The sequence below is a fragment of the Barbus barbus genome (genome assembly GCF_936440315.1).
Source record: "Barbus barbus genome assembly, chromosome: 21".
Lineage (NCBI taxonomy): Eukaryota > Metazoa > Chordata > Actinopteri > Cypriniformes > Cyprinidae > Barbus > Barbus barbus.
The window spans coordinates 23,069,116-23,141,204 of NC_136749.1; the positions used below are offsets into that span (position 1 = coordinate 23,069,116).

Consider the following 72,089-nt stretch of genomic DNA (forward strand, 5'->3'; position numbering starts at 1 on the left):
GCAGAAGAGTAGTTTATGTAAAGAGTGAAATGGATAAGGTACTTATTCCATTTGATTTTGCAAATTAAAAATGACCTCACAGTCTGTTTGAATACAAGAATTACTTTTAATGTCTTTTGAGGCTGTGTTCGGCACATTGCGTGGAACACTTATTAAGACACATTTAATTAATTGGAAACAACCTTTTTCTGTTTATTATATCAAGTATCGCCCACTAAATATCAAGAATGAATATACAAGAAGTCTTAGTCACATGTCAGGCAAACATAAAAAGTTGATATGTTAACATTAACTCCAAAAAAAACAACAAAGCAATTTCATTGGATGACATCTGACCCCTAACCAAGTGTCGTTACTAAATCTAGTGATTTTATACCAAAGTGAACCTTCACCCACAGATGGAAAACACACACACACTAACTTTCAGGGACAAAACCACAACCAGTGGTAGGATGAGGCTGCCTCGTCAAAACCCAAATTGGACTAATTTTTCAAGAAGGATGGATTAAAAACCAAAGTTATGTCATTTAAAAGCATTAATGCCTTTGAGTACTGCTGGTCTCATTGCACTAGGTTGGATCCCAAAGCATAAACCAAATAAATAAGGTTCGTATTGACTTTTTTTGTTAACTACACAAATCATACACAAAAATAACTGTATAATACAATATAATATAATAATTATTTAAAGATGGTAAATATAAATAAACCATGTCTTATCGTATCAGCTTTATCAGAGTTATATATTATAGTTCCAGACCTGTATGAATTGCGTTCTTCCTTTGAACACAAAAAGAAATAAAAAATACATACATGTGTGTGTATTTATATATATATAATAAATATACACATATATTATGTCAATGAAAACTTTCATTATGGAAGCGATTAATCGTGATGAATCGTTTGACAGCACTATTCAAAACATAATATATAAACAACATAAAACATAATTAAATTGTTTTAAACATCTTTTTTTTTTTTTACTTTTCTGTAGTTGAAAGCACTATATGCCAGGGAAAGAAGACATCTTGGACTTTAATAGTGTTATAATGTGAACTGGTCAGTTTTTGAGATGTAATATGTGTTAACAGGTTATAATCATAATCAAATTAAATATACATACATACACACACATATATAAATAAATAAAAAAACCCTGATGCGTTCTATATGATCTATAAGAACAACTCTCTTCTGCTCACATTGTAATACAAGGCCCAGAGGAGATTGCAGGAACTTGGACTGTGAAGTTCGCTCCATATGGACTCTTTGATTATGATCTTAGGAAAAATCCAGTTGCCAGAACATTTTTTGCGGATGTTTTGGGGTCTGCTGGTATGTGAATGTAGACGAGGGTTATAAGGGCTCGTTGCTACAGTGAAGCCCAATCCTGTTGCTTGTGTGCTGGGGTAAGATCACACTGACCCTGGCTCAGCGCACGGAGCAGCCAGACGAGAATAATAAGCCTGGCTCCATAACCCACAACGTCCTGTAGACGCCCTGCCATTCTTCACCTCTGACAGATCAAGTGCTGGCATATTTCACTCTGCTTGTCTTAACACTTGATGCTGCCTGGCAACATACACCACCCTACTATGGCTAAGACGTGGTTTCTGCAGCAATTTCAGACTTGAGTTGATGTCACCAGCCAAGCATCTGCGGTGCACAGTGACTTTTTCAGTCTGTCATTGTGACGGGATACGGAGCTGACACAAGAAGTGAGGAAAAGTTAACAAGTCCAGCTTTACTGGCATTTGAGCATGACAATTAATCTAACAACTTTCTTCTGTCTTTATAGCAATCGTGGGTAGTTAAAAATATTTAATTTCATTTTCATGCATGTGGTATTTTTTTGCAAAAAAAGGGGCTAAAGGAAGGTTTGATATAATATTTAATGTACATTATAAATATTTATATATATTATTTATTATGTTTTAAAGAAATCTCTTATGCTTGCCAAGGCTGCATTTAATAATAAAAAATACAGTAAAAACAGCAATATTGTGAGATGTGATTACAATAAAAACTGTTTTCTATTTAAACATAAAAATGTACTTTTAATTATTATTTTTTTAAATGTACATTAAATTTTGATGGCAAAGCTGAATTTTAGCAAAAATAATTTACTGAAAAAAAATATTTAAAAAAATACATCAAATATATATATTTTTTTACTTGTAAAACATAGATCTTTGTTTTATTTATGACTTTGAAAAATCATTTTTATAGTGTGATATTTGGTGATCAAGTGACATGTAAAACAGGTAAGGAAGATTCAGAAAGAAATCACTGATTAAATGTTGCGATGGGCTCTTTAAGAGCTAGTAGCAGCGGTGAACCAAGCCCCGAACAGGAGAAGGGGTAAAAGATGCAAAGATGCTGTTGTGGAATATCTGAAAGATACAGGGGTATATTATAGGATTTAGATAGTAGTGGGGTAAAATTGAAATTATTATAAAATATATACTTTTTTTTTTTTTTTGAGTGGAATCATTGAGATATAGGCTAATCCATGCTGCATACTCCGGTACAGTAGGTGGCGGTATACATCTGATAAATCATTTGCAATCCGCCATAAAACCAATAATAATAAGAAGAAGAACTAACTGCTACTTGCTGAGAGCGTGAGAGAAAGTTCTCGGTTTTGCTAGAGAGAACTTTACATTGTATATGGCGCACAGCGGCGCCATATACAAAGATGGCGCCGCTGTGTTCGGACGCCGTTAGGTTCGCTCCACTGAGAATTTGCTTCTACCTTCCTTTTTACTTAGTTTTACTTTCTCTTTTTACACATCTCACGTCGGCACTGATCACCTACAACATAGATACACTTTTGGACATTGGAAACCGCTACACCAACCTGTTTCAGGCCACTTTATCCACGAATCCTGCGTGGCCTCTGGAGATTCTTCGGAACGCGGAGATAAACAACACCCCCCCCGAGGCGACGGATCAAGAAACACCGCGGGAAGCGCGCTGGAATTCGAGTCAGACTCAGGAAAAGGGCTCACAGTCCTCCTCTCCCAAGCATTCTCCTCGCTAATGTCCAATCCTTGGAGAATAAGATGGACGATCTTAGAGCCAGGATTAGTTTCCAACGGGACATTAGGGACTGTAACATCCTTTGTTTGTCAGAAACGTGGCTTTCGTCCTCGGTCCCGGACACTGCTGTAATGCCGAGTGATAACTTCTCTGTCTTTCGGACGGACAGAACAGCAGAGGCCGGTAAATCCAGGGGTGGAGGAGTATGTTTCATGATCAACAAGAAATGGTGTGACCCCAGGAATATCTCCATTCTGTCGCGTTCCTGCTCGCCTCATCTGGAACATCTTTCCATTATCTGCCGCCCATTTTATCTGCCCCGGGAGTTTTCATCGATCATTGTTACTGCTGTGTACATTCCACCACAGGCGGACACTGGCTTGGCTTTGTCTAAGCTTCACGATGTGCTCAGCGGCCACATTAACAAACATCCTGACGCTGCCTTCATCATCGCGGGGGACTTTAACAAAGCCAACCTCAAGCAGGTCATGCCGAACTTTTATCAACATGTATCCTGTCCAACTAGAGGACCAAACACACTGGATCATTGCTACACTCAGTTCAAGGATGCCTACAAAGCCCGCTCACTACCGGCTTTTGGCAAATCGGACCATGCCGCCATCTTTCTAACACCGAGATACAAACAAAGGCTCGTTCAGGAACCTCCGGTGCAGAGAGTAGTGACGCGCTGGTCCTCCCATTCAGAGACTATGCTGCAGGCGGCGCTTGATGACGTCGACTGGGACATGTTCCGGGCGAGTTCTTCTGACGTCAGCGAGTTCACGGATGTAGCATTAAGCTTCGTAAACACGCTAACCGAGCAAGCTACAGAAACAATAACGATAAGGACATTCTCCAATCAGAAACCGTGGGTGGACAGAACAATCCGTGCCGCGGTTAACACACGCACCGCCGCTTACAATGAGGCTCTTCTGTCTGGGAATACGAGCGAGTACAAAGCATCGTGCTATGCTCTCCGACGCGCAGTAAGAGCCGCCAAACACAGATACAGAGAGAGAATTGAGTCTCATTTCCAGCTCAACGACTCTCGACGGATGTGGCAGGGACTGAGGACCATCTGTGACTTCGGAAACAAATCCTCCGCGGAGGTGAGAGCAGATCCGTTGCTGGCCGACGAGTTAAACATCTTCTACGGCCGCTTCGATGGCAACGGCGGCGGCGCATCTCTGCCGACCAGCGCGTCTGGAAGCAACAGGCAGAGCAGCGATGATCCTGTAATCACCGTGTCGGAGGATGAGGTTCGGAGGGCGCTAAAGAGAGTGAACGTCAGGAAAGCAGCCGGACCTGATGGGATAACCGGCCGTGTTCTGAGGTCCTGCGCCGATCAGCTCGCTGGTTTGTTTACTTCTATCTTTAATGAGTCCCTTGCTACCGCCGTGGTTCCCACCTCATTCAAAAAATCCATCATTATCCCTGTGCCAAAGAACAATAAACCCTCTTGCCTGAATGACTATCGCCCAGTTGCCCTCACATCTATAGTCATGAAGGTTTTTGAGAGACTTGTAAAGAGCCACATTTGCTCCTCCATCCCTGATACTCTGGACCCTCTTCAGTTTGCCTATCGCCCAAACAGATCCACGGACGATGCCATTTCTCACGTTCTCCACTCTTCCCTCACACACTTGGATAGCAACAATGGAAATTATGTAAGGCTGCTATTCATTGACTATAGCTCAGCTTTCAACACTATAGTCCCCATCAAGCTGGCATCTAAACTCACAGACCTCGGCCTAAACTCCTCACTCTGTGACTGGATTCAAGACTTCCTCACCGGCAGACCTCAAGTGGTGAAAGTTGGCCAGTTCACCTCAAACTCCATCACTCTGAACATAGGAGCCCCACAGGGCTGTGTCCTGAGTCCCCTGCTCTACTCTCTCTACACGCATGACTGCGTGTCCTCTCACAGCTCCACATCTATTGTCAAATTCGCTGATGATACTGTGGTTCTGGGCCTCATCTCCAACAACGATGAGACCGCATACTTGGACGAGGTAGAGAGACTCACATCATGGTGCCAGGACAACTGTCTCTCTCTGAATGTGAGCAAAACTAAAGAGCTGATCATGGACTTCAGGAAGAGACAGCAGCAGCCCTACACTCCTCTTATGATCAGTGGGACCCCTGTGGAGAGGGTGAGCAGCTTCAAGTACCTCGGCGTAAACATCTCCGAGAACCTGACTTGGACTACACACATCCAAACACAGGTAAAGAAAGCCAGGCAAAGACTGTACCATCTGCGACAGCTGAGGAAATTCAGGGTCTCACCAGCAATCCTGAAAACTTTCTATTCAGGGACCATAGAAAGCGTATTGACTCAGTGCATCTCAGTGTGGTATGGAAACAGCTCCAATCAGGACTGCAAAGCACTACAGAGAGTTGTGCGCTTAGCTGAGCGCATCTCAGGGTCTGCTCTCCCCTCTCTGCAGGACATCTACCTCAAACGCTGCAAAAATAGAGCTGTCAAAATAATCAAGGACTCAAATCACCCTGGTAACCAGCTATTCACTTTGCTTCCATCTGGTAAGCGCTTCCGTAGCCTGATGGCAAAAACTGAGAGACTTAGGAGGAGCTTCTTCCCCCAGGCCATCAGGCTCCTAAACTCTAACTCTGTGTCATAACATCACTTGACTCCATGTAAATATCACCATATCAATAAGCTATTCATAATTTTTCTCTACCTCATATTGCTGCTATTATATACCCTGTACAACTTTTTTGCACATTATTTTGCACATTCCTCTTAGTACTATTTAAGTCAACAACATACTGACCTGCACATTTATATTTATATTTTTTATCTATCTTTTTATTTTATTCTTTTATTTTATTTTATTTTTTTTATTTTTTTCTACTTTTCTTCTCTTAATATTTGTATACTTTATAATTGCACTGTCCTTGGAGCGGACCTGACCTACATTTCACTGCTGGTTATACTCTGTATAATTGTGTATGTGACAAATAAAACTCTTGAATCTTGAGAGTGAGACGAGGCAGCTACAAGGAGCGATCTTCAAAACCTCTCCATGTAAGTGATCGAATACAACAGAAAAACAGGATTTCTGATCTGATGCTATAATATGAAGGAGCTGTTGCCTGAGTAAGAAGCGGATGAGGTGGAGATTTGTGAAACAGAGATCGATGCAGACCCACAGAGCATCAAAGTGCCACAAATGAACTTCCTTGTTTGAAAATATATAAATTTCTTGCCTTGGTGAGTTACAATTCAAACATTAACTTGATATTTATTGAAGGAAAGTGTCGTGAATCTGATGAGGTGTGTTTTATATAGGCCGTGTGAGCCAAACTGAATGGCACATGGGCTAAAGCTAACGCACGTGTGAAAATGCTAATGAGCTAACGAAGTATCGTAAAGTATGGTATTTAAGTGTCAATGTGTTCAGTAAGTGTTAAAGTGTTGAGTTAACGTGTTATTTGAAGTGCATATACAGGTCCTTTTCAAAACATTTGCATATTGTGATAAAGTTCATTATTTTCTGTAATGTACTGATAAACATTAGACTTTCATATATTTTAGATTCATTACAACACAACTGAAGTAGTTCAAGCCTTTTATTGTTTTAATATTGATGATTTTGGCATACAGCTCATGAAAACCCAAAATTCCTATCTCAAAAAATTTGCATATTTCATCCGACCAATAAAAGAAAAGTGTTTTTAATACAAAAAAAGTCAACCTTCAAATAATTATGTTCAGTTATGCACTCAATACTTGGTCGGGAATCCTTTTGCAGAAATGACTGCTTCAATGCGGCGTGGCATGGAGGCAATCAGCCTGTGGCACTGCTGAGGTGTTATGGAGGCCCAGGATGCTTCGATAGCGGCCTTAAGCTCATCCAGAGTGTTGGGTCTTGCGTCTCTCAACTTTCTCTTCACAATATCCCACAGATTCTCTATGGGGTTCAGGTCAGGAGAGTTGGCAGGCCAATTGAGCACAGTAATACCATGGTCAGTAAACCATTTACCAGTGGTTTTGGCACTGTGAGCAGGTGCCAGGTCGTGCTGAAAAATGAAATCATCTCCATAAAGCTTTTCAGCAGATGGAAGCATGAAGTGCTCCAAAATCTCCTGATAGCTAGCTGCATTGACCCTGCCCTTGATAAAACACAGTGGACCAACACCAGCATCACTGACTGTGGGTACTTGACACTGGACTTCAGGCATTTTGGCATTTCCCTCTCCCCAGTCTTCCTCCAGACTCTGGCACCTTGATTTCCAAATGACATGCAAAATTTGCTTTCATCCGAAAAAAGTACTTTGGACCACTGAGCAACAGTCCAGTGCTGCTTCTCTGTAGCCCAGGTCAGGCGCTTCTGCCGCTGTTTCTGGTTCAAAAGTGGCTTGACCTGGGGAATGCGGCACCTGTAGCCCATTTCCTGCACACGCCTGTACACGGTGGCTCTGGATGTTTCTACTCCAGACTCAGTCCACTGCTTCCGCAGGTCCCCCAAGGTCTGGAATCGGTCCTTCTCCACAATCTTCCTCAGGGTCCGGTCACCTCTTCTCGTTGTGCTGCGTTTTCTGCCACACTTTTTCCTTCCCACAGACTTCCCACTGAGGTGCCTTGATACAGCACTCTGGGAACAGCCTATTCGTTCAGAAATTTCTTTCTGTGTCTTACCCTCTTGCTTGAGGGTGTCAATGATGGCCTTCTGGACAGCAGTCAGGTCGGCAGTCTTACCCATGATTGCGGTTTTGAGTAATGAACCAGGCTGGGAGTTTTTAAAAGCCTCAGGAATCTTTTGCAGGTGTTTAGAGTTAATTAGTTGATTCAGATGATTAGGTTAATAGCTCGTTTAGAGAACCTTTTCATGATATGCTAATTTTTTGAGATAGGAATTTTGGGTTTTCATGAGCTGTATGCCAAAATCATCAATATTAAAACAATAAAAGGCTTGAACTACTTCAGTTGTGTTGTAATGAATCTAAAATATATGAAAGTCTAATGTTTATCAGTACATTACAGAAAATAATTAACTTTATCACAATATGCAAATTTTTTGAAAAGGACCTGTACATGACTTAATAATGAAACTGTTTGAATTGAAGATTAATTATTGTTCTGCCTTGTGTTTTTTATAAGCCTGTTTTTGTTTTTTTTGTGAGATTCGAGTTCTTCTGTGACGTGTTTCCTGATTCATGCTGGACGCACGAGGTGCAATTTGTATATGTGCGAGCCACCCACAGAATCGTTTTCTCTGTTGAACTGTTTCATTGAGATCATCTTGTTTTTTCTATTTTTTCCTTTTTGATTTCTCAACATTAACTGTGATCCTGAACTGTTCTAAAAGAATCAACCGTTCTACGTACCTGTAAAAAAAATAAAAATAAGAGTGTGGATATTATTATCAATTATTGTACTTTAATTGTTTACCTATGTGATTCACACATTTTGAGCAAAAACTAAAGAGTACTTTTTTTTTCTCCTAATACAAAATCAAACTGAATCCGAAAACAAGACTTTGTATTGATTGTTCACTCACCTGCTGTGCTGTTGACCTCTCTCCAGTAGTCACACCTTTCTTCTGATCAATTGGCCCATACTGAACGTTACGCTAGTGACACACTAAACACGTTACACGCTACAGACATTTCTTAATTATGCTGCTCAATATTATTGAGGAAAATATAAATATGTACTGTATGTATTCATACACACACGCACAGTACAGCATCACCAAAAATAAAACGGAACATTTAATTTTAAGGGTTACAGAAAGGCTAGAAAATGTGCGGAAAATTGAGCTAATAAAAAACTGAATTAATATCGTTTTTGGCACAAAAAAATTTAATTATTAGTGGACCTCGAAGAGAGAAAATTTATAATAAAAAATATGACAGAAGCCCTTTAATAGTTCAGTAGCTTAATGGTGCCAAGAGCCCACTGCACCTTCCTGCAGAATCATGTGATGTTCTGGAAGTAATGCAATTAAATGCCAGCTCTCTGTGTCCACTTAAACTGCTCTCTTATTTCCAACTTAATAAAGAGATGGGAACAGCTTTCCTGGGTTGTGGGAAATCCAAGGCCATACTGGAATGTTATTCAAATCATTTATTTTTTGACACGTTGTTCTTCTGCTCATTTCATGCTGTCAGTGTGGTTAGAGTTTCATTAATAATCAATTACAGATGCAATTCCTTTTAAGGTTAAATTAAAGTTGACATAATCACCAAATCCTTTGCCATCAGTGTCCAGAAATGCAATTATGATTTTTATTTAAAAAATTTTATTTTTTATTTTATAATTGTTTAGTGATGCCAAATAACTACATAACTACAGTCTGACCTTATTTCACAGACTACCTTAAAAGGCAGTTCACTGAAAATAAAATGCATTTTTGAAGTAAAAATTAATAAATTAACCAAAAAACTAACAAATTAATTCTGTCATCTTACCATGTAGTTCCAGACTTGTATACTTTCTTCGTTTGAACACAAAAGGAAAGAAAAAAAAAAAAAAAATTATTTTAGGGATTTTTCAAGCTTCAAAATATAATGCATAAACAACATAAAACAATGAAATTGATTTAAACATCTTTTAAAAAAAACTTTTTGGTAGCTGAAAGCACTATGTAAAAGTGCTGTAAAAAGATTGTGGAATACTTAAAAAAACAACGTTCCTCAACGTCAAATTGCAAAGGCTTTGCAAATCTCATCAACTACAGTGCATAACATCAAAAGATTCAGAGAAACTGGAGAAATCTCTGTGCGTAGGGGTCAAGGCCGAAGACCTTTGTTGGATGCCCATGGTCTTCGGGCCCTCAGATGACACTGCATCACTCATCAGCATGATTCTGTCATTGACATTACTAAATAGGCCCAGGAATACTTCCAGAAACCACTGTCGGTAAACACAATTCGCCGTGCCATCTGCAGATGCCAAATAAAGCTCTATCATGCAAAAGGAAGCCATATGTGAACATGGTCCAGAAGCGCAGTCGTGAACTGTGGGCCAAGGCTCATTTAAAATGGACTGTTTCAAAGTGGAAAAGTGTTCTATGTTCAGATGAGTCCAAATTTGACATTCTTGTTGGAAATCACAGACGCTGTGTCCTCCGGGCTAAAGAGGAGGGAGATTTTCCAGCGTGTTATCAGCGTTCAGTTCAAAAGCCAGCATCTCTGATGGTATGGTGGTGCATAAGTGCATACGGTATGGGCAGCTTGCATGTTTTGGAAGGCACTATGAATGCTGAAAAGAATATAAAGGTTTTAGAGCAACATATGCTCCCCTCCAGATGACGTGTATTTCAGCAGGACTATGCAAAACCACATACTGCAGCTATTACAACAGCATGGCTTCGTAGTAGAGGAGTCCGGGTGCTGAATTGGCCTGCCTGCAGTCCAGATCTTTTACCTATAGAGAACATTTGGCGCATCATTAAACAAAAAAGACGACCACGAACTCTTCAGCAGCCGGAAACCTATATCAGGCAAGAATGGGACCAAATTCCAAAACTCCAGAAACTCATAACCTCGATGCCCAGACGTCTTCAAACTGTTTTGAAAAGAAGAGGAGATGCTACACCATGGTAAACATGCCCCCGTCCCAACTATTTTGAGACCTGTAGGAGGCATCGAATTTGAAATGAGCTCATTTTGTGCATACAATTGTAAAATTTCTCAGTTTAAACATTTATGTTATCTATGTTCTATTGTGAATAAAATATTGGCTCATGTGATTTGAAATTCTTTTAGTTTTCATTTTATTCAAATTTAAAAACGTCCCAACTTTTCAGATTCTGTTCATCCTGCTCATCGTGAACATGTTTTGTGTACATTAGGAGCTATAGCTGAAGGATGTGTGTGAAGCAGGTCTCCTGGAGAGATGTTAGCACAGCAGGAGTGGTGCACAGTTACTAAAGATGTTCATTACAAGTGACGGCACTCTCTGGATAGAGGTGATCAAGCATGCAGTTTAGGACACATGGAATCTTGCCTGCAACAGGTTGGATGGCAATTTGAACATTTCTCATTCAATACTCTCTAATGTCTGTCTCTTTTTCTTCACTGTCTCATATTATAAAAACATATTTATTTTAATCATTTTACATTTTTCCAGCAGCAAAAAATCAGTTTCTTAATGCATGTCACAAATACAACTATAAGAAAAGACAGAGTTGATGGACTGTCAAAAACACACCTGTTCTCAGTTACCTTTTGACCTGGCTTGTATTCCTCTATTTATGGACATTCATGTGCAAGCAGCAAATATCTGCACCTCACTTTTAAAAGTGCAGAGGAATCTTGAGGTTGTTCTGCCATATCTCTTCCAAGTGAGGTTTTGGACCTGTAGATTCCATAATTTTTTCATTATTTAACCGAAAGGCATTTTTTAATCCATGGAATATCACTTCAGACACATACCTCATGCTTCTGAATTCCAGGAGCATAATGCTAAACCCCATTTTCCACCAGAATGGTGCTGGTTTTCATGCCGGAGCTGGTACTTCTTGGCCGAGGGTTCAAAACCAGCCTACTGTTTCCAGTGACATGAGAACTGAAAGATGATGTAAGTTAACTGACGTTGTTACATAAACATAGGGCATTGCAGTCTTTGCTTGCCAGATTTAAAAAATTATAAATTATTAAATTGTCAAGTAATTTAATAATATATAACAAATAAAATACACTACAATATATAAAAAATAAAAGTCATAACATTCAACACAGGCTTATAATATTTTAATATTTTTATTTTAGACAGACAGGAATGATAAGCCTATGTGTCTGGATATTTCAGCAATCATGTCGTGTTTGACAGGTATTTTTGATGCCGAATGAGTGAATGACTGACTCTTTTGAGTCAGTTCCTTTCGGACTTAGTTCACCCAAAACTGAAAATTCTGACATTAATTACTCACCCTCATGTCGTACTAAACCCGTAAGACCTTCGTTTATCTTCGGACCACAAATTAAGATATTTTTGATGAAATACGAGAGCTCTCAGACCCTCCATAGACCGCAACACAACTGCAATATTCCCAGGTCCAGAAACATAGCAAGGACATTGATAAAATGTGACCGGGGTTCAACCGTAATTTTACAAAGCTATGAGAATACATTTTGTGCGCAAATCATTTTTTTTTCTCTTTGCGCACAAAACGTATTCTCATAGCTTCGGAAAAATTACGGTTGAACCCCTGATGTCACATGGACTATTTTACAGATATCCTTGCTACATTTCTGGACCTGGGAACATTGCAGTTGTGTTGCTGTCTGAGAGTCTGAGAGCTCTCGGATTTCATCAAAAATATCTTAATTTGTGTTCTGAAGATGAACGAATCTAGATGAACGTGTTTGGAACAACATGAGGGTGAGTAGCCTAATTAATGACCGAATTTTCATTTTTGGGTGAACTCTCCCTTTAAAATCGGTTCAGGATTCACAAATTTCACAGTTTGTATTCAGGACAGCTCTTTCACTCACTGAATCATTTACAGCGTATGAATCGGTTTGCGACTCACACATTTCACGGTCTGAATTCAGGACAGCTCGATGACTCACGGAATCATTTGTAGCAATCGGTTCGTGATTCACATATTTCTAGTGATGGCGAAGCTTTCACACAATTGTATTGGAAAAAGGCTCATTACTCGAAGCTTTACAAAACGGTTTATGCTGTGGCCATCTAGAGGTCATAAAAATACTTAACACCTTCCAAAGTGTTACAGCCAGTGGTTTCACATCTGGTTCTACTGATTCTTTGTTTTATTATATTTTATATAAATAATGGTCATTGTCAAAGTCCTTCATTGGTGTTGTGTACTGGCACTAAAATAAGTAAAATAAATTAAACATACATTCATAAATTAAATCTGTAATCTGTTTATTTTAACATTGCCTCAGTCCTTAAACTGTAATTTCATGGCCAACGTTAATTTTTGAGCTCAATATATAAATTACAATAAAAAACAATGCTAACACATATAATGTAAAGGAAACGGTGCTGAGGTTCGCTTCGTTTGAACCAGATACTGAAGCAGTCACGTGGTTTTCTGGCGAATGAAGCTTCGGACATTATAGATCACGTGCTTTTCTCAAAACGAATCAAGGTCCGATACAGTGCTTCAATCTGAATTTTCTTTTTTTTTTTCTTCTTTTTTGGTTTGTTGATACAAGCTTCGAAGCTTTGGTGTTGAATGTAGCATCGCTACATATTTCACAGCCTGAATTCAGGACGGCTCGTTCACTCACTGAATCATTTATAGCGTTTTGTAACGTGCTAGATGAAATTAATATTCTCCTTCACTTACCGTCAACCAAAACCAGCGTGTAACTGCATCCCATAGTTTTAAATCGATTAAGAGGGTCTTGACACCTCCACATATGTAGCACGTGAACGACTCTGTGCAGTAGGTAAAAACACTTCCTGAGTATCAAAAACACCTCCAAACACCAAATAGGCCTATGTTTACTCTGGAGTACAATGCAGGCGTCTCTTCTGCTGTGGTAACAGGCTGAACAGTTCCAGATTGGGCACCTGCTTCGGCATTCTGTCTGTGGAAAAGGGACGTAGAAGTTTTTATTCTTTATATTTTATCGCTGCATATTGATGGCTACTAAAATATGTCGGAAGCAGCTTAGTGTAGATAGATCTGTTAAATGGTGGATACAAAGAAGACGGATTGTTAAGTAAGAATTTAACTTTTGACTGATAATACAATGGTCTGCCAGAGACATTACAGTTGCAGATCAATGTATAGATCTGCCCTCCCAGGCAGCAGGGCTGTTTCATGTGATCATTTTATGCTGAGCAATGAAAAATGTGACATTTAAACTGGCCATGCTATCTACTGATGTGATATATTTATAAAGGTGCATGTTTACATCTATTGTTTAGTAATATAAACTAATGCTTACCATTGAGTATCATATTGTGCATGCTACAGCAGTTTGATAAAAGACGTGAATGTTCATAGAGTTACATTTAGTAATGATGATAATAATCAGAATAATTAATTTGCCACTATAGACTTTTGAATGTTTAGTCTCAGTTGTGTGTATATGGTTACACTTCAGAATTTAGAAGTGGAGCCATGGGTCCAAAATTAAACATGGCAACTTAGGGTTCCCTTCCAGGAACTTCGAGCTGCGTCGAAAACGCATATGGGAACGCCTTCAGCGTGACCAGGCTCTGAATATGATGTGTAATCAGTCAAACAAGGGCGAGGCGTCACGGGCGGGGTGACGTCACGACCAGGAAGCATATAAGCACGTGCGGCGGAGCCGGCTTCAGCTTTTTGTCATTCAGCGAAGCGCTCTGTGTGTGTCAGTCTTATTTACTGTTGTTTGTCCTAGTTTTAAGTGGAAAGCATTCAGTATCATGCCAAAGCCAAGGGCAAGCTCAGGGGTGAAGCTTTCAGACCACGTTTTGAGTTGTGTGTGCATCCTTGCCCTCGCTATATCACGAGCGAGGACACACACGATTTGCGCGTGGTCTGCCTGGGTGCGGAGCACGCAAAATCGGTCTCCGCACCCGGAGGGCTCTCTTCGAGAAGGGAGCCTTTGCGAGTTCCCCACGCGGTGCCGGTCCCGCTGCTGCCGAGGCAGAGCGGCGGCTGCACTCGTGGGGCTCGCAGGCTGATCTGGCTGGCGAGTGTGAGACGGGCATGTCCCTATCTTCTCCCGTATCAGCCAGATCTGGCGCCCCGTCTCTCGGTGTGGAAGCTGTCTCTTCCCCCGAGACGAGGGCTCAATGCTTCGTCTCTCTTCCTCTGAGGAGGTTGATGTGACGAGCGTTCACGAGGTTTCGCCGCCTCTGTCACCCCAATATGATATAACTATGAGCTTTGTAAGCTGCAGTGTTTGCACAAGCATAAAATGAATAAAGCCGGTCCCGCTTGCCTTTAAATCAGAGAGAAAAAAAGGCAGAGCGGCGGCTGCGCTCGCGTGCACAAGCATAAAATGAATAAAGCCGGTCCCGCTTGCCTTTAAATCAGAGAGAAAAAAAAGGCAGAGCGGCGGCTGCGCTCGCGGGGCTTGCAGAGAAAAAAAAGAGAGAAAAAGGCTGATCTGGCTGGCGAGAGTCAGACGGGCATGTCCCTATATCCTCCCGCGCCTGATCTGGCGCCCCGTCTCTCGGTTCGGAAGCGGTCTCTTCTCTTCCCCCGAGACGAGGGCTTGACGCTGCGTCCTCCGAGGAGGTTGATGTGACGAGCGTTGACGAGGTTTCGCCGCCTCTCTCGCCCCAGAGAGCTACTTCTACACAGGAGCCTTCCGTTTTCCCCGATCTCCTCACCGAGGTGTCGAGATCGCGGGTGAAATCTTTCCGTCCCGGCCATTCGTTCCCGCGGGAACTGAAAGAGCGCGGGTATGCGGCGATGCCGCGGGTTGAACAGACGCTTGCGAGCTATCTGTCTCCCTCTACGGCATCGCCTTTGAAGGCTCCTGCTCTGCTTACAACATCTTTGGTGGGCAGAGGGTATGCGCTCTCTATAAACTCAGGTGGCTGCTGGGCGGGCGCAGCCTCCTCTGCATACCAGCTCCTCGCGCAAAAGGTCCTGACGGGCGAGCCCCAGGACCGCGGAGGGCGACCCCTACTGGGGTGGAGTGGCTTGCATCGCGGCACTCGGTGACCACTTCACCTCGGTGCCCTCCAGGGACTTGTCTGCTGACCCTGCCGCTGTTCCAGGGCACAGCCGGTCCCAGCGAGTATATTTCTCAGGTTTGTCCGCCCGGCAGCGCGGAACCGAGAAACTCGCCTCAGCCGCCAGATTACGCGTCTCATCCCGGTGCGCCGCATCGAGACAGCGGTCTGGCCGCTTCTCTGAACCCAGAGGTCAGTCTCGAGAGACTGATTCCCTTAAGATCATTGGGCAGCGAGCTGCCGAATGTGTCTCTTTGGGTCCTGCCTTGCAGGGTCTGGTTCGTTCAGAGGTCCTGACAGGTGAGCCCCAGGACTACGGAGGACGACCCTTACTGGGGTGGAGCGGCTTACACCGCGGCACACGGTGACCGTCTCCCCTCGGTGCCCTCCAGGGACTTGTCTGCTGACCCTGCCGCTGTTCCAGGGCACAGCCGGTCCCATCGAGTATATTTCTCAGGTTTGTCCGCCCGGCAGCGCGGAGCCGAGAAACTCGCCCCAGCAGCCAGGCCACGTGCCTCCTTCCGGTGCGCCGCTTCGAGACAGCGGTCTGGCTGCACCAGAGGTCAGTCTCGAGAGACTGATTCCCTTAGTAGAGCATTTGACAGCCTGGCAGCGGCTGCCGAATGTGTCTCCTTGGGTCCTGCAGACCGTAGCGAGAGGCTATCGTATTCAGTTCGGCGGGCCACCCCCGCTGTTCTGCGGGGTTGTTATGACTGCGGTCCGCCCCGGGCAGGCTCTGGTTTTGGAACAGGAAGTTGGTACTCTGCTGAGGAAGGAAGCCATCGAGTTGGTTCCTCCTCACGAGACCCAGTCCGGTTTCTACAGCCGGTACTTCATTGTTCCGAAGAAGGATGGAGGGCTGAGGCCCATACTGGATCTGCGTCTACTGAACCGCTCAGTCAGAAAGCTGAAGTTCAGGATGCTTACTATCAAGCAGGTCGTGACTCAAATCAGGTCCGAGGACTGGTTTGTCACGATAGATCTCAAAGACGCATATTTCCATGTTTCCATCCTTCCTTCTCACAGGAAGTTCCTGAGGTTCGCCTTTGGGGGGAAAGCGTACCAATATCGGGTTCTTCCCTTCGGCCTAGCACTTTCACCCCGCACTTTCACCAAGTGTGTGGATGCGGCACTGGCCCCGTTGCGGCTTCAGGGCATCCGCATACTCAATTATATCGACGATTGGTTGATCCTCGCTCAATCAGAGCGGTTGGCGGTTCGGCATCGAGATGTCGTTCTCGCCCACATGAAAGAACTGGGGTTGAGACTGAACGCCAAGAAAAGTGTGCTTTCTCCGGTTCTGAGAATCACTGATCTAGGCGTGGTGTGGGATTCGACCATGATGCAGGCACGATTGTCCCCTGCTCGGATCGAGTCGATCCTTACTACAGTCAGGAGAGTGCGAGAAGGCCAGTCACTCACTGTCAAGCAGTTTCAGAGACTGCTGGGGCTCATGGCAGCTGCGTCCAGCGTGATACCTTCTGGCCTGCTGTACATGAGACCCCTACAGTGGTGGCTCAAGACCAAGGGGGTCTCCCTGAGGGGAAACTCACTCCGCGCTGTCAAAGTGTCACGCCGTTGTGTCCGTGCCTTCGACATGTGGAGGAATCCTTGGTTCTTGTCCCAGGGCCCGGTGTTGGGAGCTCCTTGTCGCCGCGTCTCGCTAGCGACGGACGCTTCCCTCACCGGTTGGGTTGCGGTCATGAGTGGCCACCCTGCCCGCGGTCTGTGGAGAGGTTGCCACCTGACGTGGCATATCAATCGGCTAGAGATGTTAGCGGTGTTCCGTGCACTCAAGCACTTCCTCCCAGACCTGAGAGATCACCACGTGCTGGTGCGCACCGACAGCACGGCAGTGGTCTCTTACATCAACCACCAAGGAGGTCTGCGGTCGCGCCCCTTGTATAAGCTGGCACACCAGATCCTTGTGTGGTCCCAGGGCAAGCTCCTATCACTGAGAGCTGTGCACATTCCTGGGCATCTTTATGTGGGAGCAGGCGTCCTGTCGAGACAGGGGCCGAGGCCCGGGGTATGGATCCTTCACCCTGAGGGGTGAAGCAGATGTGGAAGGTTTTTGGCCAGACACAGGTGGACCTCTTCGCCACTCGAGAGTCAGCGCAATGTCCCCTCTGGTTCCTCCAGCTCCTCCGGGACTGGACGCTATGGTACAGACGTGGCCGAGGCTCCGTCTGTACGCCTTCCCCCCGATCGCTCTGCTCCCTGGAGTTCTGGCGAGAGTGCGCTGGGACGAGGTCAGTCTACTGTTAGTAGCACCGTTCTGGCCGGGCCGAGTATGGTTCTCGGACCTGATATCTCTCCTCGACGGCACTCCGTGGGAAGTGCCCGTCAGGAGGGACCTCCTCTCACAGGCCGGGGGCACCGAGGTGCACCCTCGCCCGGAGTGATGGAAGCTGTTGGTGTGACGCCCTGAGGGGGCACAGCTCATAGCTTACGGTCTGTCAACCGAGGTTGTCGAGACCATCCTCCAATCCAGAGCTCCCTCTACGAGGAAACTGTACGCCTTGAAGTGGAGGCTCTTCACTTCTTGGTGCGGGGACCGCCAGCTCGACCCAGTCAACTGCCCCGTTGGTGCAGTACTGGAGTTCCTGCAGGCCCGTTTCTCCGCAGGGGTAACCCATTACACTGTTAAGGTGTACGTGGCAGCTATTTCGTCATACCACGCCCTTACCGGTGGCCAGTCAGTGGGTAGACACCCCCTGGTTACACGTTTCCTCCGCGGTGCGCTGAGGCTGAGGCCTCCGGTACGATCTCGTCCCTACGTGGGATCTGGCTGTGGTTCTGGAGGCTCTGTGCAATGCACCTTTCGAGCCCATTCAGGAGATAACTGAGAGACTCCTCACTATCAAGACCGTTTTCTTATTGGCTATCACCTCTCTGAGGAGGGTGAGTGACCTTCAGGCCCTGACTACAGCCTCTATTCACTTTGCGCCCGGTTCGGCGAAAGTATTCCTCTACCCCCGCGTGGGGTATGTTCCTAAGGTCCCATCGGTCGTTCCACAGCCGGTCGTACTGCAGGCCTTCTGTCCTCCTCCCTTCGGGAAGCCAGACCAGGAGAAGCACAACCGTATGTGTCCAGTGCGAGCACTAGATGCATACATCCACAGGTCCTCCCTGTGGAGAAAGTCGGACCAGCTGCCTGTGTGCTATGGTCCGCCTAGGAGGGGTCTTCCTGCTACGAAGCCCTCCGCTTAGTAGGTGGATTGTGGGTGTCATGGCTTTGGCATACGAGGCCTCTGAGCTCCCCCCGCCGGTGGGAGTCAGAGCGCACTCAACCCGAGGTGTGGCGGCCTCCAAGGCCTTCTGGGCAGGTGTTCCATGCAGGACATCTGCAACGCAGCTGGGTGGTCCACGCCCCTGACTTTCGTTAGGTTCTATGACCTCGACATCCGAGCCACTCCCGGCTCCTCTGTCCTTTCGTCCTGACAACAGGCAGGGACTTGTCAGTCTGGCGGCGTTGGTATCTCGTTCCCATATGCGTTTTCGACGCAGCTCGAAGTTCCTGGAAGGGAACGTCTCAGGTTACGTATGTAACCATGGTTCCCTGAAGGGAACGAGACGCTGCGTCGCGTTGCCACACTTCCGGCATCCCTGCCAGCGCTTGCTTCATGACTTGAAGCTGAAGCCGGCTCCGCCGCACGTGCTTATATGCTTCCTGGTCGTGACGTCACCCCGCCCGTGACGCCTCGCCCTTGTTTGACTGATTACACATCATATTCAGAGCCTGGTCACGCTGAAGGCGTTCCCATATGCGTTTTCGACGCAGCGTCTCGTTCCCTTCAGGGAACCATGGTTACATACGTAACCTGAGACGTTTTACATTGTTTTAACTTATCAAAATGAGCTAAGCAGTTTTAACTTTTTTGTAATTTAAGTTGAAATGACTTGTACAACCAAGTTGATTATATGTAAAAAAAATAAAAGGAAGCAACTGAACTTTTTTTTTACAGGGTATGTTAAAAAAAAATCAGTTTCATTCCCATTAAAAAATATTTGTGGAATTTTCCCACTTCATTTAGCAGCAAAAGCTTTATTTTGGACTCTGGTTGGAACTCTTCATCTTACATTTCATTCCAAACCATGCATGATTCATTCTCATTCTTCTGTGATCATAACATCTGCGGATGATCAGATGCAGATATATGTGTGTGTTGCAGTGGACCTCAATAAGAAGACTGCATATCCGGCAGGCTGGAGGAGGATGACTCACGCTGGTTTATAAATGGGTCTCAGTACGGTCTCAAACTCTGGGCTATAAGGGATGAGCTTTGGTGCCCCCACAGAGAATGCATTGTAAGTAAAAAACAAAAAAAACACACATTGCACAGCTAACCGGTTACAGAGCAGGATAGTCTGTGCGTGAAGGAGTGGGTTAAGGAAACAGGTGTTATGTGTTACATGGGCACATGATGAGAGGAAGTGCAATGAGAATCTGTATTGTAGCAGTGTGACACACTTTACATGAACAAGTTAAAAACCACATGAGGCTTTGAGATGAATGAAAGCAATAAGAAGGGGGGAAAATCATATTTTGACGTCATTGGTGTAATTGCTTAAAGAGTCAGAAAAAATTATTTGAGGGACTATTACTATCCTATTAGCAAGTCAAACCCAATATCCTCATAGGGTTGGCTGACTTTATGACCCCAGTCTGTCATGGCTATGTGATATTAAAGACTTCCAAACTGCCAGAGAAATCAAATGTTTTGCTCTAATACATTTCGCACACCTGTAAATACTAAAAAAGTACCTGCAAAATGTCTTTTCAGTTGCTAGATCCAATTCGTTAAGCGATTCGCTCCATCTACCCTACTTGAATTATGTGAGAAAGCAAAAGTTATGTTCATTTTTGATTAATATCAAGAATAAGTGTATTATTTCAGGCAGGATCCATCTCATTGGAGTTTTGCCCTTTCATACGTTTCCCTTTCCCACTGCATCAACTTTACAGCCTTGCCTTAAACACCTTCAGATTTATGGAGGAGAGCGGTTCTTACATTTACAAGAGGTTTATAAACTCAGTAAAATGTTATTGTACACCGCTTTCCAAACGGTCAGGCCACAGACTAGCCATGGCAGCGAGAGTCCATGCAGAATTTTAGTCCTTCCCGTTGGCCTTCAATCAAATACTCTGAAGAAAGCAGTTCAAACCTAACCCTAACCCTGACTAGGCCAGAGCCAGCAAAGAGCACTCTGATTCTCCCAGAGAACTACTCTCGGTCTCTTTTTCCTTCATTTCAGGATGCCTGGTTGAAGGCCTGCTGTGAGAACAGCGTCAAAACGTCAGTCTAGAGATGTTTTCACATAGCCCGAAATGAACTGTGGAATGCATATATTCTATCATTATGGAGCCAAAGTCAGCGTGAATAAAATGAAAAGGTGAAACCTTTGGTAAACGGCATGGAAAAATGTTCAGCGAATGAAATTTCTCAGTGCTAGCTAAAAGACAGTGGATGGTGGCTGTGTATATTCTCATCTGCCAGTGGTTAATTATTTTGGCATTGATTATTTATTTAAATTTGTATTCTTTAAATACAAAATTAACAGTGAAAGAGTAGGATTTCTTGATAAAAGTTGGCAAAAATGCAAGTGAAAATACCCGTGTGATATGCCATTATTAAAAAAAAAAAAAAAAAAGTGAAATTTTATCATCCATACATTCAGCTTTGCCAAAAGCGAAAAATTTTAATGAGTGAAAATTTTTCTTATAATAAATAATGTCCTTAAAGGGCAAGCACCACAAAAAATGACTAATGCACTACACTAGACAATACACTACACTGTAGTCATATTTTAATATTACTTATATTTTATTGTAGTAGTTATACTATTTTGAATGAACTTATATTTTTTGTTAATTTTCTATATATTTTTTAGTGATTTAGCTGTTTATTATTTATTAATCTTCAATTTATTTTAACTTACGTTTTAGTAATTTATAAGTTATAACAACGCTGCTATATTTCAAGTCTACAGCTATAAGATTTTGGTGATGAACAGATCAGATTTTAGGTCATTATTCGCTCTAAAATCAAATACAGCGCCTCTTGAGTATATTGGACATCAGTGACATCAAATGTCGTTGGTGCTCATGATATGCAATCTGATTTCCCCAAAATTCGCAACATGGTGCTCAGTAGATCAAATACAAATCAATGAGCAACCAGGTCACCCAAGCTCCTAATAACCACTTCCTGTTTGACTAAACCTACAGGGCTTCCTCTCAACCCATCCTGTTCCTTCATGTTGGTCCTGGCCTTGGCAGAAAAAAGGTTTTGGGTTTTAGGCCCGCTCCTGGCCACTTATTATCCAATGACGTCCAAGAGACTCCAAATAAAGTTCCGCCATCAGGGTGTTTCTGTTCATTCAACCCCAATAAAAGGCCCTCTACCCATGCAAAAGATCTTTAGAGCGGGTAAAGTCAAAAATAGACATATTGTACAATTCTTTCACATCAACGAGCGTGACATAATCAATGAGATCCTTTGATGTGCAAGTAAAAATAGTGAGTGCTTTTTGTAGCCGTTCAAGCATGAGCTGCTGACACATTTATATTCAAGCAACAGAAAAAGGCTTTGACCGCGATTTATATTTAGTGTGTCCTCATCAGCCTCTGGCACAACCTCCAAGTAATGTACCACAATCCTTCACAGTACAATCAATACAGGCTTTTTTATGCAAGAAATAAAAGCGCTACCCAGGTGGTCCTAATTGATTATCTATGTAAATTGGCTGTTGAAGGATGTGTAATAGCATTAAAAGTGAGCTGAGCCCATTGTGTTTTTTGGCTGTTTTTGGTCTGTTTAAATGGCTTTGAATCTTAAGGAGCACGTAGGGATACTGTATAGCTAATGCATGTTTAAAAACCTGAGATACGAAGGTCAGAGCAGAGATTTGCAAGGTTTCTGACATGTTGCGCATGTACAACGCAAGAAAAGAATATATACAAAGATTTTTGCATACAGAGGAAAAATTGTCTGTGGAGCTATTTTGAACATCATCTTTCTTTTCAGATTATAGACAATTTTTATATAATTAAATTTCATCTTTATGCAATGAAATTTCATGTTCATTGCATGATTAGCTAAAACTCCAGTTAGTGTACTCTATCGTTCAAGTATTTAGGGATAATAAGTTTCTACATTGCTACACAAAAATGAATGCTGTTCTTTTGAACTTTCTATTTATCAATGATTCCTGAAAAACAAATGTCACCGTTTGCACAAAAATATTAGGATTTTAGAATGATTTCTTTGATGTTGAAGACTGGAGTAATGGCTGCCGAAAAAAAAAATCAATATATTAAAAAAGAAAACAAATATAAATTTTTTTTTATGTATTTAGATATTTATCAACATTACATATTTATTTATTTATTTAAAAAATCAGATACATTCAGCCTTGATGAGCATAAGAGACTTTCAAACACATTTAAAAAAATCTTACTGACCACAAACTTTTGTATGTATAAAATGCATACACAATAATAATAATAATAATAATAATATATCGTTGTTGTTGGTCATTTATTTTAATTTTTTCATTAATTTTTATTCATTTACTTAGTAGTATTCTATATCTCTCAGTTTAAATTTTTATTTTTTATAATATTGCATTCTATGTTGTTTCCACATTGACCCTTCTCAGTTCCTTTTACTAGCCTGTTCCCATTCCTTTAAGCTCTCTAACAGGCAGTTAGTCTCATTTGACAGCAGACATTGACACTATGTTGGCCATGTTTTTATCTTTGTGTGGCCTGTTTGAAAGCAAGTCAAGGAAACCAAGGATCAGATATGTGGCTAAAAGATGTAGACCTCCAGATTGATGTTAGCACTCTCACACCAACGTCCAGAGAAAATCAACTTCCAAACGTTTCTAAGCTCTGAAATAACAGAAGGAAACAATGGAGGCGCCAGCAGCCACAGCCCAAGAAGTAGAAGACACACCTCTAGCTATTTCTTCCCACTAAATGTACACTATCAACACTGTAATCTGAGCATACGGCAGTTCCAGGCATTGGGTGTGTAGTGTTGTGTGTGTGTGTGCGCGCGAACAGATTCTCGCAGACGGAGCATGTTTTTGTGGCCTTGCTGAAGACCCTTAAATGACCAGTGACCTTCTCTTGGTGTGAAGGCATTCTTCTCATTCTGTAGGAGTTTATGCCTACACCGCCATCTACCCGTGGGAGGTATGGAGTGAGGGCAAGGGCCAGATTATTAGCTGCCATAGTTGTGCCCACATATTAAGTTTCAGAAGGATAATATTTGGATTCTCTGGGTAACACTGAGTCTGTCCAGACCGATCGGAGAGTCCTGGAGTTCTGGAGTGCTGTGTGAAAATGGAAACACAGTGGGATCCTAATGCTATGGTCAGGAAGAGAATTTGCCCCCTTAGCATGTCCTGACCACCCACCCATTTCTCTTTCTTTATTAACCCCCTTGATTTGCTTTACCCTTTTTTTCTTTTCTTTCATTTTTTTTTTTTTTTTTTTGAAAGAAGTCTCACCAAGACTGCAATTATTTGATCAAAACTATATCAGGTACATTTTGAAATATTGAGTATATGTATGAGTATATACGTATATGAGTATATTTAAAAAAAAAAACTGAGTAATGACTGCTAAAACTGTAGCTTTCCCATCACAGTAATAAATTAGATCTTAACATATATTCAAAGAGAAAACAGTTCATTTAAACTGTAATATTTCACATTATTACTGATTTTACTGTGTTTTTGATCAAATACAGCTTGCTAGCATAGGAGACTTCTTTCAACTCCTTATTCTGATATATATATATATATATATATATATATATATAAATTATTATTGTTGTTCAAATAAACTTTATTTTTTCTTAATGTTAATTTGTTTCTTAACCTCAATATTTTGTATTTTTAGTTACTTATTGGTGTTATTTTTTATATTTAACTGTTACAATGACCTCAGGATCTTTGAGTTTGCAGATTCTTCAAAAATAAGTCAGTTTGTCTGTCTGTCCAGCAAAAAGTTCCATGCTTGACCAGAGTTGTTAATGCTGGTTTGGTGCTGCTCCAGACTTTTCTGGTTGATTTCTCCTTTTTTGATGCCTCCTTTTTTAACACCAATATTTGAAAATTTGAGAAAATCTGAACTGTGTGGAGACAACGGCGATGGAAAAATGAAGTGAACTGAGACCAGAAAGATTCCCTCTATACCCAACGCTTCAACGTCTTCAATGTACCCAACAGCCAAATAAAAGCTAAACACAATCAGTACTCTCATACACCAATCAGCTTGAGAAAGTGCTTTGGAAATTGGGAGATGTTGAAACAGATGTTTTTCATATTGCTCTTGGTGTGTTAAACTGAGAAGTGTTGTGTTACATTAACACAGCGAGGTTTGCTGCTGTCAGTATCGCCTTCACTTTCATTTCCCTGTAATTACACACAATTCCACTCTAGTGTCCATTAAAGCACGTTTGAGCGGGCCTGCTCCACTGTACTGCCGCTCCAAAAATATGTATCCTTTTCAGAGGTAATATTAGTACGTTCCATGACTCTCGCAGCGGCCATTAAACAGTTCTCAGTATAACATCATTCAGTCAATTTGCATTCAAGCGTTCAAACAAGGACGTTTGTGTTTTTCGGGTGTAAACCTTCCCCATGAGAAACAGAAACGTAATCCAAACACTAAAACTCTGGAGTAAATAGTCCGAACTTTACTGACCTCTCACTGAGGTGGGAATATTATCGTGTTCCCAGTCCGTATGTTGTGAAATACCAGCACTGGCTTCATCATACAAGCATTTAATAATTATCTAGATCTACACTGTAAAAACGACAACTCAAACGTGTTCACCTTACTAAGATTTTTGCATTCACTGACAATAAAATTGCTAGTTGGAACTTGAACTATCTGTTGTAAGCCACTTGAACTCACTTTCAGACGTTTCTGAAGAAAAGTTCATCTTATTTAATAAATTGAGTTGATTTTATTTTGAAGTTGTAGTTGACACTCAGTTAGAGTGAGGTCAACTTATCTGCGCATGCTCAATTGAAATTTGTCATGGCAACCAGCTGCAACGGGGTTTCCAAGGATTTTCCCAGGAGCTGCCTTCGAAAGTTTGCATCAGCCATCTTGTCACGATGCCAGCGGTAACTTTCCCTGTCTTTGACGAAGAGAAACATTCCTTTCTAACAGGTAAGCTAATCATATGAATATGTATGCATTTGGTATTTGTATTACATTTCATTGCGGGAAACAAAATCGATAAATCATAACCAGGCGAGGCGTTTATGGCAATACAAAATCCCCCACCAGCTAATCAGTTAGAAGCTAATTTAGCTTAATTTGAACAGCTATAAATATTGTCCACATATTAATTGTAAGATTTGTGTTGCCGTTATGTTTGTTATTCTCGATGAATGATTGTTTCATGCACGTCTGCTTTGCTCACTGACATGAAACCGAAGCACCGTGGTAACGATCAGCATGCGCTGGAACCAAAGTAGAACTAACGTGCTAAAACTGTGATGCAAAGCTTCGGTTTGATACAGTTAACTAGATAGATATAGCTTCTAGCATGCGACCTTTGTGTAGGGCTGGGTACAGAGTTAGATACGTTTTAGGTACCGACCGAATTACCTCGATACTATCTAGTATCGAAAAATGGAATGTTGTTCGGTTCCAGTTTTCGATAAGGAGTTAACTCGTCAACGTCAGTGCTCAAACAAATACATATGGAATGCACAACGACACACATAAAGTCGCTCACGCACATACACGCAAACTCAACACACACGAGACGCGCGGAACTGTCCGCGCACATATACTCATGTGAGACGCGCGCGCGCACTCAAAAACTCTCTACGCGCATACTTATATGAGACGCGAGCACACACACACAAACTCTCTGCGCACATATTCATATGAGACGCGAGCACACACATAATACCCTAAAGATGTGGAAAAGTCGATCAAACGTGTGGCTACATTTCTCCAGGCTCGATGCAGTATTTGCGGTAAAATAATTGTTGCAAAGACCGGCACCACGACAGATATGATGAAGCCCTTGACAGTGCGCGGAGTAAACATAAGAGCAGAAAGTTGCTCCGTCTTCGACTGGTAAATGAAGTGATAACTTACCTTGTTGATCACTCTGACAGTGTTTATATTGCAATAAATAATAACCTACTGAGTGTACACAGCCGTTCAAAAATGTGTTGGTTAGTCAGAATTCTATTTTCTACGTCAGGATGTAATGAGGTTGGTGTCAACAGGAGATCAAGAAGGGAGGAGGCGGATGATCATGGTGTCAACAGGGGAACAAGAGATGATGATGATGGGGATGGTGGTCCGGAAGGAAGGTTTTCCTTGAAAAAACCAAAACGAGGTGAGGTCAACCATGTACCAGATAATCCTGAAAGCTACACTGAGGATGACTTGGAAGACCTGAGGTCTTCCCTGGTTGAAGCCACGAAGAAGAAAAACAAGGACATTGAGTTTATCAAACAGAAGATGGACATCACATTCTCCCTTAGGAGAATGGAGATTGTAGAGATGGAGCCCATGGTCTCAGAGGTTCTGGAGAGGTGGCCTGGTCTATTTCTTGAAGAACAGGTAAGGCATCTTTTTTTTCTTGAACTTGGTGCATTTGTTTACATTTGTGTTTTTTTTCTTTTCATAATAGTGTATGTTGGTTCATTTGTATCATGGCTTTGAGTTTGCAGTCTTAATTATAACAATGAAATCACACTATCAGCTTGTTGTATTTGTATTGCATTTGTTTCATTCAGATTTGTCAAGAGTTCACTCGTGTGACCACCAAGGACCTGATGGGAACATTTAAAGCTGCCCTTGAGATATTCACCCCTCGTCTGCTGAAATTGTATTGTGCCAGGAAGGGCGCCTTTAGTCGAGAGATGGAAACCCTTTTGGAAATGCTTGACAAACAGGTTGTTATATTGACTACAAGGCCTTTTCTTCAGAATATTTAAACCATTAATCAAGAAGGAACTACCAAGCTAGCACTCTGCACTTTTGATGTAATCAGCCAAATGCTGATTTAGAATCAGCCCTGCCATGCTTCAGAATGGCTAGCTACATGCATTCACAAACATGTCTTTAAATCAACCCTAAATGTTGCAAAGATGTGCAACTCACCGATTGGTTAGTGGTGTTCGTTGAGTGTTCGTCAAACGCTCTATTTCATCCAAGATAACCCAGAAAGGGGGCTCAAAGTGCAAAATAGTGAACTTATCCTTAAAAGACGAAAAGAAACACTAACAAACTAACAGAGTCTGCAATTATTTTATCTGCCTACATGCATAATTGTAGAGATGGGAATACAAATGGAACAAGCACAAGTGCACATGCACAAGTACATTTCACAGAGCTAAACAGAAGTATTTGTTTGTCTTTATATTCTTCCAAAACAGACATCTGACATCACAAGTCATCGCAGACAGGCAGCTGTGGAAGGTCTTCCCATATTTCTGCGGGAGAATACTGAGAAGCTTTTCTCTGGATGCCTGGTGAGTGCAGCTGTGGAAGACCTTCAGCTTTTAGTAGTGTTGTATAGCAAAGAGGCCATACACAAATAGACAACACTGTTTATTGACTAGTTTTCTACAGGACATTATTTCAGTGGTGTTTTTGTTTTGTCAGGCAACTGATGCAGATGACAAACAGATGAAAGGCATCAAGATGGGGGTCCTAAAAGTGCTTGATGATGATGACGACGTCATTAATATTGCCCTTGTGTTGGAGGAAACCATTGTCCTGAAAGACATCCCAGACACCCCGACTGCGCTTGCGTATCTTTTTGGCTTGCTGTATGCCCTGAACATGGAGTTCCCAAAAGACATCAGGTATACCTTTGAAGCTATCCAGCATATTTTCATGGAAATGTCCACCAATTGCTCACAGCGTGTCCGGAGCTTCAAGACCAAGCTGTTAAACCAGTGATTTATTTTCCATGGGGAAGATTTATTTTATCATGCCTGTTCATTTATGTTTGGATATTTTGTAAGTCTTCACATAGACCACCTTATAGTTTTTATGTTGTTCCTTTATTTTGACTAAAAACAAATGTTATTTGTAGCTGTCATACAACTGTCATGAGACTATTGATTGTTTCTCAGAAGCATCAAACTTTGTTTCAGCATTGCTGTTATAGTCTGCATCTTTGCTGGTGTGGCAAGTGTCCATGGGGAAGATTTCTTTTATCATGTCTGTTCATTTATTATGTTTGGATATTTTGTAAGTCTTCACATAGTCCACCTTATATTTTTTATGTTGTTCTAGGGCTGGGCGATATATCGCATGACATTGTTAGGTGCATCTCGTCAATAAAGCCGGTTCCTTGTAAATCGCCATCACCTCATGGCAGTTTCATAACGCCATCACCTGTTAGTTTCATAACTTTCAGATGGAGCGGCATTTACTACACAGAGCCGTAGTTAACTGACAAGCTGAGTCATATCGCATTAATTATCGCAGTCTGTGATAATTAATGTGATATGGCTCAGCTTGTCAGTTAACTACGGCTCTCTGTAGTAAATGCTGCTCCATCTGAAAGCAGGTGATGGCGATTTACTACTAATCAAGGAACCGGCTTTACTGACGAGATGCGCCTAACAATGTCATGCGATATATCGCCCAGCCCTATGTTGTTACTTTTGATTTCCCCAACTTATTGACATGTGCCTTATTTTCTCTGGACACAAGTGCTTTATTTGAACTAAAAACAAATCTTTTATGTGTAGCTGTCATATTACTGTCAAGAGACTACTGTATTGATTGTTCAGTAGAATCAAGCTGTGTTTCACCATTACTGTTATAGCCTGATTACTTGTTTACATTGTGGAATTGTAAAGCTGTTTGTGCCAAAGTTGTTTAAATAAACATGCATAAATTAACTGGTTTACTGTCAGTGGATGATTTAAAGTGTGGGGGGGGGGGGGGGGGGTAATTTAAACTCAAAATAGTAAGCTTTTACAGACTTGAAAGTTCCAGTAACTTGAATTAAAAAAACTTAGTTGTCAGAACTTGAAAAACTTAGCTGACGCAACTTAATAATTGTAGTTCTTCAAAACTTAAACAATTAAGTTGATATCTTCAACTCAAAAATTCTGTGCAGTCGGTTGCCTTGAAAATTTGAGTTGAACTAACTTTTTCTTTTTTACAGTGTACTTATTTACTGCCTGGAACTGATATACACTCCTAAAACTAAAGGTGCTTCACGATTCCATTCAAGAACCGTTTTGTCTGAATGGTTCCATAAAGAACCTTTAACATCTGGAGAACCTTTCTGTTTCACAAAAGAGGGTTCTTCAGATAATAAAAAGGTAAGAAAGATATGGTTCTTTGTGGAACCAAAAATGGTTCTTCTATGGCATTGCTGTGAAGAACCTTTTAAGTACCTTTATTACAAGGAATATTATTATAAAATGTACTGTTTTAAATATATTTTAAAATGTAATTTATTTGCAAAGCTAAATTTTCAGCATTACTCCAGACCTCAGTGTCAAATGATCCTTTAGAAATCATATGCTAATTTGTTGCTCAAAAAACATTTCTTATTATTGTCAGTGTTGAAAACAGTTATTGCTCAATATTGTTGAGGAAATCATGATATAGGTTTTCTTTTGTATTTGCTTTTTTTCAGGATTCTTTGAAGAATAGGAATTTCAGAACAACCGCATTTATTAAAAATATATTTTGTACCATTATTGATCAATTTTATGCATCCTTGCTAAATAAAATGATTTTCTTAAAAATAATGTTGGAAGATACTTAAGGATGATAATGCAGATGAATTACAGGTATGTTAAGGATAAATCTAAATATATGAACTACTTTTATGTTTTTAAATGCATTAATATGTATTTATCTAAAATATATCATTATTAAAATATATGTAAATAAATATATACTATTATTTGTTTTTGCAAGCAGGTTGAATTAGTGATTTTTATGACCATGAAAGGTCAAAGATTGTGAGCTCTCATAAGCATAAGAGAGGACAATTATGAAAATACAGAACTTCAAATCTATTTAACTTCTGCATATTTTCTTTTTTTTTCTCCCACTCATACATACCCTTAAGAAAAACAAGAAATGTCCCTTCCATGTGTCAGAGACTTAGAGTCTCACTTGCTTTTGTCAATTACCATTGTATTGTATCATGAGGTTGAATAATGATATATTAAATCAATGTCTTGAATCATTTTAATGTCTGTGGTATTTGCTACATGTCTGTTTTTGATATATGTGGATGTGGGACTCCTATGTGATATGGCAGCCATCAGACTTCATTCTCAGTCGAAGCTCCTCTTTCCATCACTCCATTCCACCTCTCGGCCAACGTCACTCTTAGCCCACAAATGCTGCTTATTTTCATTTGGTCTGCTCTCTCAGGCTTTTGACAGAAGAGAAGAGAAGGGCTCCGTAGACCTGCCAAAACAACACTGGCGGTTGAGAAACAATGGCACACCCTGCACATTTTTCGACACTCTGAGAACCCAAACTTCCCCTCAGGACAATAATCCGCCTCTCCTTTTGTTTGTCGGATCTCAGCAGCCCTGCAAATCGACATTGGCAGCGCTGGCTGGCGAGCCTCAAGATGACTTGACCAACATGGTCACCTCTCCTGCCAAAAGGAGCAGAGGAAAAGGACCAGAGAATGAGAGAAATGCTTTAATTGCTACAGGAATCTATACAGTTTCAGATGAGATTTGTTTGAGAAATGTGTGGGTAATTATATGAGGTGAGGGGAGCCGGGCCCATTCAACAGCCTAATGGCAACTTCTGTGGCTTTCCAGACCAAAATCTGCAAAACCCTTTCCAGATAATGAAGGAGGAGCATTTTGGGGCAATTATATGTGCTTGTGTTTGTGTAGATCAGATTAAGAAACAGGCTGCTGAAGGTCGTGCCGTAGGATAATTGATGCTGAAGTTCAAAAAAAGTAATCCAGGATGTTAAGAAAAACAATTCAGTTGCTGAATGAGAAACATTCTCATAACCTTTAAAGGGAAGTTCGCCCAAAAATGAAAACCCTCGTGTCATTCCAAACCCATTTGACTTACTTTCTTCAGTGGAACACTAAAGGAGACATTTTGAACTTTATACTGTTTGCTCTTCTCAGTTTAATTGCAGTTAATGAGAATTGAAGCTTCAAGCTACAATATGGACAAACTCATCATAAAACATCAGTCCATACTGTCCGTACTTACTTGTGCACTAAATTCCAAGTCTTCTGAAGCTGTCCCGTAGATTTGTGTGACAAACAGACCAAAGGCATGATTCTTTAACAATATTCACCCTGAATGAGCTGTTGGGTTGAACTTGAAAACTATCAGTCTGATTCATCAATAAATTGGATCAGATGATTCATTGAAATGAATCAACACAAGAAAATTCATTCACAATGAGACTTTGCTACTCTGATGAGCACGCTACAAAAGATGTCAGTATTTTCAGTTAAATATACTTGAAATATTTTTTCTGTTCTAGAGCTTGCCTGTCCCATTTCTCTTTTGCTTTAAGGATTTTCTTCTAAATTATTCTTTGTGTATCACTGAGAGAGAAAAAAATCAGGTTTTAACAGTATGAACATGAGTAAATGATGAGAAATTTAATTTAACACTATGACATTATGCTTCTCTATATTTCTCTTTTGGATAAAAGTACTTTCCTCTCATTTTGAAACTGTAGACCAGTTTGATCTGTTTTTAGGATAAATTATGCATAACACTTTGTATTGACAAAGAACTGGATGATGGTGCTCTAAGCAGTATTGGCGAACTCAATACTGCTAAAGCCATTACAGTCATGGTTTTCAAGTGGTCTGCAAACTTTAAACCAATACATTGTAGTTAACCCTAATAAAAAGTGACATTCAAAAAAGCATGAGTAATTTGGCGCAATAAATGCCAGTGAACAATCCGTGGAAAGTAAAGTAAAGAGAGGTTTACGTCTAGTCTGCTGACTTTACTGCGAGCGATGGGTTCGGTAAAGGGAAAAAATATTATTTTGGCAAATCACTTTCAAATAAAAAGTATTTAAAAATCCACGTCTGGCTGAATGTGAATATTACACTTTGCACTCGACCAATGCCAAAGCATCAGTCGGTTCCAAAACCCTGCAGGTGACTCTTTAACAGCCCAATATCAAATGAAAGTATGGAGTTTGACACACAGAGGACTGTTGACATGGCCTGCTCATTTCCGAAACGGTCTGCTGCATACCTGCGTGATTTACACCCAACCGACATAATACGGTTTCACATCATTAATGTGTTGTGTTCACTCTGTCGTCTCTCTGTCTCACTCAAAATATGGGAAATTTTTAAGACAAATATAGAGAGAAGCTGAATGCCGTGACATCCTGTGATTGATGCATCCTGTTATTTATTGGCAGAAGGTCAAACCAGAGAAGCAAGTAGATCGTTCGTCAAACACCGGGGCAACATCAAAGACAATGGTGATCAGGCAGGCAAAGGGTCCAAACACAAACATCAGTCAGATCAGGCGTCAGAACAAAAAGGGAAGAGTACAATACCGTGAGTCAAGATATCAGGCAGGATCAAAGACAGGTTAGCAAACAGGAATAAACGCTTGGCAATGCAGAATGACTGGCAATACTTCGCGACTAACACTGGAACAGGTCTCAGAATTTATAGGAGTCAAACAGGAAGTGACAGCAGAGGGAGTGGGTCAGGTTCAGTACTCGGGTGAGGGCTCCCTCTGCTGGCTAGACATTACAGAACCCCTCCCTCTAGGAGTGACTCCTGGAGCTCGACGTGGACGTCCCCGTGGTCGTGGTGCTGGTTGATCGGGTCTGGCTCGATGAAACTCCTCGATGAGTGACAGATCCAGAATGTCCCAGGCGGCTACTCAGGATCTCTCCTCATGTCCATAGCCCTCCCAGTCCACCAGATAATGGAGCTGACCCCCTCTTCATCTTGAGTCCAGTAATTCATTCACCCTATATGCTGGGGTTCCATCAAAGTCCAGTGGTGGTGGTGGTTCTGGGGCTTCATGGCCAGGATCAGCTCCTGGGTGGACAGGTTTGAGGAGGGACACATGGAAGGAAGGAGAGATACGATAGTTAGCAGGAAGCTCCAATTGGTATGTTACATCATTGATCTGTCTCAGTATTTTGAAAGGGCCCACATACCTGGGACTGAGCTTCCTGCTTGGTAGCCACAACTTTCCTGGTTGAGCTGCTTGACTTGCCCGTTAGCTTGTGGGTGATAGCCTGAAGTTAGACTGACGTTGATATACAAATGACTGCAGAATGCCCTCCAGACCTGAGATGTGAATTGGGTACCTCGATCACTGACTATGTCTTCTGGTAGGCCATAGATCCTAAAGATGTGTTGGAAGAAGGTTTGAGCGGTTTCCATGGCAGTGGGCAGTTTTGGTAGTGGAATAAGACGGAAGGAATTCGAGAAACGGTCGATGATGACCAGGGTAGTGGTGTTATTATTTGATGGTGGAAGGTCAGTGACAAAGTCAATAGACAGGTGGGACCATGGTCGTTGAGGAATGGGTAATGGTTTGAGTAAACCTGAAGGCAATTCTTTTGGGGTTTTTGACTGAGCACAGATCTGACATGATTTGACGTAATGGGTGACGTCTTGAGCCATGTTAACCCACCAGAAAGAGTTCTGTAAAAGTTGAAGGGTTCGAGAGATACCTGGATGACCGGAGCAGAGAGAAGTATGAACCCATTGCATGATTCGTTGTCTCATAACTTGAGGTACATAATGCTTTCCTGGGGGTGTGTTTGCGGGTGAGGGATCTTGTCGTTGTGCTTCTCTTAGTTCCTCCATGATGTCCCAAGAGACTGGGGCTAGAATGATTGAGCTGGGTAGGATGGGACCGGAGATGTGGTGTTCTGTGGAGGGGTCATATTGTCTGGAAAGAGCGTCTGCTTGACCGTTCTTGCTGCCAGGTCGATAGGTTACTGTAAAGTTGAAGCATGTAAAGAATAATGCCCAACGGGCTTGACGGGGGATAAGACGTTTTGCACCTTTTATATATTCAAGATTTTTATGGTCAGTTATCACTTGAAATTGGTGAAGAGCTCCTTCAAGCCAGTGACGCCATTCTTCTATAGCTGCTTTCATGGAGAGTAGTTCCTTATTTCCAACATCATAGTTACGCTCTGCGAGGGTCAGTTTCCTTCTTAAGGAGCGAGGTGAGGGGAGAGGCCACCATGCTATAATTTCGAATAAACCTCCTGTAGAAATTGGCAAAGCCAAGGAATCTCTGTAGATCCTTGATGGTTCGTGGTTGTGGCCATTCCGTGACTGCCTGAACTTTGAGATTGTTCATCTTGACGCCCTGTGAGCTGATGTGGTAACCCAGGAAGAAGGTTTGATTGACGTGGAACTCACACTTTTCAGCTTTGACATATAATTTATTCTCTAGAAGTCGGAAAAGGACTGTTCTGACATGAGAGATGTGTTCTTGTTCGGTTTTGGAAAAGATGATGTCATCGATGTAGGCAACCACAAACTTATTTAGAAGATCCTTGAAGATTTAATTGATGAAAGATTGGAATATTGCAGGTGAGTTGGCTAGCCCATACGGCATTACCTGATATTCATAGTGCCCCCTTGTGATGAAAAGGGCTGTTTTCCATTCATCCCCTTCTTTAATCCTGACGAGATTATATGCACTTCGGAAATTGAACTTGGTGTAGATTTTGGCCTCTCTGAGTTGTTCTAGTGCAGATGGCACTAATGGACGGGGATAATGGAATTTAATGGTAATGTTATTCAGTCCTCTATAATCAATACACGGTCTTAGACCACCATCTTTCTTTTCCACGAAGAAGAATCCTGCAGCTGCTGGGGAGGTTGATGGTCGAATAAAACCAGAGTTCAGAGCTTCATCCACATACTCCTCCATGGCTTGATTTTCGTTTCTAGAAAGTGGATAGATTTTACTCTTGGGGGGTTGTGTGTTGGGCAGGAGATCGATGGCACAGTCCCATGGTCTATGTGGGGGAAGTTGAGTGCCTTTTACCTTGCTGAATACGTCAGAGTGATCTTGGTAGTAATGGGGAATAGGAACTTTCTTGTGTGTTTCAGGACTTTCCACACTGGTTGTGAGACATGATTGAGGTTTTGCAGTGATACAATGATTCATACAGAAGGATGACCAGTGTGTTAGTTCACCTTGATGCCATGAGAGTTCGGGGTCGTGAGTAGAGAGCCATGGATATCCTAAAACAACTTTGTGTTTAGGAGAGTCGATGATGTAAAAGGTGATGGGTTCTTTATGAAGAGTTCCAACCTGGAGTGTGAGCATCTTGGTTTGGTGAGTGATGCCCTTGTCGATCTTTACATTATTGATAGCCTTGGATTGGTGGGGTGCATGGTTGTGTTGGAATTTGATGTTTTGTGACAATATCCTGGTGGATTAGATTCAGGGCAGCTCCAGAGTTGATCATCGCTGTGAGATCAAGAGACAGGGTATCAAATCTTAAGACAACAGGGAGTGTGAAAGTTTTGTTGCTTAAAAGGGCAAGCTGTTCAATATTTAACCCGGGGATTGCTTTGGAGCTTGTGGGGGCATCTTAAACGGTGGTGACCTGATTCACCGCAGTAAAAATACAGGCGTTGATGTCGCCTCTGTTCTCTCTCGCTCTCAGATAGTCGGGATGTGTTTAGTTGCATGGGTTCCTCAGGAGAAAACTTTTCAACAAGGTTAGGAGTAAAAACGTTGCTCTGTCCACCCTTTCCACTTTTCTTCTTAGGAGTTTGTCTCATGAGGTTATCAATCCTGATAGCGAGCGTGAGAAAATCGGAGAAGGAGGATCCCTCACCCTTACATGCAAGTTCTGCCTGAAGATCGCAATTAAGGCTTTTATTAAACATAGCTTTTAAAGCGACATCATTCCATCCACTCTGGGCAAACTCGGCAGCGGTGCGGTTACCTTGTGTAAGGTTGATGAGCTGTGTCGAAACATCTCTTCCGCCATGAGGGTATTCGAACACTTCGCGGAGTTGTTGAATGAAGTACGTCACTGAACTCCTTAGTCGGGAGTCCGAGTCCCAAACGGCTGCTGCCCAATCGATAGCTCTGCCCGTCAAAAATGTCATGGTGAAAGCACACTTTTTCCATGTTCGAATCTCTCTCCTTGGTGATCCAGATAAACCTGCACTTGTCGAATAAAGCCCTTGCATTGTTCAGCTGTTCCGTTGAATTTATCAGGGAGTTCGAAGCTTACGGTCTTGGGTGTGGGTGGAGGGAGAGATCGAATGTAGTGCGTCAGATGTTCGTTGATGGACCGCTGCTGGGTGAGTTGTTCCTGATATCCTTGGAGCATTTCTGTTTGGTATGAGACTGCTACTTGTAGATTCGACACTTCCGCTGGATTCATAGTAGGCGAAGTATTCTGTAACAATGATAAGCGGAAGTTTATTAGAGGTCAAAGCTTTAAACAGAGGTCGGCAAAACAGGGAGAAGGTCAAACCAGAGAAGCAAGTAGATCGTTCGTCAAACACAGGGGCAACATCAAAGACAATGGTGATCAGGCAGGCAAAGGGTCCAAACACAAACATCAGTCAGATCAGGCGTCAGAACAAAAGTACAATACAATACCGTGAGTACAATACCGTGAGTCAAGATATCAGGCAGGATCAAAGACAGGTTAGCAAACAGGAACAGTAACAGGAATAAACGCTTGGTAAGGCAGAATGACTGACAATACTTCGCGACTAGCACGTGAACAGGTCTCAGAATTTATAGGTGTCAAACAGAAAGTGACAGCAGAGGGAGCGGGTCAGGTTCAGTACTCAGGTGAGGGCCACCTCTGCTGGCTAGACGTTAAACTTACAAATGTGATTTCATTTTACAGCTGTAACTCTTTATTATTTCTTACCTCACAAGCGCCTTTTTAATTTATTTTACTCTAAGGCAAAAACAGGCTTCCACAATTACCCTAAAAGTACACACAACTGTATCTTGCATAGTGACCGGATGTAGTTTGGCACATTTTTTATTTTTTGTTATCCCTAGACAATCAGTTTCTCAGCTGTGGATAATTAAAACCTGCTGTCATTTTAGTGCCCCAAACACCCTCAAACTTTTGTTACGTCCCCTAAATCTGCATGAGCTCTCACTTTTATGATTATGTAATCTCATTATGGCTTGCAATGACCTCATATTTGTTGACAAGTGCCCTTTCATTAGTAACGCCGTTTCAGTAAGCATTAGCCAAGTCAAGTTTTATTATGCTCCTGATGGCTTCTACCTCACAGCTAGTATAAATATTATTTATTATCCACCTTTCACTGCATTTTCATAATATATGAGCTTCCAATGAGCGCCGGCCCGAATATAGATTGCGAGGCCCCTGTTATTTTGCACAACAGATAATTGATTTCATTAAGCAGTGTCAGGGTAAATCGGCTTGAAATCTGATAATTACATGTAAGTGAAACTTGTATAATTTTTACAATGCTGTGAATATTGATTTCTCATCCGCTCTCCTCCAAGGCCTATTAGACGCTTTCACCAAAAGAAGAAAGTAGCATTTATCAAACCTCATTGATTGCAATCTGGCAACATGCAAAGGTTGATATTTGGACAGAATGCCTTTGAAGACATCAAATTTCAAGTGGGCCAGTGGGCGAATGGACATGGCATGAAAATTTGCTAATGTCTATTTCTTTATGCAAACTCAGCGCTATTCTTTGTAGATGGTTGCTCTTGAATTCATATTTAAAAACGATGAATGAATCCTTTGCAAACTACTACTGTACTTCCCGCTGGGTGAGGGGGTTCAGGTGGAGGGCAGCCCAGTATTAGCAGTGCCCTGCGGTCAAGGAGAGGGCCTGATGGATGGGACACATTAAAGGTGTCTGGCCCCAGCAGCCCTGGAACAGAAGAACTGCAACACAACCGGTACAGACCTCAAGCTTTAAAAATATGGCTGAGATGTCAACAGAATATGACCTCTGCTGTCCTGGGCCACAATTCTCGCTGTGCTGTTGAATAAAGCCATCAATTTCTCCAAGTGGGGTCAGGGTGGTTGCTTCTCAGTTAGAATGATGGTAGGAAGCAGGTGGGCTGTTTGTGGATCCAAAAAGACCCACCAGTCAGGTAGCCGAAGGCTTATCCTCAGGAGGAGGGATATCGGTGTGGTACGGTTGGCTGACAGCTCGGGGGGCCCATATTGAAAATCAATGTCCATTTGTGCGTCCAGCTCACCTGGCTGACTGCCAGCTTGCCTGAAGTCACCTAATGAAGCCTGATCCTGTTACATGATACCTCATTTGCTGTGTCAAAGTGACTTTGTGGCTGAAGTCATCCCTTTAGTTTCTTCTCCTCCTCTATCCCAGGGATCGAATGTATTCACCAGTCCATTCCACTGTGTGCGATTGTGCGGTGAATACATGAGATCTGTCTGTGGGACAGCAAAAACACTCAATCAACATAGTACTGATATGTCATGCTGAGAACATCAGTCAGAAGCTGTAAAAGAGCACTGCTTGTACTGTCAAGTTATTTATCATCCTAATTCCTTAATCTATGGGGGAGCAGCAAATACTTTTAAGGAACACTTTGTAGCAGTGCTGCAAATAATGTTTTAGCATTTCTAAAAAAGAATATTTTTTCCTAATAGGTTTTTGAGATTGTCTTCTCAACACAAATTAGTCTCCTAACAAGATGATTTAATCAAATCAGGACTGAGTGAGTTATATTTATATTCGCATTCATGATTTGCCAATTGTGATTTCTTAAATATTTTTGAGAGAGAAATAGCCTGAGTGTTACGACCCTGAGTGTTGTCCTCATCTATTGGTGGCAGATTGTGGTCTCAAGTTTTGAGTCACTTTTTTCCCTCCCCCCTTGTTATTTGATAATTGAAACGAGCTGACCGTAACACTGAGCTATGAAAAAAAAAATCCCTTATATTTTGATAAATATATAATTTGATGAATTTCAAAAATTTTTTGCAAAAGACTTTTTAATGTTTTTTCACAGTTTTTGCACCAAGTAGTAAATATGTGACCCTGGACCACATTATTCCAAACCTGTCTGACTTATGTTCTTCTGTAGAACTCAAAAGAACAAATGTAACCCCGGACCATGAAACCAATCATAAGTAGCACAGGTATATTTGTAGCAATAGCCAAAAATACGTTGTGGGTCAAAATTATCGATTTTTCTTTTATGCCAAAAATCATTATGATATCAAGTAAAGATCGTTTCATGAAGATATCTTGTAAATTTCCTATATATCAAAGCTTCATTTTTAATTAGTAATATGCATTGCTAAGAACTTCATTTGGACAACTTTTAAGGCGATTTTCTCAATATTTCGATGTTTTTGTACCCTCAGATTCCAGATTTTCAAATAGTTGTATCTCGGCCAAACATTGTCCTATCCTAACAATACATCAAATGAAAGTGTATGTATTCACCTTTCAGATGATGCATAAATCTCAGTTTCAAAAAAATTGACCTTTATGACTGGTTTTGTGGTTCAGGGTTACATATCATCTAATAAAGTATAATGTTTTTTAAACTATGCATTCTACACTACGCACTACAATTGCGATCGGAATACTTAAGATGTATGTTGTTAATTGACTAGGCTCCTAAGAGTTAATTGTTTGGGAACATTTGGATGTTTTTGAATCATTAAAAAGATTCCCCTAAGAGTGATTTGTTTGGTAATTGGGCTACACTGGTATAGTAACTAAAGAATCCGTTCATAAGAGTCATTCATTCGTGAATCGTACTACACTAGATGCGCTGAATGTTGTTGACTAACTAAAAAGAACCGGTTCAAAAGAATAATTCATTTGGGAATCGATGTACACAAGATGAGCTGTGTGTTGTTGACTGACTAAAAAGAACGGACTCAAAAGAGCCATTCTTTCGGGAAAGAATCTTTCGGGAATCGGACTACACCAATCATGCTGTACAGCTAATTCTCAATTCTTAATTTTGACCTTTTTGCAACTTTTATTGTTATGACTATTAAGAAGTTGAAATATGAGGAAACTTAGTGGGATATGATCAAGGATTCAAACTAACATTGCCTGAATGAGCATCACAGCTCCATGTGTCAAGTGGGCTGACCACTTGACCATATCTCAGACACTTATATTTTATTAACATTCATATGCCAGCAGCAGTAAATTTAGTCTCTTCCTACACTTAAGTCCTTTAGAGTTTATGGCGCCCTTGCAGACGGAAGAAGAGAGGACTGAGCTGGTTTAAACACTCATTTGACCTACACTTGTATTTGCATGACTCTTTAGAAATCCCACCTGCGTCTGTCGGACATCATATCCACCCGCTTTTCAAAGTGGGAGGATCGAAGTGTCCTGTCTGCCCCCTGCTGTTTTCTCCTTTCCTCCGTCAGGCCACCGTTGAGGGGTACAGCAAGCCGCTGGTGTATAATGCAATTTGGTTGATTAAAAGAAAACATTAAAGCACTACCTTATTGAATTTGACAGCACGTACAGAACCGGATCTTGCTGGCCACTCTCTTTTATTGGCTGGGATAAAGGGGATCACGTCATCCTCATCCTTCCCAACACACACACAAATCTTGAGCCTCAGACAAACCTTAGCTAAGAGGACGTCGGTCAGGACGGAGATTTGTTTAGCTCACCCCTTCCGCCGTCCAACCCTTCCGTCGCAAACTGAACTTCTGCCAAGATTGAGCCAAAAGGAGAAGACAGAAGAACCCTCCAATTTGGCACGGTCAGACAAATGAGGGAGTCCTTTTATTTATCTATAAACAAGGCTGGTGACTCATAGCCTCTTTCCTCTTTGCTTTCTCACCTCAGTGACTCATTCATTGTTCTAAGAGAGTCTTGAACAAGCGGGACAAGAAACGAGATGGGCTGAACACCAAACACCTGTCAGTTGCACCAAGTACACACTCTCCCTCTTTCATTTGTCTGATTTATCAGCCATACTGTTTCGAGGACAATCACCATCAAACACTCTCAAAGCTCTGTGTCAGTGGCGGGACTCTTCTGGGAGTGATGCGGCACATCAGACCAGCTGTACTAACCAATAACAACCGAGATTTAGTAGGGATTTGCATTAAGCTCATGCTGTCAATCAAAGGAGACCTTTTTCCTCCTCAGTGGAGCTCTGGTAGACATATGAATTATCATTCCTTATGTCATGTTTCATCCGTTTTGCTATCACAGAGATGGTATTCATTGCTAATTGACTGCAAGACAAAGTCTACCTTGCATTAATTTAGGTTAAGAATTGGATTTCAGCCATCCATCCATTTTCCAAGCCCATTGTTCTATGTAGGATCCTAGAATTGGATTTCAGTTATTAGCCTATTTAATATTGTAATTTATTATGTAATGGAGAAAGTTGCGTGTATGTAGTTTTTTTCATGATGACCCATTGTCTTGAAGCTTGGTGGATCATTTATCCTATAGTTTAAGGATTCGAATAGCTAATGGCAAATGTGAGTAAATGATTGCTTGATTAATTAATTGGTAGTCATATCACAGACAGGTCATGTTCATGCAATAACTGTAGGAACTCATGGAATTTCAAATTAAAGATCAAATGAATCCTTTAACATTCAGTTGTGGTAATGGAATCTGTTTCTAGATACATAAAACAGGGACACTTGACCCAAAGATGTAGATACTGTAATGATTTACTCACCAAGATGTCATTCCAAATCTGTATGACTTTTTATGTTTTGAAGAATGTTCCTACCTCTGATTTCTGTGCCCATTACCAGGGGCTTTCAAACAAAGACATAAAACCAATTTATTGTTGTCAAACCTGTCTTGATGCTCCAAGTTTGAAAATGTACACTCACAAATAGGATTTGAGCGTTATGGCAGACATCAGTATTTCTATTGCGCAGAACATCTCATTTATTCTTCCACTATATAAATAAACTCATACAGGTATGGAACAATACAAGTTAAAGGTAGATAGTCAAGGTATTTATTTATTTAGCACTTAATCTAATACAGATTCCATTATGAAACACAATTACAATTTCAGCTATAAAACATCTCTAAAAAGACAACAGTGCCTTACTCAGCTCAATCTAGTTCAGTGTTGATTTAGTTTAGTTCCATAACAGCGTGAATGTTGTGTGAAGCAAGCTTAGTTCAGCTATATAGTAGAAGATAATACAGTGTCATTATTCAACGCAAGTCATTTAGTCTTGATTCAGTTCAGTTCAATAACAGTGTCGATGTTGTAGACCGTCTCCTCAAGTGTCTCATACCCTGGGTCATAGTTACTACAGCTGGTATTCAGAAGCTTGAGGGGAGGAGTAAAAATTCTGTCAATCAGGACAAACCAGGAAGGGTGTTTCCCATTTCCAGCCAAAAGTTTATCAATGATGTCAGGTCAAATCCATCTCTGTCATTTTTAACTCATTGTTTTAGTGGCCTCTTTTATGTTGAGGATGTTTGCACATATTCCTTTCTTTCCTCTGAAGATCCTGATTTTAGTTTGTGTTAGTGTGTGTGAGTGAGGCAAAGATAGGGTGGACAGATATTTAAGGAGATGAAGGAGAGTGTGTGTGATATGTACACATACTTTTGGAACATGACAGATGTGTCCAGTGTGCGGGATGATGAAAAGGAGAAACCTTGTAAAATTCAACTTTAAAAAGTTACTGCTGGTTTCATATATTGTGAAAAATATCAAAATTAAGTTTAATTGTATTACATTTATTTAAATAAAAATACATAGAAAAATGAAAGAAAAACAAAATATTTCAGGCTATATTATTTATAAATATTTTTCAAATTTCTTTTTTTTTTTTTTTGGTCACATGCCAACAAAAGAGGTCCCTGCATGTTGGTTATACACTGACTTCACTTGATTTAAAAAAATACAAATAAAAATGAGGTCAAATAGAACCTTTTTAGCAGATTTTTTCCTCCTAAACTTTTTTTTATTTTTATGCAATTTTTTTATTTTTATTTTTATTTGTAAGTTTAACATCAACATAAAATATCATGGCTTACTTCATGACTTAAGATGACCTATTTCACCAACTGAAAGCGTGTTCGTCCGTTCAGTTCACTCAATGTATTTTTTGTGTAACTCAGCTGAAAATATATAGACAAATATGACAATTGACTCAGTAGATTGACTGTTGTTGTCTGTGTGTCTTTTGAAGTTGTTAACTACAAAATACACAATCCGTCAGTTGTTCCCCTGCTGTGTTTACAGTAGCCACTGTCAGGGCCAGAAAGCAAAGTCCGGCTCCAAAGTTAAGAGTGATGGCACAGCATCAGTTCTCGGTGCAGCTGAGAAACTCGAGAACGGGCAAGATACAATCGTTCACCAGTGATTCCCGCAAACGGTCCTCTCCACTCCACAGATAACCGAGGGGGAGGAGGGGAGGCAGGGCATCGCATACCTTGTCAACATCACAGCTAAACAAAACATGACGCAGCAGTCTAATCCTCGACACAGTGCGTGAGCGTGACATGCAAACAAAAGACGCCTTGATCCTTGCGATATGTGAGAGGAAACCCTCGTACACATGCCTGCTGGTCTGTTACCCTTTAACATCTATCGACGGGAATAAATAATTCAACTCTTTGTTTGTAGCTCCATTGAGGGTTCTTGTGGTGGAGAGAAACACTTGATGCAACACAAGCGATCCTATATAAAGCCGGCGCACGGAGATGCGAGGTCAGGTCACCTCCCTTGCATGCATGTGTTTGTGTTTTATAATAAGATCAGCGAGAGGAAAAGGTTGTTGTGCAGTTACATGGGCTACGTGTAATGAGGCCGTTTTACAGATGCATAAGCGGGAAGCGTTTAAAGCTGTTTGTTTGCATTGGCTATGTCTGATATGATCAATAGGCCACAGTGTGGTTACCTTGCATGCAAAAACTTACTTGCAAAACTGAATTCTTTCGAAAAATGTGCTAATCTAAAATCTGCTATCGCAGCGTTCACCACATGGGAGTGAAATAAAAAGTCTGTAAACTGATAACAGAGAGGATCTGATATCACCATGCAATTTATGAAATCAAATAAGCTGTGAATCTAGGCTAAGTTATAGATCCAGCACTCTGCTTATACAGATCTAAAGGTGCCACCTGCTGGTCGTTAGTGGGAGATACATTCAAAAGATTAGGCGAGTTTAATTTGAATATATTAAAATGTGGTTTTGGTTACATGCACTTTTAATGGAGGTAAGGTTAAAACTATATAATAATAACCTTTATTTAGAATATAACTGACACTGAGATATGTTTAAAAACATTCTATTGCAAGTGATGATGGTCTAATATGTGCTGCTTATTTTTGTTCATTTTAACTAGAGAAACCAATTCCAGGTTATTTTGATCCTTGAATGTCTTCTGAAGAAAATCATACCCATATAACAAGGCAAAATTAAAAAGAAGAAAAGATTTCTTCGCATTCCATGTAAGAAAGCATAGAGAAAATTAACAGCAATTTAACTCTGTTTGCCGTCGATTTACTTTTGTTTCTTCTTATTTACGCCACCACAGATACCAAACACTCAGCGCAAATGAAATGTGATGAAGGCAATCATTTCCGGATGCTCTCCGAGTTCTCATCAGTGTTGACACGGCAGGGCATTATTTTCACCACCTTTTGTCTGATCTAAACAGACCATTAGTTTCTTCACAGCCTTCTTTTCCCAGGACAGACCACAACGAGCCGTTCTGGAGACACTAGCTTCTGCTGCCGACTGGCATCCTTTTCTATTATGTATAACAATCCATCTTGAAAAGCAAACATGCTGCACTTTTGTGGGTAAGCTTCAACAATAAAAGTCCTTTTAGATGAGAACAAATGAATCGGATGCCAGCTAAAGCACAACGATTTGTAACTTTTATTGAATTCTAAAACCTTGATTATCCTCTTCAGGTGTTTTAAAGGCTCCAAATGTTTCAGAAAGGTACATTTCTAATGAATGCAGTTTGCTAAGCTAAAAGCAAAATATTATTAATGATTCATCTTACAGTAATATCTTATGTGATGACAGACTCCTAATGACACTATTTGGAGACTTTTAATGCAAGTGGGACAATAATGTCTTTGCTGACTCAGCATTGAATGCAATGTAGCATTTGCAAACAAGTGTGCATGGAGCCTTCAAATTTGACTTTTCCATTTTGCAATTGAATCAGAATTGTTTATCCAGACAGGTAGAACCCTCTCTGAGCCAAAGAGGCCCCTCGGAGATTTCCCGTGGGCTTTTAGAAGCATCCTTATTCCACCTCATAATGACAAATGCTTCAGGCTAATAGAGCTGATGGGAGAAACTAATCTAGGTGCTAACGCAGAGTGCAGGGAACATAGTTCCATTTCAGCTAAAGAGCTTAAAGGATTGCATTTACATTACAAAGAGATATCAAGTCTAATGTTAATAAACCTTGGTAAGCCATACAAATACCTACATTGTCCTGCTACTAAAAATAATGCTGGGGAAACGCAGCCAAGAGTTGGGGTCAGATCCCTAAAGCTGTCTCAGTAGAGTGCTCTTCTCAGAAATCAATACCACTGGAAATTTTCCACAGGGTTTCCAAGGGTACAAGAACACACACTTCAACTTTCCATGAAATACTGTAGCATTTCTGTAGGAACAAGTGGCATCCCTGTGCTAGTGAATGAGGGAATAGGACCAGATGACTAAAAGCTTCCAGTGAGGTTAATGCGTTCCATCTTGAGACGTTGAAGTGTACAACAAACAACTGCACAAAAACGTCTTTATTGGAAACGCTGCAAGTGCTTAAGTTGATTCAATTCGTCCATAAAGTCTGCAGTGCTAAGCACATTTTCCAGAAAAACCCTAATTCTCTTTAATCATGTATGATCTTGGAGAAAGGAGGAGAACCCAGATTTCTTAGAACATATGGCTGATGGAGGCAAGCTGTCATGGATGTCACATACTAGGTGTACACTTACAAGACAGTGTGGTTTGAAATGGACAGCATTGCTATTTTCAGCATTGACTGGACTTCAGAAACACAAATTTTACAAAAGAAACTAGGCTGCAAAGTGTGTTTTTTCTGTAAATAACTGTCCACTTCTCGATAAAAATGAGTCAAAACGTGTAAATGGTAAATTGTACATTCGTTAATAAATATTTCAAGTTATGCTTTATATAGTCTAGGCCTACTTACCGCGCGCGCCAAATTCCATTAGAAAGCGCGCCATACACTTGTTATGGATACCTCATTGCCGAACGTGACTTCTGTTAGGTAAGCGTCAATTTTGTGAACTGTAAACTTACGCGCTCTGACTAATCTTACCGTCTACTAATAAAAACGCGCAAATAGAAAGTTCATAAAAAATATTGTCATTCTTACCGCGCGCTGCAAACTGCAATAGAAAGCGCGCGATACTGTTGATGATATGGTTACCTCCTATTAGCGTCTATTTTGTGACAGGTAATAATATGCGCTCTGGCTAACTAATCTTACTAAGTGTTCCGTTTACATGCTGCTTTCAAATACGCTCATTAAAAGTGATTCTATTAAAATTTCTAATTTCCCTTTGAGACGCTCCGTCCTAGATAATGTAGGCAATTACCAATGACTCATCTCTTATAGGACTAGCATTTAGATCTCACTCATTGTGAGGAGTAATTGTAAAATCGCAACATCCATATTACAATCGTTCAGAAACGTATTACTTTTTTTTTTTGTTACTGCTCAGTTTGAAGCACACAGTTTAGAGCTAAGAGTCAGACAGACGATACATTTCAAATTCAGGATTAAGTGGCCACGCTTATTGCAGTCAAATACAAGCTGATTTATCACAAGCAATTAAACACAAAATCAAGAATACTATAATTTTATTTTCATATCAGAAAGTGAGTCTTAAATTGAGTTTTATGAATTGTCAATAATCTTTAGAGTATGCACTGATACAGATTATATGTATATTATATTGTAAGTCTTATGGAAAATCCTGTGAGCGATTATTTTTTTCCCATTTGTGTCAATATCTTGTTACATACTGAGAGCCTATAGGTTCAACTGTGTGTGTACAGTGTCAGTGAAGATACAGTAGTTATGCTTTGCTATCTCAGAGAGATGGATTTAAATTTCCAAAAGATAGCAAATCATTGTGTGGCAGCTTCCTCCATTAAATATTTATAAAATATTTTAGCACTTGGGGAGGGGGAGTATTGGATATCTGCATGGCCCATTCCACACATGAACTAACAAGGACAATATGAGAAAATAATGGTAAAAACATCCCAATTATACGCTGTAATTTTCTCAGTGTAACACAGAACAATGCTTTCTGAGGATCCGAATACACCAGAGAGCTCTAAACCAGAATCTGTAGCCCTCAATCACTCTATATACATGAGGAAATGGCTGAAGTGGAAACATTTCAGTATTCTGAAGGAGTAAGAAAGAGGCAGTAGGATTGTCAGTATTAGCAGCAGGTTTCTGTACAACAGGACTCTTTTCTTTTAGATCTCTTATTTTCAGCTTGGAAAGTAAGTGTTTGAATACTGTCAGAAACCTCATTATACTTCCTGCCACACAACCTGAAGTTCGAACCTCTATTTATTCAAAAATGTACTTGCTTTATGATTAATACAAATTATATCATGCTGTGCCTTTCTGAAGCCTGAGAAATCTGTTATGTGATATTATGTTTTTCTGCATCAGTAAGCAATTGTCACTGACAAAAGGTTGAAAAACAAGCTCTTTTGGCCATGCTGGAAAGGTCAACATTACATTTGGCAGTCCAATAGAGAAAATGGAGAAAACAGTCAACTAATGGCATCGCCATTCTCCTCCTCGACCAAACTATGTGGTGGCGATGAGCGACTGGGACTCGATCTTGTTCTTAAATTAATCGAACCGTAGAGCTTTGTGGAGTGCTTCGAATAAGCAAAGGCTTTCCTTCTGTACATCTCACCTTTCCACATTGAAATCATTAGCAGTGTGGACAGCACCACTCCGCCTAGAGTGAGAAGGCAAAGGCCAGCGATAACACACCTGTCAAGGTGCGCGCCTATCCTGGCGCTCTCATTCTCGAGTCTTTCCATTTCACGTGCAGAGACATTGTCGGGGTTCACTCTGACGTCACGAGGGACTGTGTACGATATGATTACCAGCGAGATCCCGGTGATCAGGAACGTGACTGCGCTGATGAATCCGTAATCCACGGATTTCCCCGAACTCTCTGAGCTGAGGTCAATGTCGGACATCATCGACAACTCCTGGAGGCCCTCGGGACGGATTTCACTCGAGGAGTCGTGGAGTGAAGCCGCATGGCGGGCGCTTTTCTCACTTGTGTCTGGGGTGGCCAACCGGAGATTGACATTTTCATCGACGTAAGTGAACGAGGTCTCCAGCTCCTCGTCACAACACACCCTGACTTTCTCTGTGGGCTGATGCCGGTGCTGGCCATGTTGTCCTCTGACAGGAGCCGTCCTTGGTGCTGAATTACACTGTCCCTCACAGGCAGGCGCCTTCAGAGTGGGAGAAGCTTCTTCCACTGAACTGTTTAGCTTGTGAACATGAAGAGGACTAGAAGACCAATCCAGTACCCCGGGGGGATCAGGTCTTCCCCCTCTATTATCTATGTAGAGTAACTCCACCGAGGCCATCAGATCCACTCCCACGGATCACTTTGGTTTCTTGCCGCATCAAGCCATCCACACTATACCTATAAACACATAAATTACAATACTTCAGATGAGAATTCAACTCACAGAGCATCTATATTGAAACTAGTGACAAATGAATAGGGTTTTTTATTTTTTTAAATAATAAAAATCTATACATTTAAATGTCTGATAGAACAGGTTTTTGTTTAACTCCTGCTTTTCACAGAATAACTAATTAGCATACTGCAACAAAAACATGTTTTTTATGATATTTTAATAATAATTATTTAAGACCACAGATGGTCGCACAATTGTTGCTGTTTACCTTTGTTGCATGCTATTACAATTCAAATTCTTATTTGTTCTTGACAAACTATGTTATTAAATACTATGTGATAAGCATTTCTGTACACGTTACTGGACTTTGCTCAGAAATTTCTCAAATTCTAGACATAGTTGTCACATGACCAATTATAAGAGATCTGATTTGCTTCGAACAGGTTTTTGACAAGATTTACACTTATACACAAAGTGTTACTGGATTTTCCTTTGTAGGTCAGTCAAGTGTACTACAGCAGGTGTCCCAAGCACAACTGTGACTCATGCATACTATTTACTGCTCTAACCTATTTATGCACACTACAATGGTCTAGCAACAGAACGAAATCCATTGCCTCTAATGAAAGACGATTAAAGTTACTGATTAGCCCTACTTCTTCAATATCCAATTAGCAAAGCAATCCGTATAAAACCCAAGATAAGCTGTAAGTCCCTTTAAAACGCATGGCTCATGGTTCACAGTAGAGCGATTATATATTTTTAAGACCGATATCAGTATCAGTACTTTTACATGTAAGTGGTCTAATAACCAATATCCATATTATTTTAATTCGTTTTATTATATTTATACAAAGTTGTTTTGAAATGCATGTAAATTAATTTCAATCTTCAGAATCAACATTAAAGAAACCGATAAACAGGGAAAGTGTGAATATTATTGGTCTATATATAGCTACTACTCGGGGGGGAAAAAAATGACAATAAAGTCATCCCACAAATCATCACATCTGCAATAGCTAACCCGATATACACATATAAATAGTTTTGGCACGTGTCCATCAGGCTGCATCGTTACTCTCATCAGTAGGTCATAGAATATCCCGCAAAGAAAGCGGCACAAACAGAACACATTCCACATCTTACTATATTTAGATGCAAATCGCACGTTGTTTGTTTGGTATAAACAAATGTTCTTGGATAATACCTTCTCGTTTGCGGAACATTTTGGCCTCCCGGCTGCTGCTCTCTGCCGTTCTCCCTCCCACGCTCCGTTTTAAAGATGAACTGAGCTCTTGATAGCCAAAATACTCATTCTACTATGGCAAAGGCTTGTTTATGAATATTCATTAGGGAGTGATGACGATTCTCAGCAACCTTCCTATGGGGAAGTGTTTGAGTATGCATATTAATACGATTGCGCTGACGTATCTTAGTTGATGTCCTATAGCGAATGATTGCTCATTGAATTTTAATTAGGTGTTGGTGACGTTCCTTTCGAAATTTCCAATGGCGAAGCAACGGGTTATGAATATTAAGTCAAGTCTTCGCCATAGTAAGATTTGTAAATTCTACGCCTCGTTAATTTACATCACTCTTGCGTTTTCAAGTACATCATAAGAGGTTTAAAATTGTATTGGAATCATGGGAAATGAAGTTCGCGGAAGCGAAAAGTAATTATTTTCTTGACAAATCACCAGCGTATGACAGGGAACTACAACCTGGAGATATTTCCTACTACAACCAGTAAGGAGAAGCGACTGTGCAAACCACACCCATTCTACACCGTCTGCTCTGTGGTCCTGTGAAAGCTGAAAGATTCCTGTATAGTATATTTTTAATTTACACAACCAGCCTACACCAGATCATATTCTTCAAAATGACCTTACATTTACATTTACATTTATGCATTTAGCAGACGCTTTTATCCAAAGCGACCTACATTGCATTCAAGTTACAGTTTTTACATTTTATCAGCTCTTCAGCTCTTACATACCTTAACATAAGAACATACCTTTACATTACTTATTACTACTATATCATCCATAGTAAAATATAGCCCGTTTTTTTTAAAAGTATAGGCTACTGTTCTGTGGGTATTAAAAGCTGAAGACTTGAATCAGTCAAAAAAATTAAGAATATCTCATCAACATGTTGCTTTATTTTAAACGTTTCAAGGCACATTCAGAAAATATCCCTGACTAGCATTTCCGATCTCTCCTTGACAACAAACAAACAATCAATATTATTTCCACAGATACGTGCGATTGTGTTGACTGATACAAAGGATGACTTCGGCTCAAAGCCAGACAAGTTCCCATTTAACGGATGAGTCTGCAGAGAAGTGGGGCTTACTCAGCCAGAGATTAATGTCCCAGACTGGTGGAGGCTCAGCTCAGGGAGTAGGTGCACAATCATGAATTCCCATCTGTCACTGCAGACTTTATGAACATAGGTGGAGTAGCTGTATGCTGCAGTCAATTTGAACTATTTTCAACAGGACGGAAATCTCAGAAGGGTGCACAGCTTATTTTCTGCTGCATGCCCCTCTGAGATTTCCATACCGTCAGCTGCCAGCTGAGCCAATCCTGCATGCATTGCCAAGGACGAAATTGAGTTTCAGAGCCTTGGGTATCAATCAAGTCACCTTGGAATGTACAGAAGCATGCTGTGGCTCACCAATATATCCTCATGTTGTTTGGAGCAGGTGGTAACACAGAGTGATACGCAGGAACTAAATAACATCACGTAACAACAACAAACCTGCAGTCACATACCTCTGCTCTCGCATCTGTATGTAAGAAAGAATAAAGGCAAATTAAAGGTGTATCAGTCCCTAATTATAAATAAAATGTATTACATGATTATTTCTAAACTGCAATAATGAGTTGTAATACAGGAACAAACACGTATAAAATTTGGTTGTTTGTTTTAGGACCTGGAAGGCAGGCAGATTCTCAGAACCAGGGATGTGAAACCAGGTGGTGATGCTTGTCTGGCAGTCTGTGCCACTAAGGTTATTATTCTCACCAGCTGCCTCCCAGAGGTCAACGTGCATCCACTTTAGCCTAAAGGAGCCAAAAGGAAATGAACTTGGAAAATAATTTTACGTGACACACACCTGTGTACCTGCTGACCTATATAGCCAGGTGAGCATGTTGTGCAAACAAAAAATTGCATTGATTTTGAACGTTTCAGATGACTAATATGAATAGATGACTGTTACCCTACTGTTAAAAAGTACGGAGTCGTAATATGAACTATTTGATCAAAAACTGCAGTAATATTGTGAAATATTATTACAATTTAAAATAACTTTTCTATTTTAATATATATATATATATAAGTAAATTATTCCTGTGATGGCAAAGCTACATTTTCAGCAATTACTCAGTCGTCAGTGTCACATGAAATCATTCTAATTTTCTGATTTGGTCCTCAAGAAAAATAAATTGGTTGTGCTGTTTAATATGCTTTTTTTTCAAGATTTTTGTTTGATAAATATAAAATTCAAAAAACAGCATTTGAATGTTTTTTGTCTTTATTGTGACTTTTGATTAGATTAATGCTAAATAAACATTAAAAAAAAAAAAAAAATTAATAAATAAATAATCAATCTTATTGACCCAAACTTTTGAAATGTAAATGTATTAAATAACAGGACACACAAAAAGCACTCGAAAATTTGACAGAGCTAAAGTTACTAGTTTGGCAGGTGGCTGAAAAAAAAAAAAAAAAAGTAGTTATTCTTGATACTGGTTATTGTTGGGGATTTTGTAACTGCTTAGATGCCGAGGACATTTCATTCTTTATTAGAACCTCGGTAACAGTGTCTTTGTTAAAAATACAGACAACGTAAGTGAACCCGAGTAGGTAGAGAAGGGAGGAGCTGTCCTTGGTGCTGAGCACAGTGACTCAATTACAACTGAGCTCAGGCTGAAATCATTGCTGCCCAGAGCTAAAGACGTCTGTCACACGACATGTGATCCAAGGTCACATGCTATGTGATCCAGGAGTTGTACATTTTAGGCTATGTTCAGAATGGAATCAACATTGCAGTTTAATTCAGCAAGTGGTTTCCAAATATCATCTTAATATTATACATTTTAATGCAATTTATACATTTTAATGCAATTCTGCATTAAAAAAATGTCACAAGTCTTTGCAGTAAGATGAATAATTTATTTTTAATTATTAAAAATAAAAGAGAAACAGAATCACAACTGATATTCCAGTTCATCCATCATGATGAAAGTTGGGCTGCATATAGAAAATATGTCTAGTGAGCACAGAATTATATACTGCAGCAATAAAGAATAGTATCGTAGTATGTTATTCTGAATAATGTCTCAGATAAGGAGGTATATGTCTGAAAGAAAGCTCTTAAATAGAAAAAAGAGGAATAATACTCTGACAAAGACCCCGCTAAACTCAGCCTCTTAAATACATACAGTATAAGACAGAGATTTTAGGGCATATGGAGAAATGTTTTTTTTTTTTTTTAATAGAGACTAAAAGAGACAGAATGATGGAGAGCTCTTATTAATTATTAAACATCCTTGAAGGTCATTGAAAATAGTGACTCACATGGTAACAAAATGTTTAGATTGTATCAAATATGAGCTCATCCTTATCCATTTAAAAGGATACCAACACTACGTCCACTATCTCAATGTTTTAATTGACAAAAAGGTTTTTATAGTATAAGAGTAATCTTGGACATAGAAGTATCTCCATTGTCCTTGAACATGTTAGTATTATTGTAATAAATTTAATTTGATGAAATGGGTAGATGTCGTCACCACCAAGTACCTGCACTCATCTAATTTTTCTGATATGAACGAACTCTCTTTGCAGCCAATAACTGGAGCACACGGAATGACTAGTTTCACCTCATTGTGTGCACGGCCTTTCGGATGGGAGACGTGCAAATTGGGATGTAGAAACGGGCTCTTGTCATTAGGAAAATGAGAGATTCCTGAGTCGCAGCCAGAAATTTTATTTATTCCTTTGAGATGCTGGCTGCCAAGCTTTCAGTGGTCTGCTGGCATTGTGTCGGATTAAGAGCAGAACAACATCTTTGTGTCTTAAATTCTGAAGTTTGCTGAAATCAAATTCATTTAGAGAATGAATGATTCATACAGTCCAGCAGACGATGAATTATTCATTACATTTCCATAACAAATTATGAAATCACAGCCCTGTCTTTATGAATGCTTGTCACGCTCCCATCTTCATAAACTTGTGCGTCTCATCTTGATAATCTCTCAGATCTCTCACAGGCTTTGCTTGGTCTTTTCAGAGTATAAATTGTGTGATGAACAATTACAGGAAGTTAACTTTGATCAATGCAATTTTGGCTCCTTTGTCTCTTTTTCAAGGAGATTTGATGAACAATAGCTTCCAGATTTTATTCACCTCATAATTTTGCCTAGCCATAGTTTGAGTAGAATTGAGATGAAGCAGGAACTGGTATGGGGCTGTTATGTGATGCAAATCAAAAATGCATTGCAATAGGACTCATCCTAGTACCTAAAAACATCCAAAATGTCCACCTTGGTAATGATAATGTGATGTAAAATGTCCCAAAAGTATTTTTAGTAGGCTAGTGATAAATAACTTTTTTGATTCTGCTAATAATTAAATATTTATTAGTAAAGTGTTCAGTTGCTTTTCATTTCTTGAAATGGATCACAAGCTTAAGAAAGAATTCTATAATCTGCAAGTTTTTGGGGACTATTTGTTTAAGAAGTTTATGAAAAGTCAAACATTTGCATAAGGTAATGGGTGATCATTTATATTAAGATAATTTATTGTTGAAAATGTATTGTACAAACAATTCGTTATCTATCTAGAACTTTTAAACAAATAATAAAGCTGATCTTGCTTCCATTTTTCCACGCTTGTGTACACTTGCAAAGGTCTAGAAACAATAGCTGAAAAAAACACTTCACTGCATGAAGCTCCTACTAAAATGTTGTTTATATTTTTTCAGGTGGTCATAATGGATTATGTCTTTATGGCCGTCAGACAGAGCCATAAACTCTACAAATAGATCTGACCTTCGTGTGGTGGAGGGGAATATGCCACCACCTTGTGGGGGATAATTTGCACTTAATCTAAGGAAGACTGAGTGAGAGACAGGATCCTAGTCCCCCCACCCAATGCTTTTAGTCTTCGTACAAGTGTCACTTGTATGTTGTGCCTATCGTGTTGCAATATATGAATGCTCAAGATGTGGCGAGGTGGGCTTCAGGATTCATTTAGTACATGGCAGCCACCTGTGCAGAAATCCACCGTCTGTGCAGAAATTCAGGAATAAATGTAACTGTCTGCAAAAACCCACCCTCCCCAGATCTAACAGGACAGGTAAGACGCCCCCACTCCTTAGTATAAGCGACTCAAAGCAACAAACTCTTTTGACTTCACCAATAAAATGTTTATGTAAATAAATTTTGATTGGTTTTGTTTTACAAAAGGAGAGAATCAATTACAAGTTCAATCAACTTTGAATGAAATACGTAAGTAAAAAAAATAAAGTACAAAATCAACAAATCAGTTGGTTCACTTCAAAGTTCACTTCAATTCTGTTCAAAATGTTCAAAGTCCAATTCAAAAATAAGAAATCCAGGAAAAAGAAGGAAAAAGTTAGACTCTGTCCATTCTTGTGCTCTAGTATCAAAAAGTTCACAAATGCACACAGAAGACAGTCTATGAACCCCTTTCCAGGAAAGCTCACTACTCAGTTCCAGGAACGATAGTTGTATTATTCAGCAGTTCAGTTCTGAGAGAAAACAGCAGTTTGCTTACCAGTGTTCAAGTAGAAAAAGAGAAAAATAGTGCACATCACTACTGGATGAGTGTTGAATGATGTCCCGTGGATGGCAGGGTAATGTCTCTTTACTCAATAACTCCCAGCGATTGTCCCCGAGATCCTGACAAAGGCAGCTTGATCTCACGAGGCCGCAATCCCAGCTGACGAAGGCATATTGAGAAGACGAACAATACACGGCCCTATCCAACGACTCTGCGAATCCTCTTCACACGATCAGTAACAGCACTTACATTAGCAGGCCTTTTTCACAGCTTCACGTGCAAACATGAAGAAAACTCGTTCTGTTACTTTCGATAACTGTCTCGTTAGCACAATCAGACACTTTAAAGCAGCATCACACAGTTCCAATGTCTCTCACGGGTCTAAACATAACTTTTTTTCCCGTTATAAACTACCCGAAGACCAACACATTCTTCCTTGTGTAGCAGCCTTTTTTTCTGTTCTGCTTCTCTCTTGTGAACACACACAATGGCGGCGCCCGTAACACCAGTCAAAATAAAAGTCTCCACGTAATAGAATTTGTAAATCCCCTACATTCCCCCCTGCTAAACCCTGCCATACCACCGGACTTCCATTCAGCAACTATTGCTAAACAATAGCAGGTAAACATTTTTCCACAGAAAAAAACATCAGTACAACAATGAAAAGCTTTCAATTAGTAAGATTGGAAAACATACACGTTACAAGAAACTTCCAAAACCTTCAGGTTTGCATAAGCTTATTTCAAGACATAGTCAGTCTTATACCTAACAGGTAAAGTACCTCTGTTCAAATGCTGTGAACGTCTAGGTTCAGGAATACTTTTATTTTCACTTTCAGCTTCAGAACCACCTGAATTTACGGACTCAAGTACAGACTGATCTACTGAATCATCAGCTGACATTTCATTGTCATGGTCCCTGATACCTATGTCTGATTCAACCCCATCTTCCCTTCTACCTTGGGTGTCTGTGGGTGTAGCAGGTGCAAATGTAACAACAGGGACTGCAAGAACATCTGGATCTTCTGAATCAGTGTGTCCCTGACCTGTGTGTGCTCTAGATTCATGTCTAGATGTACGAGGTGGATGGGGTGACTGAAAAGTACAATGCCTGAGTTGATCCCTGTGTACAACTTTACATGGGCCCCCTTTCTCTGGGGGCGAATTGTGTAAACTGGAGTGTCTGCGTGATTCTGTTTCACTACAATGTAAGGCAAGGGTTCCCAATGATCTTGTATCTTATTCCTTCCCCTATGTGAATGGTTCCGTAACAGAACACGGTCACCAGGTCTCATAAGTGCGCCATACGATCTACGATCATAGGCTCTTTTTCTTCGTCTCGAAGCCTCCTGTGCTGCAGAGTAAGCTACTTCAACAGCGGTCTTCAATCTGTCATGATGGTTTTTCACCCAGTCATCGAGATTGTCAACTCCACTGTCCTCCAAGGAGGTCCATCGGCATTCTGGCATCCCTCCCGAACATTAAGTAGAATGGCGAATAGCCAGTTGTTGCGTGGATTCGGCTACTCTATGCCATAACCAACTCGGGTAGATACTGTTTCCAATTTTTTTTCTTTTCCGGGGGTAACGTCCTTAGCATGTCATGCATGGTTCTATTAAATCTTTCGCACTGGGAGTTACCCTGCGGGTGATATCGGAGTTGTGCGGCTCTTTCCGATTCCATAGACTTTACACAGTTCTTTGATGACATTGGCTTCGAAACATAGACCTTGGTCGGAATGTAGTCGTGCAGGACAGCCATAGTGGATAAACCAATGCTACACAAGGGCTTTTGCTGTGGTGTGGGCAGTCTGATTTCTGGTTGGCACTGCCACCATGAAACGAGTAAACATGTCAGTTAAGACGAGGACATTTTCATATCCTCCCACAGATTCCTCCAATACAGTATAATCCATAGCGAGGACTTCCAGCAGTGCAGTTACGTTGGTCCACGTCATTGGGGCTCGAATTTGAAGAAAAACATCCTTCGCAAGGGCACATCTCTTGCATCCTTGGATCCAGCTTTGAACGTCCTTACTCATTGTCGGCCAGTAATAGCTCTGCCTCATGCGCTCCAGCATGCTTCTTTCTCCAAAATGGCCACAATGATCATGCTGACTTTCATACACTTTGTAACGCAAGGGTTCTGGAACCACTAGTTGACAAATTTCTTCTCCGTCCCGGGGATCAAAGATAGTACGAAACATCACTCCTTTTTTAAGCTTGAGTCGTATGTAGGGGTGTAAGAAAATATCAATACACGTATCGCAATATTTTTTTTGGCGATACTGTATCGATTCTCCAAAACGGAATATCGATATTTAAAAAAAAAAAAATAATCATACAAGATTCATGACAGTTGTTTCGTTTTGAGTTCATATCCCGACCGCTAGATATCAGTCTAGGGGTCGACCGATATGTGTTTTTCAGGGCCGATGCCGATACCGATTATTGCAGACCAAGTAGACCGATACCCGATATATTGAACCGATATGTCTGGTGTAAAAATTAAAATGAATGTCAAAATTAAGAATAACAAGGGCTCTGACAAAAACGGCCTTCCCTAGTGTTGGTTGCACTTCTTACTCTTGTCTTCCCCCATGCATCCATCTACAATAAGGGTAATATATAAAGAGAGAGTTAAAAGTGGGGCCACTGTATGCTTCATGATTAAGCCTATGAATACTAAATACTACAGCTAAACAGCTTGGGGAAATGTAAGTATTTGGCTTCAATAATTTACATGTTAGAAATGTATGTGTAATAGCATAACCTCTCATAATTCTTCATTAATTATTTTCGGTTGACTAAATCATAACCTACAAGAGGTGACTATTCAATTCATCATCTAATGCACATCAATTGATTAATTTAAAAAGCGCAATGTATATAATACGTGTAAATAATTGAATTGTCTTCATAGCTCCATTGTAGAAGTTGTGAAGAAGACCACAACTATTTTAAACTATAACACTAATAGCCTGTTATAGGCTCACTTGGTTCAATATGAACTATATAGATAGAATCACTTTCAAAAGTTTATATATATATATATATATATATATATATATAACACATTGACAACCAATCAGAATCCATCCTGCATTTGGCGTGAACTCATTTCATTATTGAAATGTCCCAATTTCCGTCATCCTAATCTTGGCCTATGTGACAGTAACTTAATCTTGGCCTATGTGACAGTATCTTAGTCTTGGCCTATGTGACAGTAATTTCCATTAGTTTTCATTTACAGAGCAGTGCAAATGAAGGCATAAAACATTAATTTAATTTATCTTTTAATCAAATGAGAGTTGAACTCTATTTTTTGGCAAACAAATGAGTTTACTATTAAAATTAAAACATGTAAGAAATAGCGTATTGTGTGATTGTTCTTTTAAACAAAAGTTGTAATAATTTAGTAGCATTAGTAAATAAACCGAACGTTTATTTTGACGGGTTGCCATGAGGACCTCTTAAGTTTCTGTAGCCTATTTATGATATGACGATCGTTTTACTCAAACGAAACAGTCAAATGCTCATGAAGTAACTCTCAGAGCAGTTCTGGGGATGATGTTCATGTATTTATGTCCTCATTTAGTGACATGGCAGATGCGGAAAACACAGCGATCGTCGCGCACTTCAGTGTGTGTGTGTGTCAAAACCGCGCGTCTGTGCCTTTCACATATACAGAGACACGCCGAACATGCAGAATTCATATTTAAATAGTCTTTTTGCAGCTTAATGTTTACAGATAGCCCATATCATGAGTCGATTTAAGTGTACTGACCTACTTTTGATTAATTCATCCAAACTTTGACTAATTCCGTGACTCCGCGTTATACAGTAAATTCCATATGACTGGATTCCGCGATTCCCCCTGCGTTTCCCCCATCTCGGAAACCATAAATAGATAAAATTGAGGTTTTTACAACTTCAGTGTAGTGGATTGTAATTTATTGCAACTTGTGCAAGGTCTGCTGCTGCCTTTGAGAGATAACTGATACATAATGAAGCAGCACCAGTTAGCAAGCGCTTTCGGTGTGAGAGCGCCTTTAGTCTTCCACTTGATTGGTCGGACTCCTGACTCTCAACAAATCAGATGCGCTGTGGGCGGAGACTGCTCTAGGCCACAGAGTGGTGAGTTCAGACAGGCTGCATCAGAGCCAAATAGCGCGTTTCAAAATTAAATAATTTTATCGGCACATCGGTTTTGAAAATGACCGATGCCGATTATCATAAAAATGCTTAATAACGGTGGCAATAATCGGCCAGGTCGATAATCGGTCGACCCCTATATCAGTCTTCATCTCTGAACTTAAACAGTGACAGGAAATACTAGCATCAGGGCACTCCACTAATGTTAGCGTTAATATAGTTCGCTGCCAGTAATGGAGGATGAAAGAATTGTTCCAGGTCTCGTTTCGATGTACAAAGCTGAAGTGTAGCGCCATTTGGGCTTTTGAACCTCGGTTCTGCCGCTTGTCGCGTCCCGTGTTGAAGAGACTTTGCGTGGGGTGCGGCGGGCGGTATAGTCGCCGCGCAGCTGCAGCTTTCTCTCGTAATTCGGGGGCGTTTTGTGCAGTTGGGGTGGTGCTCGCGTCGCGGTCTCGGCGATTCCACGCGGAACATAAATACAAACTGAAAAACCTGTGAAATCCAAGTTGAAAAGTTCTGATAAAGTTTAACATCTGTATTTATTTTATTGTTTTACAATAGTTTTCTTTAGGAATCCTGCAAGCACTTTATTTTTCATTGATATTAAGCAGGTCATTTTTTGTTCAGATCAAATGTTTTGACATTGCATGTCACAATTGTAAACTTAAACTGTGAACCTTTAAAGTAGAGTCTATAAATATATATATTTTTATCTTTTTATAAAATACATTTTATACATACATTTAACTAAAGAATCATGCAAGCACTTGAATATTTCCCCCTTTACTCGTACTGCACAAAAAGTGGTTCGATAATGTTGAATGTTATAGGGACTGATTATTGCAAATGCAGATCCCAGTATGTTCTGCAGTGTGTTCTGGTTAAACTATTTTTATTTATTTATTTTTTTGCTAAGGTTTGCATATGGTGGTGTGTTCTTAGTGACAGCTTTCCTAAAAAATATATATCCTATTCCTAAAATAAGAAATATCCCAATATATGGCCTTGCTTACAGTATCGCAATATATCGTATCACAACCCCTGTATCGTGATACGTATCGTATCGCCAGATTCTTGCCAATACACAGCCCTAGTCGTATGATCTGTCTAGCAAGCTTTTTTAACTCAACATCCATGTTTCGCTGCTCAACTAGACTCAGATTCTTGTTAGTTAGTATGGCACGGTAGATTGGCGCTATATGAGGGTCGATCTTTTGTTGCTCTTCTATATCGCTCCAGCTATATCCAGGGACTTTCCTTGTCACTGACACCTGGACCGATGCTTGTACTTTCTGCTGCTGTTTGGCGACTGGCCATAAGCATGCACGCACTTCATCTGCATTCATCTTTATAAAGTTTTTAGCAGAGTCCTCTTTCTCAGGCTCCTCACATAATGGAATCCTCGACAACACATCTGCATTTGTGTTTTGTCATCCTGGCTTGTAGTACACCTCAAAATCAAGCATTCTCTGTATTTCAATCTGCAGTATGACTTCTAATAACGGATGGACCTGGGCTCTCTAATACTGAAGTGTCTCGGTCAGCTGTCTTTTCTATCTCTATCTGTGTAAGGTTGCACTCTACTTGAATTTTCTCTGCTCTGAGGACAACGTCGGCTTGTGTGCCCTGACTTACCACACGTATAGCAGATGTATCTTCCTTCACTATATTTTAAAGGTGCACTTTTTGTCTTGCTTTCCTTCGCAAGAGGTTTCCTTTTTTCTTTGCTGTTTACCATCTGAAACAGTTCTTCTTGTCAGGCAGCTATCTGTTGAATAGCTTTGTGAAGTGACTCCAGGGTGAGAGGGGCTGAAGAGATCTCTGTTGCAGTGGTAGCATGAACGACACCGCGTGAACGAGTACTGGTTCTCAAATTGCTTGGAACTTGCACCTCTTCCTCTTCCGACCAAGTAATAGCTTCCTGCATAAGCTGGATGAATGTCAGGTCCTTCTCGGCTTTAACTCCCCTCTTCAATTCACGCCATAGCGAATCATCTTTGAGGCCTAACACAAGGTGTTCCTTCAATACGCCATCAGCATCAGGAACTCTAGACGGCTCTCTGCTCTGGATGATACTCAGCTTCTCCTGCAAGGTATACGCATAAGAACGGATAGTTTCTCCAGGCATTTGTTTCGTTCATAAAACTCTTTCAGTCTGCTACCAATGGGAAGTTTGTCCCCATAAGTCTGGTCCAAAGCATCGAAAATCTCATCCACTGACTTCTGCTTTCCGTTGAGCATGAACTTGACTGTCATCTTTGCCTCATCTTTTAATTTAATACTGCTTAACAAATTCAATTCTGTCTTCTTCGGGGATTTTCATCAACTTGAAGGCGGACTTCATTGAATTTATCCATTCTTCTATACTCAACTCTCCAGGCTTGGAACGACAACCACTTAACTCTGGAAGCTTACGATCTCTCTGTAGATGGTGTACATTGTAGATTGTGCTCTTTGAGCGGAAGCGTGCTGTTCAATAACAGTTTTAGCAAGAGAAAGTACTAAAGTCTCGTTAGCACAATCAGACACTTTAAAGCAGTATAACACAGTTCCAATGTCTTTCACGGGTCTAAACGTAACCTTTTTTTCCCGTTATAAACTACCCGAAGACCAACACATTCTTCCGTGTGTAAGCAGCCTTTTTCTCCGTTCTGCTTCTCTCTTGTGAACAATGGCCGCGCCCGTAACACCAGTCAAAATAAAAGTCTCCACGTGATAGAATTTGTAGATCCCCTACATTCCCATAATGGAAAAGTGGAATGACTTGTTGCACTTTCTGTCTGTAATAGCCTTCATTAATATATATATATATATATATATATATATATATATATATATATATATATATAATTATTTATTTTTGTGACATAAATGACACTGTCGTGCTTTTGACAAAGAACACATTCAGCAACACATTAAAAATGAGCAAAGATTAACCAACCTGAAAAAAAAAAACATTAAAACGATAAAGGCCGTTCATATCAAGGACGTCATAACCATAAAAGATAAAATTTTAAAAATAATTCTACACTTAAAAGTCCAAATCACAACTATAACGATAACAACACAGATGAACTATATAGATAGAATCACTTTCAAAAGTTTATATATATATATATATATATATATATATATATATATATATATATATATATAAAAAACACATTGACAACCAATCAGAATCCATCCTGCATTTGGCGTGAACTCATGTAGCTCCGCCCCTTTTCAGTGCTGCGGTCGTTGTCTTCTGTCTTTCTTCCATTTGTATTTCCACAGGATGACAGTTCTATAAATTTATGAATGAACCGGTTTTTTTAAATGTTTGGTCTACAGACATTTGTTATGACATCCGCCTCGAACATTACAATGATTATGTTAACTTTCGCTAACTCTTTAATATGTAAATCCACTTCACCAGCTAACAAAAACGGAAGTTCAAAGTCGAATGGCAGAGGCCTTGTTTCTCTGGCACAAAATGGACTTCAATGCTCCAAAGCTACAGTTTTTTTTTTTTTTGTTTTAACAGATAAAAACTTTTTATCCACTTCCTTAAAAATCTAATTTCAGTTGACCTGTTTGTATACAAACACAATGTCCAAAAAAAAAACAATTGTAACGTTATACATTATAGCTCAAGGCACAAAATTCAAGATGAATCACAGTGATTTTTCTGTCATCATAAATACATTGAAGACTATTGAGACCTGTGCGTCCTCGGTGGATTCGGTTAAGTGTCAATAGCTCTCCTCCGGGTGTAAACCTCTTGCATTCAGCAGGTGAATTCAAACTTGGCCAGTTTTCCTGGGCTTGGATCTGTAACCTTATCACAGCCCTTGAAACAAACAGCCTAAAAGCAAGCACTATCAGTTCTGATATACCCAAAGCAAACTGACTTTTAAACAAACACCATATTGCAGAGGAACACTAATTAGAACCTATATGTGTTTTATTTTTTTATTTTTTATTTTTTTTGGGCAGTTTAGCCGAGAAACCTATTATTGAACAGACCGTGTGTTGGAGACACTTCCTGTCTTGCTTGCTGCTGCGGCATTACGCACCGCACAACCTGCCCTTACTGACGCTGTCGGTCTCGTATTAGGGTTACAGGGGTCTTTGAGAGACCATATCAGCCTGTTCAGCCCTGGGCGGTGCAATACCTCTGTCAGCTCTCTGCAGTTATGCACGCCAGGGACAGGATTTTTTTATATAACATAAATTACCACGGACACATTCTTGGCTTTGCACCAAACGCAAACGCTTTAATTTTCATCTCTGAAATATAAAGTCTGCTGTGAGCTGTGTTTTATTCAAAAAGGACATTTAAAACTGCACAGATTTTAACTTGAATGAATTTTCTTTCTCTGGACTGTTGAAACATGACCTTTTTGCGCGCGTCCTGGAGAGCTGAAAAGTGATTTTTCCGCAAAAAGAAAACAAAACCAAGAGGAGCATGGAGAACAGCACTTTATTAAAAATGAACAACGGGACTCAGGCTACGACATGGACTGATTATAGTATCGAATACAAGGTCACTAGCATCTTATTAGTGATTCTTATTTGTGGAGTTGGAATTGTAGGCAATGTTATGGTCATTATTGTGGTCTTAACGACCAAGCACATGCGTACCCCAACTAACTGCTATTTGGTGAGTCTGGCAGTTGCCGACCTCATGGTCCTGACTGCAGCCGGGCTTCCCAACATCACCGAGAGTCTGTTCGGTGGCCACTGGGTGTACGGATACATTGGGTGCCTCTCCATCACTTATTTTCAGTACCTGGGCATCAACGCGTCCTCCTGCTCCATCACAGCCTTCACCATTGAACGCTACATCGCCATTTGCCACCCGATAAAAGCGCAATTTATGTGCACCCTCTCTAGAGCCAAAAAGATCATTGTTCTCGTTTGGGTTTTAACGTCCCTCTATTGCGTTATGTGGTTTTATCTTTCCGACACGAAAGAGGACGTTTATGAGAACGCTGTCCTCGTGACATGCGCCTACAAAGTATCTAGAAACCTGTATTTGCCAATATATTTCACAGATTATGCCGTGTTTTACGTTATCCCGCTTTTGCTGACCACTGTTTTATACGGGTTGATCGCAAGGATTCTTTTCCTCAACCCGCTCCCGTCGGATCCCAAGGAAAGTCGAAGAAACTGGAAAAAGGAGTCGTCCGTGCATGGGAACTCCAGGAGTTCCTCCAGCAGCACAACTGCTGCTTCTCGGAGACAGGTAAAGAGCTGATTTTATCTGGTTTATTTTACGCAGAAGTGAGTTTTCGTTTGTGCGTAATTGTGCGCTTGCAAGTTTTAGTAGCATTCGCTGGTTTGGAATGTCTGTCTTTCTCTCTCGTTTCGATTTCTTGACTGTTCCATTTATGATGCTTTTATTAGGCTACTTTTGACGAAACAATATTAGCATGAATAAATGAATGCATAAATAGCCTACATATATAATACAATTCGTTGTTTCAGTTTGTTCCTTCGTACAGTCAGTTGCAAATCTAAACAATCAAGAATAAAATTCCACACAGTTCTTCCAAAAATGTTATACAAATACTTTTTAATGATTAAAAAAAATCATACAAAGAGTTCAAAAATTTCTGCCTATTCATTAATTGAATAGAAATATCAATACACATTTCATTCATTACGCTCATTACAAGAAGACTAATAATGTTTCATTTCACAGTAACTACACTGTTTAAGTCTAACGAGCTCGCAATTCACTTCAAAATAACCTTCTCAAGAGTTATCCGTTCGAGATTCTGACCGCTATGTGTTTGATTCCCTAAAAATCTCATTAGGGGATTCATTTGGGGATATAGGCCTATCTGCACTGGTCGCGCGCTCTATGTTTTAAAGAGCCGAATCATTAGAGTCACTCGTTCGAGATTCTGAATACATTGGTCGTACTTGATTCACATTAAAGAGCCGGCTCATAAGAGTCGTTCGGGAACCGAACACTTGTCTGTGTTGCGGTGAATAGAAGTGTGCGGGAACCATTTGTGATTTAGAACACAGGCTTTTGCTGATTATTTGAGAAATGTTATGTGTTATGATGCTCACATAGCCTCCAGCAGGTAAAGGTCCAAATGCATAGTCAAGCCAGACAGTATCTGATAAACTCGGAGCGACTGCACTTGGGTTGTTGTTGTTGCTCTAGGGCTCTTTGACTTGTCCAAACATGGTGAGAAAACACACTTCTCTTGACCTTTATAAAATTAGTCTTAAACCCATGTAGCAAATTGCTACAATGAATGATCCGTGACATGTTATGGTGTGTTAATACATTTGGGAATAATCTGGCAAACAAAACAACAGCTGTACCGTGACAATCATGTTTACACTGTTGCAAAAGGCCAAGATGGCGTGCAAAATTAAAATGAGCATGCTGGTACATATCTAGTATCCTGCTAGTCCATAGTCACCCATATAAAAAAAAAAAAAAAAAAAAACATTCACATTACGCATTAACCAGTATTAAATCAGCAATATAAATTTAGTTTTAATGGTACACAATTCAAAACTTATCTATATATAATTTAAACAGTTGAGGTTTGTAATAATATATAGTGTAATGTAATAATATAATATTAAATACAGCATGTTATAACAAATTGCATAAATTTATTTAAAAAAGAATAATAATGAGGGATCAGAGAGTTACATGCATAACTGAAAAGTTCTGTAATCCTCTTTGCTGTAGGTGACAAAGATGCTGGCAGTGGTGGTGATCCTCTTCGCTCTGCTGTGGATGCCCTATCGGACACTGGTGGTGGTCAACTCCTTACTCAAGAAGGCCTATCTGGACACCTGGTTCCTTCTGTTCTGCCGTCTCTGCATCTACTTGAACAGCGCCATCAACCCAATCATCTACAATGCCATGTCTCAGAAGTTCCGCGCCGCCTTCCACAAGCTCTGCCATTGTGGTCCGCAGCGCTCCCAGAAGCCCCCCACGTATAGCGTGGCCCTCACATACAGCGTCATCAAGGAGACCTCCAATGGAGAAAGCCCAGACCACTATACCACTGAGCTAGACGACATCCGCGGAGCCGCCGAAGTGCTCCTGTCTGAGAGGAAAAGGCTATCGTTTAAAGAGTCCTCGCTAGCTCGTAAAGACACATTGGCTAGTGCTTAGATCCTTGGTTGGTATGTTTGATTAGGTTGCTTATTTTGCACTTTCACAGTGCCTCAGTGGCCTATTGGATTGGCCGCCACATTGAAACAGCATTTCGACAATCATTTACACATTTGAAACAAAGCAGATTTATTCATAACCTATCCATAACCTAGACTTATATATAGTACATATAGTATATACATATAGTAGCTGTAGACCAAAATAGGTCTAATCCAGTCTGTGAAGGCAAAGTAGTGCTCCTGAAGCAATCATGGGTGAGGATAGATTAGACAGACAATTGGATGGATGATTGAACATGACTCAGTGATGGTATTGATTTGATTAAGTGTGTGAGCTAGGCTGCACGATTAATTGAAATAAAAACTGCAATTGTGATATGTCTGCGATTTGGTTCACTTGATATATGCATTGCATATTTCTAGATTCACGCCCACTAAAGAGGCAGGATTTTGAGTGCACAAGCACCACTTGTGTCACATTTTGCCACTTTCTGCATATCTGTCATTGAGAATTAACTGTTACTTGCGACTGACGTGTCCCGAAAAGCCTTTAAGTGTGACACTGTGTTCTATTAAATGCGAGCAGCTCGTGATAGTGTTTTCAGTATCTCGAAGTGGCTTGGTTTGCAGTAAAAGCTTCTCTACACAAGCGCATTTCAGCATCTGCTTAGTTTGGGTGGCTGCATGCATTTGGGACCAAACCATGCGCCAAGCATCTTCCCAAACTGTAAGAAGAAGCACTTATAAGCTGGCTGTTTAAAGAGAAAAGAGAACCTTTAATGGCTCCATTTGGCTCCGTCCCTCTGCCAAAATAAAATCACAGTTGTTATCCAAAAAATCACAATTACATTTTTCTCCAAAATCGTGCAGCCCTAGTGTGAGCTCAGTGTGAATTCTTTGGTACTTCTAGTCAGAAGATTTGTACCTGTGGACTCAAAGCGATGGCCAGTGGTCACTGTGGCAACAGCTACACACATCATGGCCAAATAACGCTGGAAAACTTGTTCCAGGAACAGCTGTCACATTTTCAGTCCCTGCACTCCGAAAAAATGGACGGTTGATTACCTTTTGGCTCCCATTTGTTTCAACTGTAAGCTCAATAATACAATTGTAGAGAAATTACACCATTATGAGGCTTAAAATACCTTAGTACACCCATAGCCATGACACTAAATTGCATATTCAAGCCCTTAATTTTAGCATTCAGTCACAATTCACACCCATTTCTCAAATTTATCAGTCTACATCTGGCTGTTTTGTTTTTGTCTTAAATATTGTGCATCATCAGCTGAGGCTGTTTTCTGTCTGATGCTCACGCTAGCACTGAGATTTTCAAGCAGAGCTCAATTTTGCAGATGATACACTGCAAAATTAAGGAGGAGATGAAGATAATCTGTGATTTTGGATGTTTGTACCTTTTGCATCATTGTAGTTTAATGGATGGGATGGTAATTTAAATAACTTGTTTTGATATCTCTCCCTGAAAAATAACATGTTTCAGCTGTAGTTTTCAATACTTGGCTGCTGTAAAATATCTGCATGGACATGGATTGTGATGTGACATTTTAAACCTAACACAACTTGAACTGCACACTTATGTTTTTTTATTTCTCATAATCAGTGAAAACTTTAGTGGATGAAATGTACAGCTGTTGTGATGTAAGCAAAAAAGTGTGCGGTGTAAACATTTTCTCATTATTAGTGTTTAAATAGCTTTTCTTGCTGTTTTAAAACGTGTTTTGTATTTGTATTTTGTACAGTTGTTGTTTAAAATAAACTGATAGTAAATGTTTGGGAAATTCCTCTTTGCCTGATTTCATTTTTATAGTTTAACATCCTCTAAATGTTACTCAGATATCATGCTAATGGAGTAGCTGCAATGTATGAGAATTTCATAACAATAATCCGGCAACAATAAAATCCAATTGAATGGATTGCAGCTCATTTCCTCTAATCATCCTTTGGACACTGTATTTTGTCACAGATTACCCGGTGACACAAAAACAGCCAAAATTCACACTTGTTTATGAGATTATGAGTGTCCAGGTCAAACTCCTGCCTGTCAGGCCCATTCCGTTTCAGAAGCAGTCCTAAACCCTCACTAAACTATCCAGCTAATGGAGCCCCAACGCAGGGCAGATGTTCAGCTAGAAGATGGATGTAAAAGCTCTAGAGGAAGAGCCTGAACAGCCATTTATTATCATTCCCTCCTGCCCTCCAATAACAATAAATCATCACTCCATATAGAGAAGTGTGGTATCAACAAAGTGATATATAAGGGGCAATAAATTAAAGCACTAACAAACATTAGAGTGATTGCAGTTGCAAGTGAAATATAATTGGCTTGTTTGAGCATGACGTTGTACCTATGACAAAAGCTTTGTATTTTAAAAAAATTCTGTCATCACCCGCATGTTATTCTAAACTCAATTTTTAGTTCTATTCCATTCTATTCCATTCTATTCTATTCTATTCTATTCTATTCTATTCTATTCTAGCTTTATGAAACTTGTTTAACTATTCCTTAATCAAGAAACAAAATGACATGAGATATTAAGTCTTGTTTATGATTAAACCAAGAAAATATATCTACTAAGAGAGTATGAAAAGTAAATGTGCCTGTGAACCTTTAAAAATATTTTTTTCTTACTACAATGACACATATTGATTTACTTGTTCTAAGCATAAGCCTTATTTTTGATACAGTACCTCAATTGTTGATACAATTATCAGAAAACAAGATTTAATATGTGACCACAAAACCAGTCAGCACGGGTATATTTGTAGCAATAGCCAACAAATACATTGTACATCGCGTGCAGAATTATTAATAGACAAGTTGATATTCTGGTCATATTTTTTTCCAAGAACATTTTACCAATTCCAAACCACATCGATCTTAATAACTACTATTGATTATGTATTTAATCATTTATAAGTGATATTTAATTGTCCATGAAGGCTGAAAGTCAAAAACTCATAATCAGGTGCGGAATTATTAGGCAGGATATTTTTACAGATAAAATGAGCCAAAAAAAGAGATTGAACTCAGACTAAAAGTTAAAAATTATTAAATGCCCATGAGAAGGATGTTATACTAATGCAATAATCGAATTTGCAAAGTTAAGGCTTGACTATTGGGCAGCGAAATGCTCTTTGGGTCACCACTGTCAGAAAAAACAGGTGGAGAAGAAGACACATGTTAACTGCAAAATAATTAAGAATTATGGTGAAAAATTAGGTGAGAAACCATCAGGAACCATTTAGTCTCCAGCGCCATCATTTTCCAGAACTACAACCTTCCTGGAGTCTCCAGAATTTCAAGGTGTCAGGTTCTCAGAGACTATGCTTGGGTAAAAAATTATTTAAAATGACCCAATGGAAAGGACATCAATGGAAAGCTTACTTATTCCGCTTTCAGGTGATTGGCCCTTAAAATGGACCCTTATGGCAGGTTTTGTCTTGTTTTAACAATGTTTAGATATTGGTGCTTGAAAATACTAAGTAAGAAAATGACTTTTGATGTGTTATGAAACTATAAAAATGAAAGTGACGTGAAATGTGGCCAAGTATAGTAACCTATACTCGGAATTAGTGCTCTGCATTCAATCCATCCTAAATGCACACACACAGCAGTGAACACACACACACACACACCATAAACACACACCAGGAGCAGTGGGGGTTCGTTGCCTTGCTCAAGGGCATCTCTGTACATTCACTCCCTCCACCCACAATTCCTGCCAGACCTGAGACTCGAACTCGCAATGTTTGGATTACGAAACCGACTCTCTAACCATTAGGCCACGACTTCCCGCAGATTGTAAAGCATCAAATTCCCTATATATACAGTAGAAACACTTTTCACTCAGAAATTGAAAGAAAATTTCACAAATATTACAAAGAAATGGCAACTCTTTTAAGTACAAACTGAAAAAGCATGCTCTTATAAAACATACTCTAATAATCTTTGTTTTATTTACAGCCTATAAAATATAAAACATGCTTTCTTGGTTTACATTTCTTTCTTTTTCCACATTTTATGTACACTTTCTAATTGGATACATGTACCAGCTGGGGTTCTGCACCAAAACACATTGGCTTGTGTGCCTGGGGTCAAAAAGACACAAACAAATGCATCCGGCATTAGCCCCGAGTCAGATTTGGTGAGAACGAGAGAATGTTAATCTGAACCAATGGTCTCTTGACACAAGAGTCAGCAAAAGAGCTTAGCAGGACAGGGCTGATTAGTGTAAACAGCTCCAGCCCAGTTCAGCCTCATGCACTTATGTCAACACTTGACCCAGTGGAGATAACGTACACTCCACTTCTATTTCAGGATGCTGCATTGTATAACATCATGGCCTCTACTAGAATAAAGAGTCTGAAATACAAATGAATTGTTGTTCATACTAAGTGCTTATTCAAAACATAGCGATCTATCAAACACAAGGACAAACAGTGAGCATCAGGTGTTTGGCATGCTGAAAATAATGCTTTCCAGATTTTACAAGGATAAACATTAACAGCTTGTTTTCTAATATGTTCAGCAAATATTGACTTGACATGAATGAGACAAATTATGAAAATCAATGTTTTAAACTCCCACAGGCCACATAGGGGAACACAGAATAATAGACAG

At 40.3% G+C, this 72,089-nt stretch overlaps 3 protein-coding genes and 1 long non-coding RNA gene across 4 annotated transcripts; 3 read left to right on the forward strand and 1 right to left on the reverse strand.

Annotated features, from left to right (window-relative positions):
* The first annotated feature begins 452 nt into the window (after positions 1–452).
* Positions 453–21,439, forward strand: LOC306887955. The gene is made up of 4 exons (XR_013785709.1): positions 453–606; positions 10,866–11,029; positions 11,500–11,593; positions 19,846–21,439. It is a non-coding gene; the product is annotated as an uncharacterized lncRNA (long non-coding RNA).
* A 5,317-nt stretch (positions 21,440–26,756) lies between these two features.
* On the forward strand, positions 26,757–28,773 carry LOC306887191 (uncharacterized protein). Its single transcript, XM_079444766.1, has 4 exons — positions 26,757–27,287; positions 27,464–27,622; positions 28,106–28,201; positions 28,335–28,773. The coding sequence occupies exons 1-4, from the start codon at positions 26,886–26,888 to the stop codon at positions 28,632–28,634; spliced, it is 957 nt and encodes a 318-aa protein (XP_079300892.1). The 5' UTR covers positions 26,757–26,885; the 3' UTR covers positions 28,635–28,773.
* An 18,719-nt stretch (positions 28,774–47,492) lies between these two features.
* On the reverse strand, positions 47,493–49,347 carry LOC306887083 (transmembrane protein 74-like). Its single transcript, XM_079444567.1, has one exon. The coding sequence runs from the start codon at positions 49,279–49,281 to the stop codon at positions 48,439–48,441; it is 843 nt and encodes a 280-aa protein (XP_079300693.1). The 5' UTR covers positions 49,282–49,347; the 3' UTR covers positions 47,493–48,438.
* Positions 49,348–64,757: 15,410 nt separating this feature from the next.
* LOC306887156 (thyrotropin-releasing hormone receptor-like) lies at positions 64,758–67,445 on the forward strand (the record flags this gene model as incomplete). Its single annotated transcript, XM_079444698.1, has 2 exons — positions 64,758–65,537; positions 67,014–67,445. 2 exons carry the CDS (start codon positions 64,758–64,760, stop codon positions 67,443–67,445), a joined length of 1,212 nt encoding a protein of 403 aa, XP_079300824.1.
* Between the last annotated feature and the right edge of the window lie 4,644 nt (positions 67,446–72,089).

What these genes read in the sequence shown, in the direction of transcription:
- LOC306887191 (XM_079444766.1), top strand. Translation starts at nt 26,886, where the DNA reads ATGTGTTGGTTAGTCAGAATTCTATTTTCTACGTCAGGATGTAATGAG. An exon ending in GTCTATTTCTTGAAGAACAG is followed by an intron (nt 27,288 to 27,463) that starts GTAAGGCATCTT and finishes TGTTTCATTCAG; the next exon opens with ATTTGTCAAGAGTTCACTCG. An exon ending in AGCTTTTCTCTGGATGCCTG is followed by an intron (nt 28,202 to 28,334) that starts GTGAGTGCAGCT and finishes TTGTTTTGTCAG; the next exon opens with GCAACTGATGCAGATGACAA.
- LOC306887083 (XM_079444567.1), bottom strand. Translation starts at nt 49,281, where the DNA reads ATGGCCTCGGTGGAGTTACTCTACATAGATAATAGAGGGGGAAGACCT.